The sequence below is a fragment of the Leucopleurus acutus genome (genome assembly GCF_964270905.1).
Source record: "Leucopleurus acutus genome assembly, chromosome: 10".
Lineage (NCBI taxonomy): Eukaryota > Metazoa > Chordata > Mammalia > Artiodactyla > Delphinidae > Leucopleurus > Leucopleurus acutus.
In genome coordinates this window covers 4,611,548-4,682,480 of record NC_139153.1, presented here as the reverse complement: position 1 = coordinate 4,682,480, position 70,933 = coordinate 4,611,548, and the positions used below count along the sequence as shown (strand labels likewise).

General features: G+C 45.4%; 3 protein-coding genes across 3 annotated transcripts in view; 2 read left to right on the top strand and 1 right to left on the bottom strand.

Moving 5' to 3' along the window:
* Positions 1-9,115, top strand: part of RBSN (rabenosyn, RAB effector) — a 24,111-nt gene extending 14,996 nt beyond the window's left edge. The window contains exons 8-12 of the mRNA XM_082847636.1: positions 161-231; positions 2,878-2,964; positions 4,029-4,131; positions 5,504-5,608; positions 6,301-9,115. Of these exons, the coding sequence (XP_082703762.1) occupies positions 161-231; positions 2,878-2,964; positions 4,029-4,131; positions 5,504-5,608; positions 6,301-7,449 (1,515 nt within the window). The 3' untranslated portion in view covers positions 7,450-9,115. The remainder of the gene's footprint in view (positions 1-160; positions 232-2,877; positions 2,965-4,028; positions 4,132-5,503; positions 5,609-6,300) is intronic.
* A 5,459-nt stretch (positions 9,116-14,574) lies between these two features.
* Positions 14,575-33,881, top strand: MRPS25 (mitochondrial ribosomal protein S25). The gene is made up of 5 exons (XM_082847196.1): positions 14,575-14,827; positions 19,384-19,490; positions 27,260-27,347; positions 27,984-30,327; positions 33,807-33,881. Exons 1-4 carry the CDS (start codon positions 14,694-14,696, stop codon positions 28,174-28,176), a joined length of 522 nt encoding a protein of 173 aa, XP_082703322.1. The 5' UTR covers positions 14,575-14,693; the 3' UTR covers positions 28,177-30,327; positions 33,807-33,881.
* Positions 33,882-34,210: 329 nt separating this feature from the next.
* On the bottom strand, positions 34,211-63,210 carry NR2C2 (nuclear receptor subfamily 2 group C member 2). The gene is made up of 13 exons (XM_082847195.1): positions 63,103-63,210; positions 55,137-55,337; positions 52,961-53,063; positions 50,483-50,662; positions 49,453-49,600; positions 48,605-48,698; positions 45,513-45,646; positions 44,382-44,559; positions 43,168-43,289; positions 42,345-42,484; positions 40,947-41,084; positions 39,461-39,566; positions 34,211-36,504 (listed from the first exon to the last, which is right to left on the bottom strand). The coding sequence occupies exons 1-13, from the start codon at positions 63,172-63,174 to the stop codon at positions 36,330-36,332; spliced, it is 1,791 nt and encodes a 596-aa protein (XP_082703321.1). The 5' UTR covers positions 63,175-63,210; the 3' UTR covers positions 34,211-36,329.
* Between the last annotated feature and the right edge of the window lie 7,723 nt (positions 63,211-70,933).

The following is a 70,933-nucleotide window of genomic DNA, read 5'->3' as shown; positions in this document are numbered from 1 at the left end:
GATAACAACAAACAAAACAAAACAGAGCTAAAAACCACTCTGCACTTTTTTCATTTTATAAAACTGCACATTTTAAATACATCTGTAGATTCAACATAACCTCTGGGTAGGCTTTTCTGTACCTTGAGAGCACAACTCACCTCTTCTTTTTTGTTCTTAGAAATTACGACTTTGCATGGAGAAAGTTGACCAAAAAGCTCCTGAATACATCAGGATGGCAGCATCATTAAAGTAAGCTATTCCTCTCTGTTTTACTAATTTAGTGGTGACTGTTTTCTGGCATTTTAGGTCAATTCTTTAGTAGGTGAAAATGACATTCCTAACTCTGCCCAGGCTTTTCTTCTGCCACTGACTGCAGAGAATCTTCGTCATATCTGTATTTCTTTGGGGTGCATGTTACAGTCCTGTGTAGTCATGTTCAGTCATGTGACCCCAGCTTTTCTGATTGAGCGGGTTTAAGAAGGGCCTTGGACGATAAGCACCACTGCCAAGTGCAGCATCCGGAGGTGAGCAAGGGCACTGTGCCTCATGCTTGTGCCTGGGTAGATGCCATTCAGGGTGACACTGAGGTGTCAGGGCTGAGAGCAGACATTTCCTTTAGGTCAGGGGTTGGCAGACTTTGGCCCTCGGGCCACATCTAGTGTGCCATCTCTTCTTTTAAAATTAAGATTTAATTCACACACCATAAAATTCACCCTTTTAAAGTGTACAGTTCAGTGGTTTTGGTACAACCATCACATCACATTTAGTACAACATTCACAAAATTGTACACCCATCAGCACTGTCTTAATTCTGAAACACTTTCATCATCCTAGTAAGAAACCCTATACCCGTTAGCAGTCCCTGCTCCATCTCCCTTTCTCTGGCAACCACTAGTCTGCTTTCTGTCTATGGATTTGCCTAGTTTGGATATTTCATGTAAATAGAATCATAGATATATGATCTTTTGTGTCTGGCTTTTTTCACATAATGTAAAGTTTTCAAGATTCATCCCTGTTGTAGCATGTGTCAGTGCATCATTCCTTTTGTGTGAAGCACCGTGTGGGTAGACCACATTTTGTTTATCCATTAGTCCCTTGGTGAACATTTGAGTTTTTCCACTTTTGGCTATTGGGAATAATGCTTCTATCAATATTCATGTATAGGTGTTTTGTGGACATATACTTTTATTTCTCTTGGGTATATACCTAGGAGTGGAGTTCTTGGGTCATATGGTAACTCTGTGTTTAACTTTTTGAGGAATTGCCAGACAGTTTTCCAAAATGACTGCACCATTTTACATTTCCATCAGCGGTGTATGAGACTTTGAATTTCTCCACATTCTTGCCCACACTTATTTCAACATTATAAATACAATGTTATTGGGACACAGCCATGCCTGTTTGTTTGATTACTGTAGCTGATTTTGCACTACAGCAGCAGAGTTGAATAGTTGCAACAGAGACTGTATGGGCCTCCATAGCCAGGGGGGAGCTACCGTTGCTAAGCATGTTTCCAGGTGTCTAACTCTTACGCCTCCGAAGACCAGTTCTGAAGTGCTTTAAGTAAGTGCCTTTCAGTCTGTCACTCATTCACTCAGTGGATATTTAGCAAGCACGAGTTACGTGCCAAGTGCTGTTCTGGGTGCTGGGGCTGCAGCAGTGGACAGTGGAGACAGCTTCATTATCATGGGAGTGCAGACCGTAACCAAGTGAACAAGTAACGCACATGATGATAATGCCAGGCATGATAGGTGCTCCGAGGAGATTATAGTTGGTTGATGTGACTGAGACCAGGGCAGTGATTTCGGATTTGGGCCAACCCTGTTATTTTCCACATGACTTGGCGTTATCAAGACAAAGTGCAAGTCTTTTTAGTTCTGATCTGATGTTCTTTTTGCAAACTGTGCAGTTAGAGATGATGAAACAACTTTATTGAATCTGCAGATTACAGCATACACCAAGATTTTTCCAGCTAGGCCTGCCTTATAGATGGAAAACAGGTAAACACAGCAGTTCTTTCTGTTTATTTAACTTAAATTGCTGTTGCCTCAGGAAGAGAGTTGAGTGGCCATTGCTGAGGCTGGATTAATAGCTTGGAGATCATTTGAAATGTTTCTCTTCACAGTAAACATTGTTTAAGCTTGTCCCATGTGCTAGTTACTAGGGGTATAAAAATGAAAAGCCATGATCACTGCACTTGGAGTTCAGCAGTCTGGTGGGAATGGCAGACTAGTAAAGGAACAATTCTAAGACCACATGATAACTGTTGCTGTTCCTCTGAGACTGGGGTTAAGCCACCTCTGGCCTTCCCTGATGTCCCATCCTCCACCCTGGGCAGAGTTACTCCCTCTCACCTCCTTTCTTGAGTTGGAGTCCAGGTGATTTTCTCACACAGGGAGCAATTGTTCGTGAGACCTGGGAGCATGGGGCAACTGACAGTGCCACGTGGGCCGTGGCTTGGATTCCTTGGTCAGCTTTCCTATCATTCCTCCGCTCCCTGGGTAGTCTTTGAGTGAGAAAAGAAAGTGCCTTCTCTTACGTGGTCTGACCAACTCATTTAGTAAACCACTTCAACCGTCTTACTAGATGCACTGAAATTGTTCACGGAAAGTAGGCTGAAGTAGATTCAGTCACATTTATTTTGGCAATGAGCTTAGGAGCTGGTCCTCAAAGACCTCGGCACTAGTGTGTCCCTATGGTGTCTGCAAATTAAAAGCAGTTTCTAGTTGATTAGCACTTATATTTTGAAAAGGAATGAGCACTGCAATATATGCAAGAGTCTGAAATGCCATTTGGAGAGAATTAACTGTCTACCCCTCTGTGAGTCCTTTTACACCACACTGTCCGTTCAGTGCAATGACATTTAGATCAAACATCTCTGTGATTTCTCCCTAGTGCTGGAGAGACAACCTACAGTCTGGAACATGCCAATGACCTTCGAGTGGAAGTGCAGAAAGTGTATGAGCTAATAGACGCTTTAAGGTAAGGTCTGTTAGGTGATGTCTTACGTGCTGCCTTGAGTGGAGGAGGTGCTTTGTTAATGAGTGGTGGGCGGCCAGCAGACCTGAGCTTACCCAGTCCTGGTGATAGTGGGAGTGTGTGAGGAGGAGGCTGAGGGAGTTGCCAGCTCTGGCACTCAGTGCATCTCAGTAACTTTCGGTTAAGGATTTCTATTGTTCATTATTATTAAAGGAATAGGAGTTGATTGACACCAGCTGTGTGCCAGTCACTGACTACTTCCACACAGAGTAGCTCCTTTATTATACCATGGTTACCCTGTGAGGTAGAGATTAACATCCCCATTTTATAGGTGAGAGAATGCACCACAGCTAGAAGAAGGACTGGAGCCCAGATGGAAACACAGATTCTTTTCTTCAAGTTGACTGCTGCCTTGGTTTTTTTTGGCTGCGCTGTGCAGCTTGTGGGATCTTAGTTCCCTGACCAGGGATCGAACTGAGGCCCATGGCAGTGAAAGCGCCGAGTCTTAACCACTGGACCACCAGGGGAGTCCCAGTCGCTGCTTTTTTTTTTTTTTTTTTTTTTTTAGTCGCTGCTTTTTAACTGTGGATTGGCTGTTGGGGTTACATCAGCCCTTTGCAGTGTAGGAAGTACTGTGACTCAGAACAGAGATGCGGAACTCTTGTCCATCTGTACGTGCAGGGCTAGCTACGTGGTTTAGGGTCTGCTGCAAGATGAAAATTCAGGTCCCTTGTTCAAAATTAAGGATTGTAAGACAGTGATAGCAGAATATGAAACCAAGCACAGGGCCCTTCTGCTGTGCTGGTCACTCACCCACGACGCTGGCCCTGCACCAGTGGTCAGTGCCTCGATGGCTGAGTGTTTGTCGTTCACCCTGTGCTTGTTTGGGGCCTTGGGTACAGCCAAAGGGTAAGAAATGGGCTTTGCCTGCAAGGACATTTCAGTGGAGTCTCTAACCCATTTCTCTACACATGTTGCTGGCATGCAAGCCTGGTGACTCGGGACTTTTCACCCATGTTTCTGAGGCTGGCAGTGCCTGTTACGGTGATGTATTTGTTCCAATTCAGTAAGAAGATCTTAACCTTAGACTTGAAGCAGGACCCTCCACCACATCCAAACACTTTACGGCTACAGAGGATGATCAGATACTCAGCTACGCTTTTTGTGCAGGTAAAGCCATCCTGGGGTGGCAGAAACGCCGCACTCGCCTCCCCTGCTCTTCTACCACTCTGAAGGCAGATTGGGCCAATGGCTTGTTTATTTTCTGTTTGTACATTTATTACTTTTTAAGGTTATAAATGTGTCAGTCACATCTAGAGAAAAATCTGGATGTCAAAGAAAAGTAAATATTCCTTTTAGTCCTATGTCCTTAACACCATCCTGCCTCATTCTGATATATTTTCTTTTTTATTCCATTTGCACTGGTTATATAAAGTAGTTACATATGCTACTTATAGTAACTTATATAAGTAGCATATTTGCAAGTTTAGGCCTTCTTATTGCTGAATTTTATATCATAAGCCCTTTTTTTTTTTTTGGTGGCGCCACACGGCATGCAGGATTTCTAGTTCCCCGACCAGGGATCGAACCCATGCCCTCCGCAGTGGAAACACCAAGTCTTAATGACTGTAGTGCCAGGGAAGTCCCATAAGAACTTTTTTATGTGGTCCTCAAACAGCTCTTGTTTGAATGACTACAGAATAGTGCTCTGTGTACACTATCCTTTAACTATTCCCCTTTCACTGGGCATTTGATAGATTCCCATTTTTTGCTGTTGAGGATTGCCTGATGGACATACTTGCACATAGCATTTCCTCCTTGGGATAAGCTCCTACGGGACTCTTCCTGGGCCATTGGTTTGGAGGAAACAGGTGACAAGGGCGCACTAGACGTAGGTGGTTGGATCTAAGTTGTTTCTACCTCAGAAAGCCCTTGTGAGAGTCACAGTCAATCCCCTGTGGGGCTCCTGACAGAGATCTAAGCGTCCTGTTGGGTTAGTTTCCCAACATCGTAATGCAGAGAATGAGGCCCTTCCTGCTTTTGATTAGTGGCTGTATTCCACAGTCATTTGATGAGTGCCTGCTGAGTCCCAGGCAGTGTTCTAGGTGCTGGGTATCCTGCCATGAGTAAAGACAGACATTCCTGTTCTCATAAAGCTTGTATTCTAGAGAGGGGAATAGAAAAGAAACAACTAAAAAGTATAGCTTAAGAGGGTGGAGAGTGCTGTGGAGAAACGTAAAGAGCGTGGGGTTGGGGCTTTGACGGAGGCTTACGGATGTAGACAGGGAGGGCAGGAAAAGGCCCCACTGAGAGGGCAAATAACTGGGATGTCTGGTGTTGATCATTTCATCAGGAAAAGGCTGGCCTATTTGGAAGTTGGCTCTGCTCCGATTTCAGCGTTAGGTCCTTCCCTGCTCTGCTCATTAACGTGATTGTCCGAGAGTGGGGTAGTTTAGCTTAAGTGGGCTCTCACTAGAGGGCTTCAGGTTCACTTTTTCTCCTAAAAGGGTTTAAGTGTAAAATTGCCTGTGACCCCCTACAGGAAAAGTTGCTTGGTTTGATGTCACTGCCAACCAAAGAACAGTTTGAGGAACTGAAAAAGAAAAGGAAGCAGGAAGTGGAGAGGAAGAAGATCCTGGAGAGACGGGTGAGTGAAGCTCAGGGATGCTGGCGTCCTGGCTTCTTCCCTGCGGCTCCCTTGAGCACAGAGGCTTCCTCAGGCTCCCAGGAGGTCCTGTGAGGTTGTCGTTAAGTCAGAACCTCTCACTCTCTCTAGTTTGCATTCTCCTTCTGTTCTGTTTCTGGCCTCTCTCATCTTCAGAGGTCAGGGTAATTATTTTTCTCTCCAGGTCCTATTTTTCTTTCAGAGGTTCTACTGATTTTCTCCTGTCCAGAATACCATAGAGACTGGCAATCCTCCCCCTGGTACAAGCTGCAGAGGACCCAGACACCAGGGAGTTCTTTCTAGAACACTTTGGAATATGCAGTATTAAACAGAATAATATGTGTATTTAAGATTGTGTGAGGTTCTAGTGTAGATGAATGGTAATAGACCTCAGAGATTTAAGACAAGTACGTGGCCAGTGAATCTAAGATTGAGAAAAGCTTATCCCTTAACTTACTGTTATTTGGTATTTTAATTTTGAAAATCAGGGTGTGTCCCTCCTTCCCTTCTGATAAAAAAGCCTGATTTGATTTTAGCAGTTGGATATCGTAGTCCTGAGGTGGAGAATTGGAGTCTCACTGACACAGGGATAGCGGGACCGCAGAGGGTGGCTGGCGGTGTGGCTGTTGGCCTGGTGACCGTGTTTCTTCTCTTTGGCTTTGGTGTCTCCCCAGGCTGCCCTGGAATCCCAGCGAAGGCTTGAGGAAAGGCGCAGTGACCTGGTGTCTCATGCGACCAACGGGGAGGTGGTGTCCCTTCGCGGGGGCCATGCCCCGTTGAGAAAGGCTGAGGGCTGGCTCCCGCTCTCTGGAGGTCAAGGGCAGGTCGAAGACTCGGACCCACTCCTCCAGCAGATCCACAACATCACATCCTTTATCAGGCAGGCTAAGGCCGCGGGCCGGATGGATGAAGTGCGTACGCTGCAGGAGAACCTGCGCCAACTGCAGGACGAGTATGACCAGCAGCAGACAGAGAAGGCCATTGAGTTGTCCCGGAGGCAGGCCGAGGAGGAGGACCTGCAGCGGGAACAGCTGCAGATGCTGAGGGAACGTGAGCGGGAACGAGAACGGGAGCAGTTCCAGGCGGCATCTCTGCACACGCGGACTCGGTCCCTGGACTTCCGAGAAATCAGGCCTTTTCAGTTGGAGCCAGGCAGAGAGCCTCGCAACCACCTTGCTCATGCCTTGGATCTGGGCTGTTCCCCAGCTCAGAGCAGTGCGGCACCCAAGACCCCTTCACCCAGCTCGGCTCTCGAGCCCATCAGACTGTGGTCTGGGCCCCCAGCCCTTGGCCAGGAATTCTTCCCCCAGAGCACCACGTCGCAGCACAATGAGGTGCCCTCCCTAAATCCCTTTGATGAGGAAGACCTCTCCAGCCCTGCAGCAGAGGGCACGGCCAGCCCTCCTGCTGCAGAGCCTCCTCTCGGCCCTCCAGCCTGTGTCCTCAAGGAGTACAATCCTTTTGAGGAGGAGGAGGAAGAGGAGGCAGTGGCAGGGAATCCCTTCACTAGCCCAGACAGCCCAGCCCCCAGCCCCTTTGACGAGGAAGATGGGCATCCCCCTCAGAGACCCTCAGGACCTCCTGTTCCTGGCAGCCCCTTCGAGGAGGCCCCCTGTACTAACCCGTTCGAGATGGACAGTGAGAGCGGGCAGGAGGGCGAGGAGCCCATAGAGGAGGAGCTCCTCCTCCAGCAGATCGACAACATCAAGGCGTACATCTTCGATGCCAAGCAGTGCGGCCGCCTGGACGAGGTGGAGGTGCTGACGGAGAACCTGAGGGAGCTGAAGCACACCCTGGCCAAACAGAAGAGGGGCGCCGACTGACCATGATGGGCAGGGCGCCTTTGGGGCCTGGCAGGAGCCAGGGGAGCAGGAGGGAGGGCTGCTGGAGTTGATGGACAAGGAGGAAGGGCGAGATTTAAGCTGCACGCAGGTCAGCGGGGGAGGAATCTGCTGTTTCGTGCTGTGCACTTGGAGCTTTTTCCATGATAGTTGAATAATAAAATGGGAACTAGAACAGGAAGAATCAGCATGCATTTGCTGTTTTTCCTGTTTTTTTTTTTTTTTTTTTATAATTGGGTTTTCCCTTTAGAAGGGAATTTAAAACTTCACTGCCGAGATATAACTAAGCGCAGTTCTGTTGGGCCCTGGGCAGAAATGGCTACTGTGTACCTCTTGCAGCCATTTGCTCCTGCCTGGTGTTTGGTCATTATGCAGTATTATAGGGCAGCCTTATATAGGGCCCTTCCTTTAGCCAAGACAGACAAGATAGAGTCCTGTTCCTCGGCTCTGGAGGAAGTCTGTCCCCATTAGGGTATTATGTTGCTTTTACCTGGGACTTCCACTGCTCTACTGGGCACATTCTGCCTGTACAATGGAAGGGGGAGGTCTTGCTATGAAGGCAGTATTTAAGACCCAGGAAAGCCCAGCACCTCTTCTTAAGAGTGGGTAATGGTGGTGAGGTTTCACCGGGGTCTGTTTCCCTCTTTGACTTCTTGTTTGTCTCTTTCAGGAAGTTAAACTCCCAGTGCAGGGGTATCACTGTGAGTCTGATCGTGAACTTTTTACAAAACAGGAGTGGGTAACTTTTTGGTTGATGGAGGTGGTATAATTTGGGAGAAGAGTCTCTATCCAAGTGTGGCTCTGTGGAACTGAATGACCGCTGGGACAATTGTCTGTCCCCAGAGAAAGCTTCCTCTAGAGCTTTGGCAAAATAACTCTGAGCTGGGCTTTTTCAGACTTTTTCATAGTTTAGGAATTGGTGACCAGGAAGCTCTTGTGGAACATTGTCAGAAGAGTTAAAGCTCCCCTGAGTCAGAAGGTCAATTAAAATAACTTCCAAGGCTAGTTGATGAGCCTTCTTCCCTTTTGGTTCATCTTGTGCTGACCGTGGACACTGGTGAGATATTTTTTTACCAATGTTTAGTATTAAGAAACTGAAATGGGGAATTCCCTGATGGTTCAGTGGTTAGGACTCGGCGCTTTCATTGCTGACGGCACGGGTTCAATCCCTGATCAAGGAACTAAGATCCTGCACAGTGCACCGTGTGGCTGGGGAAAAAAAAAAAAGAAACTGAAATGTTTGAAAGAGGCACAACCCAGGATCATTTTGGTAGAATCGCAGTACTTGAACTCTTCACCAATTAAGGGCAAAAAGGGAAATTGTTAATTTAGCTCTGGTGCTTAGGTTTACAGGAACATAACCCTTAACTGACATCTGCCATCTTGATACCCAAGTGTGCTCAGCTCTGGGTAGAGTTCCTGCAATTATGCTTGTTAACTACTGAACAATAACTGACCACTAGTCACTTTATACCCCTTAACTAACTCTGGGTCATACTCTCAATGGTTAATGGTGTGAGAGTTGAAATTCACTTTGTTACATTCTGGGATGACCTCTCTTGATCTTGGGAAGGTCTGAAAAACATTGTGGTGTAAAGGTAATCTGTTTTTGTATTGACACTATTCACATTTCTTTAGCACCTGCTGGATCTTTGGGCTGAATAAGGGGGTCCTGTATGGGGATGTGGGAATGGGGAGTGGGTGGGTGGAGGGTGTGTGGAGGACCCCTCGAGTCTGGGTTCTCTTCACAAAGGAATGTGAGTGGGTTTGAGGTCAGCCAGTTACCAACCTTGCTGATTGTCATGGTTTTGGGAAGTTGGCCGTCAGGCATATAAAATGTTGCCCGGTACAGGCATTTTTTCTTCCTCAGGGTCATTGCCCTTCATGCTGTTACTCTGGAGGGATTTATGGATGGCTGCATGCTCCTCCCTGCTCAGTCTGTCTTTTCTCTTTGACTGAAGAGAAGGAAGCTCTCTGTGCCGAAAAGCAGGTAGTTCCAAAAGCTAAATGCTGGTCTCCCTCATGATTACTTTTCTAATGAGAATATATCTCTTTTAGTTAGCTGGTGGTTTCAATTAAGACTAGTTTACCAAACATACCCTTTCTCTGAAATCAATTGCAGGTGGCAATGTATAAGTAACTAAGAGCATTGAGAGCCACTAATATAAGAAACATGTTTTTAAGCTAAAAAAAAGAAATTTTTTAACTGAATATACTAAATCAAACTAAAACCCTCTGATGTGATTGAATTCTTCCACGGCTGTATGTTTCCATTTAATTCTTCCATGGCTATATTCTCCTATAATCACAGACATGACCGGAGTTAGAATTCTCTATCCCTCGGAATTCACACGGGCACAAAGTTGGATTTACAGGGATGGGTTAACGTCAGGGAAGAGATGGCCTATGAATTGCAACCACAACTTCAGGTTTTTGCCTCGTGTGAATAGTTCCCCCGTCCTGCAGTCCTTCATCGCAAACAGCTCCATCTCATCGGAAAATGGGCAAGTCCTTGATACGGCGTTGGCAGATGTCCCTAGACACAGATCATGTATGCAAGAGACTTTGGGGATTCAGGCATCAAATGAAGCTGGCTTTTCCCTGTTATGCCTTGTCTGTATTTTCCCTTGTCTAATACACTAAGGACGCTTACTCGTTATGCTTGCTGCTCAATGTGTCTCTTCTGTTCAGATACTAAAATGTACCTGAATCAATCAAGAGCCACGTGGTAGGTTGGACGTTGGCATAGGTGATGGGACTCAGGGTGAGAAGCTGGTCTCTTTACCAGGTCACAGACTGTGGTAGTAGATTATGATGGTCATCTGACAGTGACAGACAGTTTGAAGGTCATTGATTTGCATGCACTACTCTGAGGCCTTGTATTGGAACCTTTTTTAAAAAAATAAAATAACATGTTAGTGGTTGGGGGTGTGTGTGAGTATGTGCACACATGTTGCGAGTAAGAATTACCAGATAACATCTCTCCCCTCCTTTCTTAATAACTTCTGAGTATCAGAAGACAGCCCAGCTCCTGTGTTACCTGTGTGGTTAAGGCCTCCGGACAAAATCAAGGTCACTGGGCTCTTAACAGGGGTTAAGTATGGGTTCAAGTTCTGTCCTTATCTTTAGTTATTCCTGCAGTGTTGATTAAATGAACTGTCTTCGGCAGGTGTCGTGCAAAACCCTTTGAGGTGGTTAATCAGGTGTTCAGCTGACAGATGAAGAAACTGGTTGAGAGAGATGAGCCTGGCTGGGGTCAAAAAGCCAGTCAGTGGTGGAAGGAGGATTTAAAGCCCAGTCTGCCTCACTCGCCCTATGTAGCAAGGAGGGTTCCACGTGGGTCAGGTACAGTGGGAGTGCTCAAGCAAGGTTTGTGGCCCAAAGGTAGCGGAAGTGGGCGACGGGGAAAGAGATTGGAAGCTGCTGAGTGGATCTCTGATATTGCCATCACTTGGACCTTTGAGACCTCCCAGGACTAAACCAGGAGGAGGTAATATTTAGCGCTCACTCTGGGTCAGACAGAATGCCAAGTATTATGTATGCGTACCTCATTTAATCCTCTTAACAGCTCCAGTTTACAGATGAAAAAATGAGTGTGGTGAGGTTAAGCCTGCTCAGGGTTACACCGCTGGGATTCCAGCCCAGGTCTGTCTGCCTCCAAAACCCAAGCTGCCCTGGCCTGCTTCATGTATGGACACTCAGGTTTCTCACATGGGGTAGGATATTTCATCCATAGGAAGCACCTCCTCTGAACTTTAAGGTCAAAAGCTCTTCTGACTAAAACTCTTCAGTAGCCTAGCATGGTTTTAAAAAATACTTCAGAAAGGACTTCTGGCTTCAGCTCAGGCATACAAAGAGTTTGGCAGTTGTCACTCCTGTCCTTACCACAAGGAAAAGCTGGGCAAACTGAAAGTCAGTGACTCTTTGGATCCATCAGAGAACTGAGTTTGCAGGGCCTACTGCCACCTAGAAATGTGGAGAGGTGAATGCAGACTCGCAGCCAAGATCTGCTTACCTGAAGCAGAAGCCACTGGAGCCAGAGCTGCTAGGAAAACTCGCTGAATTGCTGGAGGCTGAGTGTGGACTAGCATGGGAGTAAGAAACCCCTGGGGGTCAGCCTAAGGACACCCCACACTCTCGGGTTTTACATCCTGGAACCCCACCTGGTTTTCATAGCTAATTGCTTTGGCAGGGAAAGGGGGAAGAGTTACCTTTGTAAAATAAACTCAGCATTCTCCATAACAAAGGCCTGTTGGGGGGCTGGGAGGTTTACCAGAGTCTAACCCCACGTGGGGAAGGGCATTTCACACTAGTCCCCTCTAGCCTTCCTGTCTCATCCAAGTGTGGGGAGGGTAAAATTGAAAACTCATGTTTTTCTATACATTCTACTCACACACTCTTCTGACACTAAATACGGGGTTTTTGTTTTTGTTTTTTGCGGTACGCGGGCCTCACTGCTGTGGCCTCTCCCGTTGCGGAGCACAGGCTCCGGACGTGAAGGCTCAGCAGCCATGGCTCACAGGCCCAGCCGCTCTGCGGCACATGGGATCTTCCCGGACCGGGGCACGAACCCGTGTCCCCTGCATTGGCAGGCGGACTCTCAACCACTGCGCCACCAGGGAAGCCCAATACGGGACGGGTGGGGTTTCCACAACGACCAATTCTCCAACACCAGCTGGGTGTCCAACAATTCAGTTCAATTCTGACACTGTCTACCTGGAGTTACCATCAGATCCCACACGTTAAGGGCTCAGTCCACCAAGACTGCCCCTCCACTTCAGATGCCAATCACAAGTGCGGGCCTCGGGTACTTCTGACTTTCTATGAATCAGGGGTTTCTACAACTCCTCCTTGGTTTCGATAATTTGCTATAATGGCTCACAGAACTCAGGGAAACAGTTCACTTACTAGATTATTGGTTTATTGTAAAAGAAGACAACTTAGGAACAGCCAGACGGAAGAGATGCATAGGGCAAGGTATAGGAAGGGGTGTGGAGCTCCCATGCCCCCCTCTGGGCACATCACTCTCCAGCACCATGGTGTGTTCACCAACTTGGAAGCTCTCCAACTCCCTAAATTAGGGTTTTTATAATGAAGGCTTTATTACATAGGCGTGATTGATTGAATCTTTTGGCCATTAGCGATTAACTCAACCCTTAGCCCCTTACCTTCCTGGAGGTCAGTGGTTGAAAGGGGCTTGTTATGAATAACAAAAGCCACTCCTTTCACCTTCATCTTTCCAGAGCTGTTTCAGGAACAGGGACAAAAATTAGATATGACAAAAGAAGCTCCTATCACTCTTATCATTAAGGAAATTATAAGAGTTTTAGGAGCTCTGGCCAGGAGCTGGGAACAAAGACCAAACATATTTCTTATTCTTTATCACAGAGGGGGATTCAGAGACAGGAAGGTCATAGCCCAAGGACACAGACCCACTAAAATACTGAAATTTCACCATAAAATTACAGAATGCTTCCCTGCTACCACACCTTACTACCACACCAACAGAACTCCAGTATAAGGATGCATTACAGCTACAAGAGCTACAAAACACAGACTCTAGGGAAGCCCAAAGTCAAGAGAGACAAAAACAGACACTAGAGGAATTTGAAGCCTCTGGGGCCTACAGCTACAGCAAACAAACACAGCTCTACTTCTAGCCAGAATAACATAACCCCTCATAGTAGAGGCTTATTTACCTCAGTTCCTATTACCTAATACAGCCAATAATGTCTCACTTCCAACAAAAAATTTTAAGTGTGCTAAAAAAGGTAAGGGAAAACCCCACAGTCTGATAAGACAAAGCACATATCAGAACCAGATTCAGATATTACACAGATGTTGGTGTTATCAGATAGAAAACTAAATGATTAATATGTTAAAGAGTCCAGTGGTAAAAGTAAATAATATGCAAGAACAGATGGGTAATGTCAGCAGAGATAAGGAAACTCTAAGAAAGATTGAAAGGAAATGCTAGAAATAAAAAAGACTAACAAACAATGCCTCTGATGAGCTCATCAGTTGACACAGCCAAGGAAAGAATCAGTGAGTCTGGAGATAGGTCAATAGAAACTTCCCTACTGCAAAGCAGAGGGAAAAAAGAATGAAAAAAAAAACAAAAACACCGAATAGAACATCCAAGAACTATGGGACAATTTCAGAAGAGGTAAAACATGCATAATTGGAATACCAGAAGGAGAAAAAAAACGAGAGACTAAAGAAAAATATTTAAAGTAATAATGGTCAAGAACTTTCCAAAATTAATGACAGTCACTACACCACAGGTCCAGGAAGCTCAGAGAACACCAAGCAGTATAAATACCAAAAATATACACCTAGGTATATCTTATTCAAACTCTATAAACCAAAGACAAACTTGAAAGAAACCAGAAGAAAAAACCATCTTACCTATAGTGGAAAAAAGAGAGCTGACTACTCATCAGAAACCATGCAAGAGGAGAGTGGAGTGAAATAAAGTGTTGAAAGATGCCTCCCAACCCCCAACCTAGAATTCTATATCTGGCAAAATTATCCTTCAAAAGTGAAGGAGAACGTTCTCAGATCAGTAGGAAATGCATCTCATCCACCTTTTGCTTTTCAAGAAATTGAGGTCCAGAGCTCTCAAGTGGCTAAACTAGAAAGGAGTGGATCCCAAAATCTCCTTTTTTTTTTTCCTTTTTGCAAGTCAGGTTTTTAATTTTTTTTTTTTAAGTCAGTGTTAGAACTTGCTTAGTTCTAACCCTTCACTTTAAAACTGGAGAAGTTGAGAGAGCAAAACTGACATATTTGAGGTTGAACAGAAAGTTACTAGCCGACTTGGTGTTCAAACTCAGCTCTCCTGAATTATTTCCTACTGTAAGTTTGTTGTCTGAATGATTGAGTTTGAGCCTATATAAAATATTTTCCCTTGGCGGAGGGGAGAAAGACTTGATTCACAAATCGTGAAAACCTTAACGTTCCAAAAGGAGCTTTAACGCTTAGGCGTACGTGCCGGCTCCCACCGCCCCCGCCTAAGGAAAACTCTGCCAGCCAGTACTACAAGTCCCAGGCCGCTCCGCGGCGCGCGCGCTGCCCGCCGGGAAGCGTCTCCTGTGAGTCTGCGCGGGAAGTGGAAATCGGCGCTGAGGAGAAGCGGCGAGAGGGCCGCCCGGGCGGCGTCAGCTTAGCTCGTCTCTACGCGCTGCTGGGCTCGCGGCCGGCGGTCCGGCCCCTCCGCCGCAGCCGCCATGTCCATGAAGGGCCGCTTCCCGATACTCCGCACCCTGCAGTACCTGGGCCAGGGGGACATAGTGTTCAAGGAGTCGGTGAAGGTCATGACGGTGAACTACAATACGCACGGGGAGTTGGGCGAGGGCGCCAGGTCAGTCCGAGCCGCCGGGTCCCACCAATAACTTGCGAGTCATTGAGACCTGGCGCTGCGCTGGCGCCAGGGCCCCCATTGCACGGACGGGCAGCTGTCCCGGGTTCCACAGCAGAAGAGGACCTCAGGGCCTCGTCGCGCCGGGTGGGGGCGGCGCTGACGGGGAGGCCGAAGCCTCCTCAGCCACCCGTGCCCCGCGGGCGGCGCGCGGTCCGGGTGGAGCCCAGCCCGGGGCGACCGACCTGCTGGGGTCCGGGCTCTTCCACCTACTGGCTTTGGGAGAGTTGCTTTTCCTCAGTGTTGCGACCGGGGTGATACTTATGTCTCAGGGCCGATTTGGGGGTGCAGTGGCAGGGGTAACAGCTGCTGGCAGTTATTGAGTCCTCGTACGTGCAGCGCGTTTCTGAATGCTCCTCGTGCACTAGCTCGATTGATTTCTACAGAAACCTCGCTGTTCTCTTCACTCCAGGGATGAAGGAACGCAGGAGGTTAAGGAACTGGCTTGTCCAGGGTACCATAGTCAGCTGGTGAGGGGGCGGTTCTGAAAGGGGGCTTCGTTCTCGAAGGACTCGTGACCCTTAGAGTGAAGGGACTGTGAGCTGCGCAGCGGCCCCCGCCCCAACTCCTTAATGCTTTTCAGCCCGCAGCAGAGTCGGGATTCATTGAATGGATCTTGCAAGTGAAAGGTTTGAATCGAACCTCGAGGCAGCAGCAGTGCTTTGGGCTTTTCAGGTGTTAGGCATAAATTTACTGAGTGCCTCGTGCTGTTGCTGGGAATTCAAGTCCTGTCTTACAGAAACTTTGGGATTGGGTGTGTGGGATGGATCAGAGTGAGCCTGGAGAGCAACTCCCTGTGGAGGGTGGTCCCACCATGGCGCGGCCTTCAGTGCAGGGCTGTTCAGGAGAGCCAGCAGCTACCCCCTAGCCGTTTGCTTTCCACAGGTCAACGCAAGAACTTGAACCTACTTGCGTGGGGTCAGCTGGGATGAGGGCTTCCTAGAAGACTCAGTCTTAGGGCTGAATAGGCACCCAGATACTCCTGCATAACCAACTTTGCATCCATCCATCCATCCATCCGCACCAGGAGTCACAGGGCAGAGGCCAGGCAGGTACAAACAAAGGAGAGAGACAGTCTGGATGGGCCTGCAGTAAACTGAAAACGTGCCCTGCCTCACGGGGCCATTCACTGCTTGGCTACATCTTAGCTCTTTGGGCTCCATGGAGAATTTCTGACCTGTCAAGGAGCCAGAAATTCAGATTTTTATGTAAATCTTTGGTTTTTAAATGGTCAGCCAATCAAAATAGGCCTGCACATACTCGCATGCTCAAGTATTTTCATACTCTCTGGGTAAATAGGAGCCAAACAGCCATTCTGTGTTTCACTGTTCCTAGTGATAAGGGCTTGACTGTCCCACCGGTGCCCTTCGGGTTTGAGCCTGTCAGACTTGCTCTTTGTAGCCCCACCGGCCTTTCTTTGCTTGTTCATGTGCCCTCAGCACTTCATCTGGCCCTCCATTCCAAGTGCCAGTGGCCAGTACAGCACCGGGCTAGCAAGTCTTAGGGTATTTGCTGGGTGTGTGGGGAGCTGCCTTATTCAGAGTCTGAGAGCTAAGTTCCTCCTCACCTCTGCCAGGTGTTCTTGCCCTTAAGATGCAATGGGAGAAGTAACAGCTGCTGGAATTTATTGAGTTCTGTGTCCAGCCTTGTGCCTCAGGATCCAGGTGAATTTGATAGTGATGGAGCCCAATGCTCACAGCCCTGATTGTTTGACTTACTGGTCATGTGACCCAGGGCAGTTTACTTTTCTGGCCGTTTTTTAAAAATAAATAAATTAATTAATTTTTGGCTGCGTTGGGTCTTCATTGCTGCACGCGGGCTTTCTCTAGTTGTGAAGACCTGCATATGTCTTTTTGAATTATGGTTTTCTCTTGGTATATGCCCAGTAGTGGGATTGCTGGGTCATATGGTAATTATTTTTAGTTTTTTAAGGAACCTCCATACTGTTCTCCATATTGGCTGTATCAATTTACATTCTCACCAACAGTGCAAGAGGGTTCCCTTTTCTCCACACCAGCATTTATTGTTTGTAGATTTTCTGATGATGCCCTTTCTAACCCGTGTGAGGTGATACTCATTGTAGGTGATACCTCGTTGTTTTTTTAAAATTTATTTATTTATTTATTTTTGGCTACGTTGGGTCTTTGTTGCTGTGCGTGGGCTTTCTCTAGTTCTGGGGAGTGGGGGCTACTCTTCGTTGCGGTGTGTGTGCTTCTCACTGCAGTGGCTTCTCGTTGTGGAGCACGGGCTCTAGGCGCACAGGCTTAGTAGTTGTGGTGCACGGGCTTAGTTGCTCTGCGGCATGTGGGATCTTCCCAGGCTCAAATCTGTGTCCCCTGCTTTGGCAGGCAGATTCTTAACCACTGTGCCGCCAGGGAAGCCCCCTCATTGTAGTTTTGATTTGCATTTCTTTAATAATTAGTGATGTTGAGTATCTTTTCATATGCTTCTTGACCATCTGTAGTCCATTGATTCGTTTGCAAATATTTTCTCCCATTCTGAGGGTTGTCTTTTCGTCTTGTTTATGGTTTCCGTTGCTGTGCCAAAGCTTTTAAGTTTCATTAGGTCCCATTTGTTTATTTTTGTTTTTATTTCCATTACTCTAGGAGGTGGGTCAAAAAAGATCTTGCTGTGTTTTATGTCCAAGAGTGTTCTTCCTATGTTTTCCTCTAAGAGTTTTATAGTGCCTAGTCTTACATTTAGGTCTTTAATCCATTTGGAGTTTATTTTTGTGTATGGTGTTAGGGAGTGTTCTAATTTCATTCTTCTTTTTATATATAAATTTATTTTTTTTTAATTTTTTAATTTTTGGCTGTGTTGGGTCTTCGTTGCCACATGTGGGCTTTCTCTGGTTGTGGTGAGCGGGGGCTACTCTCGGTTGCGGTGCACAGGCTTCTTGTTGCAGTGGCTTCTCTTGTTGTGGAGCACGGGCTCTAGGCACAGGGCTTCAGTAGTTGTGGCACGCGGGCTCAGTAGTTGTGGTACGTGAGCTCTAGAGCGCAGGCTCAGTAGTTGTGGTGCACGGGCTTAGTTGCTCCGTGGCATGCGGGAACCTTCCCGGGTCAGGGCTCTAACCCGTGTCCCCTGCATTGGCAGACAGATTCTTAACCACTGCACCACCTGGCAAGCCCTAATTTCATTCTTTTACATGAAGCTGTCCAGTTTTCCCAGCACCACTTATTGAAGAGGCTGTCTTTTCTCCATTGTATATCCTCCAGAGGCAACAACTTTCAACTCTAACCATTTGATTAGAGTTTTACTCCCATATAGTTAAATACCATACTTAGAGAGCTCCTTACTTTCTTAGCTTTAGGCTTTATCTGTTGACTTGTCACTGTGGAAGGCAAGGATTTAGCTCTTCAAGAAGCATTGCTGTTCCCTACCGCAGCACATGCATACTACTCGACGCCCCCCCCCATCCTCCCAATATAGTCATTTAAGAATTTTGGATAAATCAGTATTCACTGTTAAATTATTATGACTTTGTAAACACTGTACACAGTTGAGTCAAATACTTTGATTATTTTTCCTTTTTGTTTTTGCAGTTTTTTGTTTTCCCTGGAGTTATTGTCATTGCTTTTGTTTTAACTGCAGATTCTGCCCCAATTATGGACATCTCCCCAAGCAAATGTCACACAGTCAGACCTTCTGTTGATCCTATCTTTTTCTTCTTGAGACTAAACTACAAGCTGCTATCTGGACTGGTTGTCCTGCGTTGCCATCATGTTGGCATAAACACTGAGGCACACAGCAGTAACTTGCTCTGGGTTATATACAGCTGGGAAGTGGTGAAGCCAGGCAACCACGCTTCTACCCGTGTACCACTCGCACCTTTCCATCGTCTGGTATGGGGAGCAGGGTGGCAGCAGGAAGCAGAGAATGCATTTAAATTCGGGTCATTGGGGAGGCTTTAATCAAGAGACTAATTGGAAAGGTGCAGGCAGAATCTTAACCACTGTGCCACCAGGGAAATCCCTTGCAAAGGTTTTAATGTAATCAAATTTATCTGTGTTTTAAACCTTCTGAGTTTAGAGGTTTCTCCACTCCTTGATTGTAAAAGTATTCCCCATGTTTGTTTTCATGGTTTCATTTATTTTTAAATTGTGGTATACTTTACATAAAGTGCTCACCTGTAGATACACAGCTTCTCATATGAGTACACTGTGCAGCTGTCACACCAATCAAGACCGAGGACATTTCATGGTTTCATTTTTATATTTATACTTCTGTTTTGGTGAGTTTTAGGCTAATATGCAACATGAGGTAGGAATATAGATTTCTTTTCCCTAAAATGACAAACCAAGAGTCCCAACACCCACATTCAGACAACACGTTAGTGGATTCCTGAGACCTGCTTTTCCTACCTCCACCTTTTCGTGGGGGGGCAGGGTCCTCTTAGAATCTGATGAGAGTTCTGGACTTTCTCTTTAGAAGAACATACAGGTGCATACAATTTTAGGTTAAAAACTCTCATGGGTTTAATTTCTTCTGTTTTGCAGGAAATTCGTGTTTTTCAACATACCTCAGATCCAGTATAAGAACCCCTGGGTACAGATCATGATGTTTAAGAACATGACGCCAACACCCTTCCTGCGGTTCTATTTAGGTGAGCGCAGGGCCCTCTGCCATGGCCCAGGCCTGACTTGCCTCCCATGTTCCTCCTGTGTGGCAGTCAGCGGGGGCTGAGATGGGAGCACTTGTAAACCTACGTTGGTCCTGTCACCTTGGCTGTTATACCTGGCACACAGTGACTGCACAGATCTGGTCTGTCCCTCTCCAGCCGCATCTCCTGTTGCTGCCACATCTCCTACATATGCCTCATGTCATATGGGCTAGTCTTTCCAAATTCCCTTGCTGCACTGTGCTTTGTTGCCTTTGCTCATGTCGGTTCCTTTGCTGGAAATCCCCTTTCTACTTTTCTTTGCTTAATTAAAAAATAAATCCTTGGGGACTCAGCTTGGGCACCATTTCACTCAGGAAACCTTACCTACACCTTAGATTGGACTCTCCCTTCTCTCAGGGCACGTCTCTCAGTGCTGGCCACATTCTCTTGAACAGTGTATGTGTCTGCGTGTGTCCTCTATGGACCATATGCATTTACATGATGCTCTCCTGTCCCTGTGAGGAGCAAACATGAAGATGTATTCAGTTAAATTGGGCTCAGTGCCTGGAAGTCAGAAGACCATATATTCTAGCCCAACTCTCTTCTCAGTCATTCTGATCCTGAGCGAGTAATGTTCCCACTTACATATTTCTAGGGGAAGGCAAAACATCTTCCTTACACGGTTACGAGAATCAAATGAAGTATAGACTGGGAAATTCGTCAGGAAAGAAAATGATGATGTTCTTTCATTCGTTCAGCAAATATGTATCAAGTTCCTGTTAGGACCCAGGCACTGTTCTAGGTGCTTGGGGTGTCAGGGGGCCATACAAACAAAGATCTCTAGCCTTGTAGAGATGATATTCCAGCAGGAGGAGACAGAATGAACAAGAAACTCAATAACATGGTTTGTTAGAAGATGAGTGCTATGGAGAAAAGAAAAATAGAGCAAGGTGGAGGCGAGGAGAATGGTGGTCATTGGCAATTTCGTGTATATATTTCGTGTTGGCGTTTTAAAAAATTAACTTTATTGAGGTATAATTTACCCATAATAAAATGGACAGGTCTCACGTGCATGGAGTGATGAGTTCTGATAGATGTGACGGGCCTGTGTCACTGTTTCCCAGTGAAGACCCAAAAAGTCTCCCAGTACTGCTTTCCAGTTCCCAGTCCCAAGAGGGGCAACCACTGTTAGCAGTTCTTTTTTTTTTTTTTGGCCGCACTGTACAGCTTGTGGAATCTTAGTTCCCCGACCAGGGATTGAACCCAGGCCCTCAGCAGTGAGCACAGTCCTAACCACTGGGGCCGCCAGGGAATTCCCTCTGTTAGCAGTTCTTTCACCATAGACTAGTTAGTTTTGTTTCAGAACCTAATATAGAATCTCACAGTATACGTTCTTTTGTGTCTGGTTTTCACTTGTCTTTTTGAGATTCATCCACGTTATGTGTATCAGTAGCTTACTCATTTTTATTGCTGCATAGTGCTCCATTATCAGACCATACCACAGTTTATCCATTTATTTGTTGATGAACACTTGGGTTTTCTATAGATGCCAAGACAGAGCTACAATATGAGGTTTATTGGAGATGGGGGGCAGGCAGGGAGTCTTCAGATGGCAAAGCACGTCTGACATCTCTGGAAGGAGGTCTGGCCAGGAGACGCCTCAGATGAGAAAGTCGGGGCTGGTCGGTAGGAAGCTCTGGCTGCGTGTTGGGCAGAAGCGGCAGGTCCTGGACGTGGACCTGGGAGAGCCGGGTGGGCTTGGCTCTGCTGCTGCTGCAGCGGGTCTCAGAGACTCCTGCAAGGAGGGTCTTGCTCGAGGTGGGTGTTAGCGGCTGCCTGCCGAGGGTGGTTTTGGGAAGGTGCATGTCGCTGTGGACCTAGGTGTTCAGTTCTCCTGGGCACAGGCTCAGGATGGGCTTGCTGGGCCACAGAATAGGCACGTGACCTTAGAAACCACCCAGACAGGCCTCCAAAATGGTTATGCCATTTGTCTCTGCAGTCCACAGGGTGAGGGGTCCTGCTGGCCCCCCATCCTCACCCAAACTGGTCCTATTGCTCATCTGCATTTCCTGTGGCTGCTGTAAGATCACCACGAGGTTGGTGGCTTAAAGCAATACAGATTTCTCATCTTAGTTTTGTAGGTTTGAAGTCCAACATGGGCTAAAATCAAGGTGTTCGCAGAGCCTTCCTTCCTGGAGGCGCTAGGGATGAATCCATTTCCATGCCTTTTCCAGCTTCTAGAGGCCCCCACATTCTTAATTTATTTATTTTTAAATTCTTTCTTTCTGTCTTATTTTTGGCTGTGTTGGGTCTAAGTTGCTGCACGTGGGCTTTCTCTAGTTTCGGCGAGTGGGGGCTGCTTTTCTTTGTGGTGCGTGGGCCTCTCACTGCGGTGGCTTTTCTTGTTACGGAGCATGGGCTCTAGGCATGCGGGCTTCAGTAGTTGTGGCTCGTGGGCTGTAGAGCACAGGCTCAGTAGTTGTGGTGCATGGGCTTAGTTGCTCTGCGGCATGTGGGATCTTCCCAGACCAGGGCTTGAACTCGTGTCCCCTGCACGGGCAGGCGGATCCTTAACCACTGCGCCACGAGGGAAGCCCGAGACCCCTACATGCTTTGGCTCGTGGTCCCTTCCTCCATCCTCGAAGCCAGCTGTGTTCGTGTCTGGCCCTCTCCAACAGTCACACGTCCCTCTGACCACAGCCCAGGAGGGTCTCCAACTTTAAGGACCTTGTGATTAATGGGACTGTAAGATTATCCGGGAGAATCTCCCCATTTCTGGGTCCTTAGGTTTAATTTCTTCTGCAGAGGCCCCTTGGCCACGTCAGGTGTCATATTCACAAGTTCTGGGGGACTAGGTGGGGGTATCTTTGGGGGCCATTCTTGTCATCACATAAGTCTTTTCAGCCATTCCAGTGCCTGTATATCTCCTTGACATTTTAATTTGCATTTCCCTGTATCTTTCCATGTGCTTATTGGCCATTCATTTATTTCTTTTGTAAAGAGTCTGTTTGGATCTTTCGTCCATTAAAAAAAAAAAGTGGGGGGCTTCCCTGGTGGCGCAGTGGTTGAGAGTTCACCTGCCAATGCAGGGGACATGGGTTCGTGCCCCGGTCTGGGAAGATCCCACATGCCGCGGAGCGGCTGGGCCCGTGAGCCATGGCCACTGAGCCTACGCGTCCGGAGCCTGTGCTCCGCAACGGGAGAGGCCACAACAGTGAGAGGCCTGCGTACCGCAAAAAAAAAAAAAAAAAAAAAGTGGGGGCTCTTTTCTTGTTGAGTTGTTCATATATTCTGTATTCGGTTCCTTTGTGAGATGTATTGTGAATATTTTCTGTCTGTGGCTGCCTTTTCATTTTCTTAATGGTGTCTTTTGAAGAGCAGAAATTTTAATTTTGATGAATTCCATCTTATCAGTTGTTTTCTTTTATGTTTAGTACTTTTTATGTCCTGTCCAAGAAATCTCTGCCTACCCCAAAGTCACAAAGATTTTTCTCCTGTGTTTCAAAACTGGGAGAGTCCTAGATTTACATTTAGGTCTATGATCTCGTTATTTGTCTATTAAGTGAGATAAGGATTGAGGTTCATTTTAGGTGTTTTAGATTTGGGATATTCAGCTGTTATAGCACCATTTGTTGAAAAACAGTGCTTCCCCTTATTTAATTTCCTTGGCACCTTTGTCAGAAAAATTGACCATGAATGGATAAACAAAATCCGTATATTCACTCAGTGGAATATTATTCAGCCATGAAAAGAAATGAAGTACTGGCACATGCTACAACACGAATGAACCTTGAAAACATGCCAACGGAAAGAAGGCAGATGCAAAAGGCCATATAGTGTATGATTCCATTTGTGTGAGGTGTCCAGAACAGACAAAGCCATAGGGATAGGAAGTGGTTGTCAGGGGCTGGGGCTGGGATGGTGTGGGGAATAGGAAGTGACTGCTTAATGGGTACAGGGTTTCTGTTTGGAGTCATGAGAAAGTGCTGGAACCTAGATAGTGGTGATGGATGCACAACATTGTGAAGGCATTAAAAACCACCAAATTTTACACTTTAAGCTGGTTAAAATGGGAGAATTCCCTAGAGGTCCAGTGGTTAGGACTCCGTGCTTTCACTGCCAAGGGAGCGGGTTTAATCACTGGTCAGGGAACTGAGATCCTGCAAGCTGCATGGCACAGCAAAAAAAAAAGAAGTATAATTGATGTACAGTAATATTATGTAAGTTACAGGTGTACAATATAGTGATTCACAATTTTTAAAGGTTATACTCCATTTATAGTTGTTATAAAATATTGGCTATATTCCCCATATTGTACAGTATATCTTTGTAGCTTATTTTATATATAATAAATATATATATAATAGTTTGTACCTCTTAACTCCCCTACCCCTATGTTTCCCCTCCCTCCTTCCCTCTCCCCACTGGTAACCACTAGTTTGTTCTATCTGTGAGTCTGCTTCTTTTTTGTTATATTCACAAGTCTGTTGTATTTTTTAGATTCCAAAAATAAGTGCTATCATACAGTATTTGTCTTTCTCTGTCTGACTTAATTTCACTTAGCATAATGCCCTCCAAGTCCATCTATGTTGCTGCAGATGGAAAATTTCATTCTTTTTTATCGCTAAGTAATATCCCATTGTGTGTGTGTGTATAGTACATCTTTATGCATTCATCTGTTGATGGGCATTTAGGATGCTTCCATAGCTTGGCAGTTATAAATAATGCTGCTTTAAATATTGGGGTGCATGTATCTTTTTGAATTAGTGTGGTTTTTTTCGGGTATATACTCAGGAGTGGAATTGCTGGGTCATGTGGTGGTTCTATTTTTAGTTTTTTGAGAAACCTCCATACTGCACCGGTATACATTCCCACCAACTGTGTACAAGGGTCCCCTTTTCTCCACATCCTCACCAACCTTTGTTATTTGTGGTCTTTTTGATGAATGCCATTCTGACAGGTGTGAGGTGATATATGTCATTGTGGTTTTTTGAGTTGCATTTCCCTGATGATTAGGTATCTTGAGCATCTTTTAATGTGCTTGTTGGCCATCTGCATTTCCTTTTGGAAAAATGTCTATGCAGTTCTCCTGCCCATCTTTTAATCAGGTGAAGTATTTATTTATTTACTTGGCTGTGCCAGGTGTTTGTTGCCACAAACTTTTAGTTGCAGCATGCGAACTCTTAGTTGCAGCATGTGGGCTCTAGTTCCCTGACTAGGGATCGAACCTGGGCCCCTTGCATTGGGAGCACAGAGTCTTAATCACTGGACCACCAGGGAAGTCCCTCATTTTGTTTTATGTTTTCCTTTGCTGTACAGAAGCTTTTTTTTTTTTTTTTTTGGCGGTACGCAGGCCTCTCACTGTTGTGGCCTCTCCCATTGCGGAGCACAGGCTCCAGACGCGTAGGCCCAGCGGCCATGGCTCACGGGCCCAGCTGCTCCGTGGCATGTGGGATCTTCCCGGACCGGGGCATGAACCTATGTCCCCTGCATCGGCAGGCGGACTCGCAACCACTGCGCCACCAGGGAAGCCCCTGTACAGAAGCTTTTAAATTTAATTAGGTCCCATTTGTTTATTTTTGCTTTTATTTCCTTTGTTTTCGGAGACAGGTCCCCCCAAAATATTGCTGCGATTTATTTCAAAGAGTGTTCTATGTTTTTTCTAGGAATTTTATGGTAGCTAGTGTTTATATTTAGGTCTTTAATCCATATTATTTTTGTAGATGGTGTTAGAAAATGTTTTAATTTCATTCTTTTACATGTAGGTGTCCAGTTTTCTCAGCACCACTTATTGAAGAGAGTGTCTTTTCTCTATTGTATGTTCTTGCCTTCTTTCTGGTAGATTAATTGACCATAAATGCGTGGGTTTATTTCTAGGCTCCCTGTTCTGTTCCACTGGTCTATGTGTCTGGTTTTTTTTGTGCCAGTACCTTGCAGTTTTGAATACTGTAGCTTTCTGGTGTAGTCTGAAGTCAGAGAGCATGATTCCTCCAGCTCTGTTCTTTCTTAAGATTGTTTTGGCTATTCGAGTTTATTTCTGAACTCTTCATCCTCTTTAACTGAGCTGTATGTCTGTCCTTATGCTAATAGCACACTGTCTTGGTTTTTGTATTTCATAATATGTCTTAAGATCAGGAAGTGTAAATCCAACTTTGTTCACCACCCCCCCTTTTTTTTCCAAGATTAATTTGGCCCTTGTAGGTTCTTTGCATTTCCATTCTGACTTTAAATCTGCTTGCCAGTTTCTAGAAAAAAAGCTTGCTGGGATTTTGTTCGGAATTATAGATCACTGAGGATAATGGACATTTAAAAAAAATAAATTTATTTTTGGCTGCACTGGGTCTTCGTTGCTATGCACTGGCTTTCTCTAGTTGCGGCGAGCGGGGGCTACTCTTTGTTGTGGTGCGTGGGCTTCTCATTGCAGTGGCTTCTCTTGTTGCGGAGCATGGGATCTAGGCACACGGGCTCAGTAGTTGTGGTGCACAGGCTTAGTTGCTCCGTGGCATTTGGCATCTTCCTGGACCAGGGCTCGAACCCTTGTCCCCTGCATTGGCAGGTGGATTCTTAATCACTGCGCTGCCAGGGAAGTCCCTGGACATTTTAATAATATTGAGTATGTTTTGTGACTACTGTAAATGGTATTTTTAAAATTTTCATTTTTCAGTTCTTTGGTTAGCACCAAACAACTTTGTAGAAGTAACGCTGATTTTGTACATGGGCCTTGTGTCTTGCAATCTTGGTAATTCATATTTCTAGAAGTTTTTATTTTCTAAATTCCTTAGGATTTTCTACATACACAGTCATTACATCTGCAAATAAAATTCTTCCTTTCCAATCATTTATTTTTGTGTGTGTCTTAATTCACTAGCTGATGTGGCTGTAAAATTTTGCATTTTTACTAGTAATTTAGGAAAGTTCCAGCTACTCTGAATCCTCACTAGCACTTGGTATTGTGTTTAAAAAAATTTTAGCCACCTTAATATCTCACTGTAGTTTTATTTTGTATTTTCCTAATGACTGATGATATTGAGTATCTTTTCATGTGCTTATTATTATCCATTTTTGTTGTTGTTAAATGTTTATTCAGATATTTTGCCCATTTTTTCTTTGGATTGTCTTTTTGACATTGAATTGTGAGAGTTCTTTAGTCAGGCTACAGGTCCTTTATCAGATATATGCTCTTCTTCCTCACTGAGTTGTCTTGTCATCTTTGCTGAAAATAAGTTGACCATAAATTTAGTAAGAGTTTATTTCTAGACTCAGTTCAGTTCCATTGCTCTAGGCTGTTCTTTTGCTCAGTACCACACAGACTTGATTACTGTAGCCTGTGGTAAAATTGAAATTGGGAAGTGAATGTTCGCCCATTTTCTTGTTTGTCAAGGTTGTTTTGGCTGTTTTGGGTCCTCTGCATTAATTTTAGGCTCAATTTTTCAGTTTTCTACAAAAACACCTGCTAGGATTTTTGATAGGGATTGACTGAATCCATAGACTGATTTGGGGAGGATTGCCATCTTAACAATATTAAATCTTTCTATCCATGAACATGGAGTTTCTATTTAAAATAGTATGCATGCTTTTGTACATACCTAAAGTTTATGTGTGCTCACATCTAAAGAAATACGGAAAAAGGGCAGCATAATTGGTTACATAAACACTTGTTTGACCATTAAAATGTTTCTCCTCTAAAAGCAAATCCCAAATCACCACCATTTGAGGCCAGGGAGTGCCTTGCTGTGTTCTCAGCTTTCTTTCCCTCTTCCTCCTGTTTCCAGATTCCGGGGAGCAAGTCCTTGTGGACGTGGAGACCAAGAGCAATAAGGAGATCATGGAGCACATCAAAAAGATTCTGGGGAAGAATGAGTGAGTTGTTGGGCTTGACCTGGAGAGGTGCAAACGTCTTGGCCCAGAGATTTGAGAGGGAGGAGATGGGCGTGCTGGGAGGGGTGTTGAGAGGGCGGACTCTGGCAGGAGCCTCGGATGCTGACCAGAGAGTGGGCCGGAGTCTGTGCGCCTGAACCTCTGAGCTGCAGCTCCCTGCACCGTGAAGACAAAGATGGTCCTTTCCTCCTGGGTCCGCGGGAAGCTGAGAGGCATCTGAAATGTGCGCCCTTGTGGCTGTGACCATGTCCCTCTTGGGGAATCTCAGCTTGGAGCTAGTGGGTGACCAACCCCAGGGCCTGCTGTGACACATTCCTTTTCTTCCCATGAATGGAGGGAGGGAAGATGGGAAAGTCTGTCTTGAGAAAGCGCACGAAGGCACTTCAGGCCCCTTGGTCCTGATTGCCTGTCCTCAGAGCTGGGGTCACCCCTTGCTACCCTTCACCAGGGTGCAGGCCTTCCTGCGCACTCCCAAGCCCCGGAGGCCCGGGGGGAGTAGGGAGCAGCGTAGGAGGTCTCCCTGGCAGATGCTGGGGCTCACGGCTGAGAAGTCCCCCACTTCCCAGCAGCTTGGAGCTGTGTCACCCACGCCTTGTTGCTGTCTGTGTTCTTTGGCAGGGAAACCCTCGAGAGAGAGGAGCAGGAGAAAAAACAGCTTTCTCACCCAGCCCACTTTGGCCCCCGAAAGTATTGCCTGCGGGAGTGCATCTGTGAGGTGGAAGGGCAGGTGGCCTGCCCGGGCCTGGTGCCATTGCCCAGGGAAATGACAGGGAAGTACAAAGCAGCTCTGAAAGCCAGTGCCCAAGACTGAGGCCCCAGAAAAGCCCCTGGTCCTATTCCCCGAAAGACTGAAAATCTCTTTGCAATAAAAGGGTCTCCTTTACACACTTGTGTAAAAGTGTATGGCGGGGAGGGGAGGAGTTGGGCTGTAGCCAAGCTGCCCAGTGAACACCCTGCGCCATCAGGGCAATAAATGCTTCAGGATCACTGAGCAGTGTGGCATGAATCCGGTCTGATAGGCCTTTGTAGGGAGGGAAGGTGTAAGGCCGCAGCCTGGTGACATCTCGTCTCAGTCCTGCAGCCCTTTCCTGGTCTCTACTGGCTTCGACTCTTCTTCCAGGCCTTGCTCTGGAGAATAATGAAGAACTGCCGCGTCGCGGTCTGGCCGGAGCTGTCTGGCTGGTGGTATAGACGTCCTCTCCAGTCAGGCTCTTTGGGATTTTTCAGAAATCCCAGGGCAAGCCTGTGTGCAGCGCTCGCTTTTTAAACTAAAGCCAACTGACCACTGGGGCGAGGCTGTGCCAGAGGCCAAGAGGTCCCAGTGGAGGCTCAGACCTGCCTCCCTGGCAAGGAGAGGGCGCCCCCTGGTGGAGGGCGCTACCCTCTGGCTTGGTCAGCCTTCATTTACTGAGGTTTGGAAGAGGGTGTGAGGTGTCACTGGGGGTCTGCCTGGGAGTTCTTTCCTCACAGGACACTGATGTTGCTGTCACTTCAGTTGTATTGGTTTCATTCCTCAGGAGACACCAGGGCCCTCTAGGGTCACCTTAAGATTAGGTTTACTTGGTCAGGAGTGAAGGACTTGGGCTGAAGCCAAAAGCTCCCTGTGAGATGGGAAGAAAGGTAGTCCTTGTCCCAGTGTGCGACTGGGATGTTTTATATAAGTGTTGCAGACTACCTCATTAAATTGGGGGAAGTTTGGCTCCTTTCACATATGGTGCTCAGGTTATGTGATTTTGTACCAGACCTGTGTTCGGGGTGATGGTGTAAACGTCGGGGTTGGGGGGAGGTGGGCATGTGGGTCTGATGTATAATGGGTAGCTGTCCTGAATGACCACAGGCTTATGAGGGTTGTTTAACTGAAATTCAACACTTTGGTGCTCTCTCCCCCGTCACCATTTCCGAGGGCGGCTAGAAAAACCTGTCCCCCATCCTAATCCCTCCCTGGGTGCTGGTCTCAGTTCCTGCCATGTTTCTGATACTGCTCCCAGCTGGTGGCAGCCATGGCCTTCACAGTGGCTGACTGGGCTTTTCAGAAAGAGTTGGTTCCTCTTGGCCTTGTCTCCAGAGCTAGTGAGACAGAAGGACTTACAGAAATGGCCCTTCCCTCCATGGTCCACAGGGTGCCCCCAGGGTTGCTAAATAGGAGGATCGCCCTGAACTAAGCTAGTTTTTGACCCCTCTTTAGAGAGAGAATAAATGTCCAGTGCCTGACACGATGGTGCTGCTGTTACTGTTTGCGTGGACTATTTTATAGGTAGCAGGTAACATGCATGGAGATAAACACCGCTGGGGGGCATTATTCCTTTGTCATCTATTTCCTACTTTATTAGTGGTAAAAAGATGGGTTTAAATTTACAAAAATGGGAAGAAATTAGTAGAGAAGATTGCTATGAGGATCTTTTTTTAATTTTATTTTTTTATACAGCAGGTTCTTATTAGTTACCATTTTATATAAGTGTATATGTCAATCCCAGTCCTCTCATATGCGGATCTTGTAATTGACACATTTTCTTAATTCTGTCTGCATAAGCAGTGTTCACCAGATGGTTTTTGGCCTTGTTCTACTGAAGTGACCAGTTTTCTTCTCATCTTGAGTTCTGCCTGGCAAAGCCACTTAAAGCTATTTGGCTGCCTGTGGGTTCTGCCATGAATCTGACTTTGGACCTTAGAATCCTCATCTGTAAAATGAGAGGTCAGATGACATAATGAGCAAGTTCTAAACTTCTGAAACTTTAAGAAGACGTTTTTACCCTGGATAGCAAATATCCTTACAGGAAGCGTCTGCCGGTTTGAGGCCTGGCTCTGTGCACATTTGTCTGTGCCAGCGATCTGTGCGTCCGGAGGCCCAAGCTGTGCTCTGCTCTGCTCCAGGAAAGTCTGCGTGGCTTCTGGACACCATACCAAGGAGTGGCTCCACTGGGAGGACGCAGAGGGGATGGTCCCGCCAGCATTTTCGTTAAAGGTATTTACAATCCAGTGGACCAATCAAATGGACCATCAAGGGCTAAGTCACTTTTGGGCAAGGCTAAGGTGGGGTGCAAGCTGTAGGGGTCTGACGACCAGGGTGCCTCCTTGCCACCTACGTGGGGTTCAGGCAGAGCATTCTGGGTGCCTCTGGGGGTCAGGCGTTACCGATGTTACTATTACGAGGAGAAATGAGAAGCAGGGTGCACATTAGTTTTTAATTCACTTTAATAGTATAAACCTCTTTTAGGTAGTAGTATTAAGCCACAACAATAATGCCACATTGAAACAGCATTTAATAAAATGCATAAAGCTAACTCATGCACTGCAATACTCTATATACAAACACAACAATGCAAATTCTTCGAGACTGAAGACATTGATTAGATATAAAATTCAGTTTAAAAAGAACATGCTGTTTTTTAAATGCCATCGCATAAACAAAGCTGATTTCAAGCTATACAGCTTTCGACAGATTTTAAACCTGGAATTAAAATGTGATGGCATAAACAATATTTTCTATATTGTGAAGGGCAGAGGTTACAGAAACGGTCCCAAAAATCTAACACCCAAATTTTCCTTTAACACACTTCTTTTGAAAGGGCTGGTAGTGCAGCTACATTTTAACAGACAGCTCCAAACTACAGGTAAAAACTATGGTTTGTACTATGAAAATGTGCAGTTTTCAGTTATAAAACTAGTTGAACACTGGTTTACAAGATAATTGGGAGAACGGAGAGAGTGTAGAAAAATACTCCAGCACTTGAGTTGTGTGTGGCAGCAGCATTTAGAATCCATGAGTGCTCTGGTTGTTAAAATAATTGACTACACTTTCCTAAAGAAAAGCCATTTTTAATGTAAAGACTACCATTTCTAATTGTTATCCAAGTGTTAAGCTTTATCACAGTCTGTCAATCGATAAATATTGCTGAGCCTTTTTTCCCAGCATTTCAGAATTATTATTGGCTTCTTAACTGAAAGTATAGCTGGGCATTAAAAATATCTCAGACATTCCTCACCCCCAAGATACTTTTTTTAAACTCACAGTTTAATTATTCTTAGATTAAAGTTAAGGTAAATAGCCCCAAAGGAACACTTTTAAAGATTCATTTAGAGACTGTCAGGCTTCCACTTGTTTTAACTGGAAAGCCACGTTCAAATAGTGCGATTGTCACGACAGGCAAGGACACGGGAAAGGTCGAACAATCACTGTGGGATGAGGCCAGTGAAGTAGCAGGAGCTTTTGTCACATCAAAGCTATGGGAAGCTGAAGGCTAAACGACCCACCATCTCACAAAAGGCACCGAGTACTGTGGTCTCAATGAAGTATTTTCAAACATTTCAGTAAGCTTATTTTTTTTAAAAAGTAACCTGTGGATTACGTGAGTTTTTGCAGTTATCCAGTGATTTCTTTCAGCAGGCCAGCTTTCAACCTTCCCACCATTCAGGTCTCTGCTTACCAGGTGCATGAGCAACTATTGCTGGGCTGGGCCCTGGCTCCTGAGTGCTGTATCTCAGTTAAAGCCCGATTAATGGGAAAATTCCTCAGAATAGACCTGGACAAGGAAAATTTGGCATTTGTAGCTTTAAGGGTATACATCTGTATAAAAATGCAATTTTTATCTGAAATTTAAAAATTTTAGAATCATAATTCATAGAAAGGAATAAGGTCAGTGGATTTCGTTCACATGCTATATATACAGTTAGATAATTTAAGATTTGTAATTTGTATACCATAGAAATCAGCCATCAACATTCATGCTTCCTAGAGAATAGAAAGCAATGTTATCCTGCCAGGGCCTTTCTGTCTGGAACTTGCCCTGGTGCAGCGTGGACACTGACCTCAGGGCCTTTCCCAGCCAGGCTCACCCAAAGGAAAATGGAGTTAAAGTCTCAGCAAATCCATCCTGCTGAGGGGACCATGGAACACCCACATCAATTTACTGTAGAAACTCTATCATAGATTCTCTGTAAAACAAAAGGAAAGTCTGGATACGTGGCTACATGTCTGTATACATAATATATACATCTATGTACACATACGCTATATACACTGTACATATAGAGAAGGTATAAACACATGTACATTCAGTCAGTCACACAAGCCTATAAATCTGTACACACACAATGCCGCCGAAGGGACCCCAGGGCTGAACACACAGAAGTGCCTGCTGGTGGGAGGCACAGGTGAGGAGGCCCAGGACTCTGTGTACAAAAGACTCATCCCACTCGGTCATGATGCGGAGCTAGCTTTGCAAATTTACATCAAAGTTAAGACATTTTCCAAGAGCCGCACAACCTATGGAGAATGGAAGTGGGACAGTGAAGGATGTGTGTGTGTGCCCTGCTTTCTCCGGCCTTTCCAGGCTTTGAAGGGCACCATCCTCCAAAATAAAGGTGAGCATCAGAAGATGCCGCCTTTCATGACCTGGACTTGGAAGAGTTGTAATGTCACCTTCAGCCCCATTGCACATAAGGCCACTTCCACTGGAAAGTGGGCAATGCGTTTCCAGGCTCTAATCTGATCAGGCCCTGGAACTTGGATCCCCATCCAAAGGCTGCTTGTCAGGCAGAGGGCAGGGCTGGGAGCAAGACTGCTCTGCTTGGTGTTCCCTCAAAGGATCAGGATAAAGAGCACTAGGTACAACGAGAGCCCTTCTAGTTCTTGGCTCCCTGCCGTGGCTACCCCCAAACAAGCTAGAAAGCCAGTATGCAGTGTGGCTACAGCCCTGTGCCCCAGCGAGGGTGCTGCCGCCACATCGATCAGGGAGCCATTGGTAGCCGTGTCCATTGCCACCACCTTGGGAGAGAGTCTGCATTTAATACTGACGCTGACAGGCTAGAAAACGATCCCTCTTGAGGGCGATTACATAACATCTTACAAGTGACTACACCTGAAATTAAATATAAAAACTCAAACAACAAAAGAACCCTGACCACAGCCTCAAGGCAGAGGTTAGACAATAAATAAGGTAGCCTCCCCGCCCCACCCCAAACACACACACACACACACACAAATCAGAAGGGTGGTAACATACTTCCTTAAAAATACTTTCAAGGAATAACATGGAAAATATTTGCTTGAGTAATTTGGTCTTTTTCTACATCTCTTCCGGTCCTGTTTTATGATTATATGTAATGAACTCCACAAATTTCAATAGATAACTGTCCAACATTATCTGAAATACCGATGGAAAAGAGCCCACTTCGTCAAGAAGCAGTGGTGTACGTCTGTCCCCACCTTCCTTAGGTACTTTCCTCATGGAGGGAGGGGTGGCTGGGCCAGGATTTTCGTGGCAAAGAATCCTGATCCTGGCTTATTTCACTCAGATGCAGACTACTCAGGGCTGGTCTCACTGTACTAAATCAGAGTTTCAAAAACTACTAACAAGGGTTAAAAGCCTGGTCAAAGTTGAGCCCAAATATTTACTTGCAATCTCTTTAAATAATTCTTGACTCTGGGTTTCTTTTAACCAGTTTGACAAGAGAGAATGGACCTGCTGTCAAAGGCTTGAGATGATCTGGAGTGGCGAGAATTCAGGTAGTGTGGAGCTGATTTTTACGGAAAAGTCCACTTCAAAGTAAGGCCAAGGGGATCTAGGAAACTAATGAGGAGTGTTCAAAGCCCAAAATGGTCCACTAGAATCAGCCATCAGCAGTGAAGGGACTCAGGGAGCAGGACCAGCTTAGAATCAGCTTTTCTCCCGAGCTGTCCTGCTGGAGTGGGGCATATGCTTATCCAGGTGTTCACTGGCTCCCTGCTGGTACCACCTTCTGTTCCCAGCAGAGACTTCAGTCTAGGTCTTGGCTAAGCTGCCCTCATACCTTAGCAACCTGAGTGTAAAAGCCTCACAGACACAGGACGCCCAGGGCAGCCGGCCAGTGTGGACCTTTTCACCATCACCGAGAGCTCAGACCTGAAAGATGTGTGACACAATACGTGTTCCCAGGGAGCTGCTACAGGATCAACAGACATGCTTACATCCAAAGTCAAAAGAACAGAAAAACAGGCAACTCGCTATGTAAGATGCACACAAGTGCTACAAAATACCCTCTGCGAAAATCCTTAGCCACTTTTTGCCTTAATTTTGAAACTTAAATCACTTCAAAGTTAGAAAACCAAAAATTTAAGCTGTCAAAATTAAATCCTTCCCATTATTTTATAACAGGTACCCCCACTATTCTCCAAAATTTGCTCCCAAGGCATGAACGATAAATGACATAATCAGATCCAAACAGGAATTTCCAAGTTGGAGACACTGTTCCCACTGATTCCCACTAATGACTTCCATAAGTGCCGCCGCCAACTGCGGAATAGAGTCCCGTCTTGCCATAAGCCCGTGGCGGCAGCCCGGCACCCACCTTGCTCTCCTCAGCTTTACACGGCCGTGGATGCCTGGAGGCGGGGGAGTGAGTGCACTGGGGTCTTTTGGGGTATCATCTGATCAAAAGGTTCCAGAAATACAAGTTTAGCCTCACACTGTATTTTCTTAATCTGGGCTACACAGAAAGAAAGTACAGGTACCTGAGGCAGCCTTGCTACTTTTCCCAAATGGAAATGTGAGCTGCTGCTTCACAACCAGGGGAACTATGGGCGCTTTTCTCCGACTAAACTTCCCAATAACCGCATTCTGTTCTTGTAAACAATGGTCACTATCACTTACAAGGAGAAAGAAGATGATAACTTTGGGGATTAAAGGTTGTTTTTAAGGAGCATGCAGCCTGCTTCTACATCCATCATGTAAAACGCTCCAGAGTTCGTCTGCTGGCACAACCGGGGGAACCCAAGTGCGTGGTACGCCAGGATCATTGAGAGACCTGCTGACAGAGGTGCTGAGCCTGGAGACACTGAGAAACATGCCACTCAGCTCCACCACACCTGCTGCCTGGGCAGGCAGCAAGACCCGCACCACAGTCCACCTCCCAGTTTGGACCGAAGTGCAGGAACACAGGCCCTTCCCAAGGGTTATTTGGGATGGAAACTGCTGAGAAGGGAGCCCTCGCACTCCTCCACCTGAAAAACATGCAACCCCCCGCCACACTGTAGTCGGGAGGTCCCGGCAAGGGTTCAGAATGCTCACCTTGCACTTTTTGGTCAGAACGCTCCAACTGCTGTAAGTGATGGAGGTGATTCGTCGATGTTTTCAGTTGCTGCAGGAATTGGCAGTTAACATCTTACTGGTTTAATCCAATTCTGAGAACCAGTCACCAGAAGAGGCCCGAGTTCAGAGGAGCCTGCAGATGCCCGTCACAGACCAGGACCAGAGGTCAGGGAACCTGACAAGCATCAGCTCTGGCTGAGGAAGCTTCGAATTCAGGTCACCACGATTGTGCCACCACACTCCCCCTGACTGCACGTACAATAAGCTGCACCTTCATTCATTCCCGGGAATTTAGCTCTACACCAGCAACATGTGCGTACAGTTAGGAATGACGCCTTCCTTCCTTAAGCATAAATGATTGTCTCCTGTAACCCTATTGCATTTTCACAGAAATCATTAGTATTTCGGCAAAAGACATACACAGTTTTCCATTTGCCCTGCACACAGGCAAGATGTTACACATTGATAAGAAGTGCTTAGAAAGTGCTAATATCATTACCCTGGTAATTAGTAGCTATTATTTCCAAGGACGTTTTTAATATATACACACATACTGTTGTTCTCTTAGGTTCTTTTAGTTTTCTTTAACTAGTCTCTGACATTATAAAACTTTGCTTTTTTTTTGCCCTTTGAGAATTTCTAAATAAAAACTGAGTTAAAAGATTGTTCCAAAATCTGCTGCTTCATCAAAAGGCATTAAAACATTTCTTATGGCAGGAAAGGATCCTACTAGTCTTTTAGTTGCTACTGTCTGGGATTAACAGATAAGAAGAAACCAGGTAGGAAATAGCTAAGATACTGGAAATATTTGCACATACCAAAATACCACTACTTATTTTCTTTGTATTTGAGCGGTCCTGGGCGGATCCTGTGCTCCTCGGCAGGTGTGAGGTGTGCGCTATAGGCTGGCTCCGGTGATCTGGCCGTTATACTCTGCTGTCTCCATCTTGAGGATGTAGGGGATTATGCTGTCTATTGAAACATTGCCGATGAGACCAGTAAAAAAAAGTTCTTCTGTTATGTTGGAGCTCATCAGCCTGAGTGCTGGCAGGCGGACGAGAATCCGGGCCAACCTGTAAGAGGAAGGGTCATTAGAGAAAGGGGGGTTCGCTGCACTTCAGACTTCACCCTGGATAGGCTCCCAGGGGCCCTGTCTGCACTGCTCGGAACTGAACCAAACAAACACATTCACTGTCCCACCCTTGCTTTTCTGATTTCAACAGTTCCTCTTGTAGGAGTTTATCATGAGTGCAAAGATTATGTACAGATATGTTCCCTTCATTGTTTATAACGACTCTCCTCAGCCCCACCAAAATGAAAAATCTGAAAACCTGTCAGTGGAGGGTAGGTTAAAATAAAGTATGGTGCCTCCATATAATGAATCACTACATATTCATTAAAGAGGATAATAAAGGTCTATATCCACTGATAAGAATTCCATGACATACAGCTGAATAAAAACTTAAAAGAAGGATGTGAGGGCTTCCCTGGTGGCTCAGCGGTTAAGAATTCGCCTGCCAATGCAGGGGACATGGGTTCAAGCCCTGGTCCAGGAAGATCCCACATGCTGCAGAGCAACTAAGCCCGTGTGCCACAACTTCTGAGCCTACGTGCCACAACTACTGAAGCCTGTGCGCTTAGAGTCTGTGCTCCGCGACAAGAGAAGTCACCACAACGAGAAGCCTGCGCACCGCCACGAAGGGTAGCCTCCGCTCACCGCAACTAGAGAAAGCCGGCGCGCAGCAACGAAGACCGAAGGCAGCCAAAAATAAAAAAAAAAAAAAGAGGATGTGAAACAGCAAGTACAGCGTGACCTCACTTGCGTATATTCCTTTGTACGTATGTGTGTAAATAAAGTACTTGGAAGGATGGTCACCAGAATGCTAATGGTTGACCTCTGGGTACTGGGATTTGAAGTGATTATATCAATTAAAACTTTTTCTATATTGCTCTAATTTCCAGTGTTCTTTTAGCATTGTAATTAAAAATAAAGCAATAAGATTTTTATTTGGAAGGAACCCCGGGAGGGCACACCATGACCCTGTCCTGGCAGGTCACTGAACACTATCTGAAGCATCTCGTGGATGGGCCATAGCCAGCACCCAGAGCGGTGGGCACCAGGACACAAACTGCAGGCCAGCCCAGTCTTGAAACGACTGATATTTTCATAAGTAGGGAAATGATGAAATTATGGCATCTCCTTAGCCATGGAAAATGATTTAGAAGAATGTATACATGCCCACTGAATATTAAGTGAAAAAAAGGTCATGAAACCTTATTTTCTATTTTCTGATTCCAGTTGCACATACTAAGAAATTACTGGAAGTAAATACATAAAACGTTAACAGGGAAGTGGTATTTACAAAGAGCTAAAAGTTTTCTTTTTGCTTTCCAGAATGTTCTAATTTTTTCTACACTGACGTTATTTTTGAAAGGGGAAAATATATTTGTATTATGAAAGCAGTATTCCAGCACCATCATCCATTTGCCCAGCCATGGTGTCTGGCAGGGCACCCAAAGGTGCCAAGGGGCCGACAGGCTGAAGGGTCTCGGGAAGTCAGCAAAGGCCAGTCAGGGAGGATATCTAGCTGGGCCTTAGACGCTGGCTAAGGTTCCTATCAGCAGAGATGCAAAGGATGGGAGAGGATTTCAGGAGGAACAAACAGCATGAGAAAAGGCCTAAGGATGGGACAGAGTAAAGCAATGACTGTACAAACAGGACGCAACCATTCTAGGGCCTTTTCTTTGGGAACTGAGTGTTCCCGAGTGCTATGAGAGAGCGCCCCTGCTCTCATTTCTGGCCCCAAATCACCTACCTGGCTTGCCCTCTTCTCCCCCAGGGTCCCTGACTGGACCAGGAGTAGTGATTCAGGAATTTTTCAGAAACATGTACTTTCAAAGGCCAGAGAGCTGCCATCGTCAAGGCAATTCTTGTGTGCTGGTGCTCTGCCAGCAGCCCCAGAGGAGCCTTTTCAGCCTCTTCTGGCCACAGGCTCTGTGTGGATTGGGCCCAGAGCCTCCTCAGGGGACAGCACGCCCACACGCCTGGCTGTATGAGCTCTGGTGTGGGTGTGTTACCACTTTGTATGCAATGAGACTGAAACCATTCTAGATTCATTGTGAGGTCTTCAGTGACTCCAGTAGAAAATGGATCCTGCTTTGGCAAAAGCTGTGTCTGGCCATGGCGGCGTGCCTAAAGCAGAGGCAGGCTCTCTGCCAGCCAGGCCCGCCACAGGCCCCCAGTCACACCAGAGAAACTGTCCCCCTGGGGCTGGGGCACTCAGGCCCACAGGGCACCTATTGACTGAGGTCTGTCTGCAGAGGACATGATGGGGGAAGGTGGGGAGGGAAACACTATGCTTGACAGGCCCCAGAAGTTCACATAGCCTCCAGTGGGTTAGAAGAGGTCACGAGGAAAGAGCTCTTCCACTCCTCAGCTGGAGGGAAAGCCTGCCAGCACATTCTGCCCTATTTCAGAACAACTTTCCTGGTCAAAGCTGCATGAGAAAGGCATACAGATAACATTGTTTTCCTGCTGCCCAAACATCATAAATTTTCACCCAAATAAAGGAACTTGAAAAAATCAGTTTATGTGAGGATTAAATTACTACTTTGTCCAACCCAGTCACTCTTTCTAGGGGTCAGATTTGGCTTCTGTCAAGGAAACCCTTTTGTCTAGCACCGTCTCCTCAGTGAATGCGGGGCAGGCGGGCAGAGCTGCCGACTGTTCTGGACAAGCGGAGTCTCCGTAAGAACTCATCTCACACACAACATCAGCCCCAAAGGAGATCACGGCTCCCAACCCCTCAAATTAAAGAGCAATAACCCAAGGTCTCACCCAGTCACCCAGCAACACTGGGATGGCCTAGGACTCCTGACCCTCCCCACTCCATTTTCAGCTGTAAAATGCAAGAATTAAAGTGTGATCAAATGGAGGCTCTACCAGGCTGCCAGCAATGGGAAGGCCAATGTAACTGATATCTGCAGCTACAGATCCAGCCTCGCCCCCATCGTGCCCGTGTGCCTCACCGGTAGGTGTCTTCCGAGTAGGTTTTCTGAACATAGTCCTGCAACTCCATCTGTGCCTTTTCTTGGAATTTTTCAATCTGGCTTGTGCTGGTCAAACCTGGATGATCTGAAAAAATAAAAGTACCCCAAATTGTCTTCTGTATTTGGAAAGCCTCATTTGCAGACGTCTCAGTACTTATTTTTAGTAAAACTTCTGACAAATTTCTCAAGTGCAATAGATTGAGCTCTGAAGGCTGGTCTAGTTTGGATACTCTTGCTAGAACACTGGCTCTTCCTCTGTGCTCTGCCACACCTGAAGGTTCCCAGGAGAGGTGTGGCCCCTGGGTGCTCACACCAGCCTCAGCAGCCCCACTGGGGCTGGTTCTAGACCTGTGGCTTCCTTCCTTACTCCAGACAACATATACCACATGAAATTAGAAATTATCATCTGCTCTCTAGATATTTAATCACATAGTGTCTCCCACTTTTATTAGCTATTTTGTTATTCATGAGTAGGGGACCAGGGCAGTGGGACAGAGAGGTTAAGCTGGGTCCACCCCTGCTGTCAAGGACAACAGTCACCAAGTGGCCTCTCAGGTGGCTCAGAGAGAAGAGCTGATGGGGAGTGAGTGAGGCCAGCCCGGTCGACTCTTACTTTCCACCAACAGTCCCGCTGCCTCTTCTTCATCTGCTGTGACCACACCTTTTGGCATGCCCTGCAGCTGCTGCTGCTACTGCCCTACAGAGACTGTGGGTAAACTTGTGCAGTTTCAATCTGTACTGGATTATAAGTGCTAACATACCTAAAAATTAGCAAAGAGCAAAACAGAACAAATCAAAACAAAAAAAGGACACTGGGTGGTAGTATAGTCATCCCTCGGTATCTACAGGGGATTGGTTCCAGGAACCCCCCATGGATACCACATCCACTGATGCTCATGTCCTTTACGTTAAATGGTATAGTATTTGCATATAACCTACACGTATCTTTCCATATACTTTTAAATCACCTCTAGATTACTTCTAATACCTAATACATTATAAATGCTATGTAAATAGTTGTACCTAGTTGCTGGTGCGTGGCAAAATAAATTTTGCTTTTTGGAACTCCTGGAATATATTTTTCCTTGAATATTTTTGATTCATGGTTGTGAATCCACTGATACGGAACCCGTGGATACAGAGGGCCAAATGTGTACTCAATTTTGTTTGCTGTAGTCTTATTTAGCCAATGGCTTAGTTAGGATACAGATGATATCTATTTAGCATATGAAGTTACCCGGCACTACAGCATATTTCTTTGGGAATATAAAGACAGGACTTTAAAAGAACGTATGTATTTATGTTAGCTAGCAAAGCACACATTACGGGAACATTCAGTCACACACAGTGTGGCAGGGCTCTCTCTACACTGCTGATAACCTGACAAACATGCTCATGTTCAGAAATATCAGTAGACACAGGTGGAAAACCGTCGTTGAGTGACCGTGACCACTGCATATCTTACCGGGGCTAAAGAGAACTATAGCTTTAAGGTATGCATACTCATAGCCGTCTATATCCAGCTTCGCCATACTGTTACAGAACTCCTGAAGCTTCCAGATGTGCTCCATGACTTGCTTTATCCGGTCGCCAGAAAGTTTATCTAGAAATCAACATCACAGATCCTCTGAGAAAGGCTAATGAGAGCAATAACATGAGCTTCTTTGAGGGGCCACATATTGAAAAAAATGAGAGAATAATTTCACTTTTAAATGAAAAACCAGTTATCTCAAGAGCCTCATTTTCCAGTTATAGGTGAAGTGACAACAGGCACTCAGATTCCACTCTGTTAATATTCTGCCTCAGTAACGACCTCCAAGACCAGTGATTCTCCCCGGCCCCACCCTGGGCAGCACCTTTGGCCTGCAGGTGCTGAAGGCCCACATGCCAGTTCTTATCAAGGTCAATTCTTTCCAAGTCTCTGCAGGCACTGAATAAATATTTGCCAACCTGAACACGTTGGCATTTTTTAGTTGTCAAAATAATTTTATCCGTTGTCTGATTTAGTCTTCATGACAGTATCTTGCTGAAGGCAGTATTATTATATTCAGTTAAAAATAAAACTAAAGCTCGTTTGCGAACAAACCTAAAATTCAATAAAACGTTACAGGGTTTTAAAAATCACCATTATATAACTATTCCAAAGGAATAACTAGAAAAATGAAGGTGTGACTAGGTGACTCACACTCCTAGGTCTCAAACACTGGGATGACTGATTGAAAAAGCAATTCAACTCCACCTCAGATGCAAGTGTGATCTGCAGGGATAGTCTAGACACTGGGCAGCGTGGGCTCCCTTGACAGTGTCTTCAGTGTGCTGCGGATGTGCAGCTTGTGGAGACCACCCCGGCTACTCCCCAGCCCTGATACGGCTGGGACCTGACCACCCGATGTCAGGTGGTTGCACAGATCTCATAATAAGAGACTCACTTGTTCATTCATGCTCTGGACTAGGGGGTCACATGACCCAGGTCTGTGCCCCAGTCCCCAGCTCTTCCACTTGCTGCTTTATCCCGGGCAAGCCAGGGACCTTACTGGGACCTGGTCTTCCCATATGTAACCCTGACATAACAGTTTCTACTGTACAGGGTTGTGAGGATTTGTGAGATACATGAAAGGGCAACCTGTCAATGAAGCTGAAAACAGAAGCTGTGACTGTTCTGCAAACATCACTCAATGTCTGTATGTCGGAAATCAGCACCTTTTCCCAATTATTTTTTTCCTTTCCTCTTCATTATATGAAAAGAAGGCAGTTGGGTAGAAATTTAAACATTCTGACGGGTAAGGGACGCTGTGGGACACAGGCTGGCTATGCGGAGGGCCAGCTGAGACGGAGCCGTCCTCACCCGCAGCCCCTGCCCTACCTTCCTGGATGCTGTTCTGCAGGTGGTTGACAATGGCGGCCAGGATGGTGGAGAGGCTCATGACCTGGGCGCACTGGGCCAGGCCGAGGGTGAAGAGCTCGTTCCAGCAGGCCCGCACCAGGCTGGTGTTGCAGTCCTGCCTGGGGACACAGAGGCGTGGTGGGTGCGGGGGCCGGTGGCACTCCTCCAAGCCCCCGCGTGTCCCAAACAAGTTGTGTCACCATGTATTTGCTGAAGGCCTATGGAATGCCCAGGATTGTTCTTCACAAACACCACTGTCTGTGACTGCCTTAACTGAAGTCCCTCTGAGGAGAAACTATTCCCTTAACAGCCCTGGTATGGTTCTGTCACAAGAGGCTGCAGCGATCAAAGGACTGAGAGCCCGAGGGTGGGCTCCAAAAGGTAGAGACACACCCAGCCTGCCAGGGAGGAGCTGGGGCTGCAGCAGGGAGGAGGGGGGAATCTACGCTCAGGACAGCACGGCTGATGCACCTCGAGACAATCTGTCTTCATCTCAGAAGCCCCCAGACGCAGTACCCTGTATTTGTCTCAAGATCACAGGACGACTCCTGCCTTCCATTCCAGTCCATCCCCTGCTCCTAGCACCAAGTCCAAGGCACATGGAGAAGGCACAATAAAGGTCTGAGGAACACTGCAGCCTTGGCCACCAAGGTTGTCCCCTTGCTACCAGTCCACCAACTGTATTTAACAAGCAAATCGGGCCAAAGGAACAAACTGGAAGGGCCCTCAGAGATCTTCCAGGCCATTCCTAGAGCAGGAAAGGCCCTGCCCAAGGATACACACAGAGAAAAAAGCCACTTACCCAAGTGCCTGAAAGGCCGGGATGGACCTGGCCCAGTGCATGGAGAGGAAGAGCAGGCGGGACGCGGACTCGCAGATGTAGTGCACATTGAGGTACTCGGGCATCGGGCTGGGCATCGTGAGCTGCGAGAGAGAGCACACAGCACGGGGGTGACCAAGTGACAGGGGCAGCTCGTCAACACCAGTCTCTGACACTGAAGCCCCCGTGCAGAGCATCCTTGTGAAACATATGTCCTCTGCAGGGGGGCCGGCACTGACTCCCTGTGGGGTCCTGCCCAGTAAACTAGGGTCTGATGGCCCCTAGAATGTGGGAGGACGGGGACCTCCCAGCTTATCCTCACAAAGACATACATCTCAACTCTGCTTCAACTACACTGGTACTTGTTCTAAGGCAATTCCATTTTGAGCCATAGGTTCAAGTCTAACTCAAAGTCGGGGACGGGTCGGCTCCACAGGCTAGCAGGGATTTGGCAGGTGGCCTCAGGGAACAGTGAATGAGAGCTGAGCAGGAGCCCAGATGGCAGGAGGAGGACACACCACCACCAGGATGTCGGGCTGGGTTCCGGGAGCCCCACTGTCTAGAAGAGGCTTGAATGCCTCTGAAGCTGGAATCCCACTGGTGACCTGTGTTCTTGGCACCCTTGGACAACTATGGCAGGGACTCAGTCTTCCTAAGTGATTGGCCAGATCTCTCTAGTGGAGAATACGAGGGGAACTGAAGACTCAATCTGCAGACCTAGAGACCAGGGGCTCAGGGAGGCTGGCAGTGTCCTGGAGAAGTGAGGCCGGGGAGGTGAGTGCAGGGAAGACTGTGGGGACCTGACCCAGTCTTCAAGTATATCTGAGATCTACTTTCTGTGGCTCTAGAGGGCAAGAGGTCAGGCCCAATGGCTGGGAACGCCTGCTGGAACAGACAAAGGGCCTGCCTGAGCCTATGCTGAAGGCAGGTCATCATGGGAAGGCGGACGGCAGAGCAGCCCGCATCAGCCTGTCTTGGCCGTGACAGGTGGCCACGCCTGCTTCAGGGTTACCGGCAGAGCCAAACAGCCAAGTGAGCAAAAGACAGTGAAAATGCTTCATAATGGGAACATTGTTCTGGAACACAAGATCCTGATCAAACACAACCGTATGAAAAATGAGCTCACTTCAAGGTTTCATTTTTTTAACTGAGACCAGCCTGGGCACAGAGCTCCTCTCCCAGCTACACACACTCACCTTAAATGTGACGTGAGTGTCTGAAAGGAGGGGGCCTTCGACCTCAATGATGGGTGTGGACTGGTCTCTGCTGATGACGTGGATGCTCCCTCCTCCACTGCCGTCTATCCCATCCGCCAGGCTTGGAGGTGAGGAGCTGTCTGTGGTGTTAAGTGCTTTAGCTAAGGTGTCGAATGCCCTGCGAGCAAAAACATAGCAAGCAAGTGTTGTGAGTCCACAGCTTCTATGAGGAGAAGAGCTCTAGCTGAGACGTAATTTAAGGAACAACACACTGGGGAAAAGATAATTAACTCTGACATGCTGAGAGGAGGGGCGGCGGCTTCCACATGCTGTCTCCATGGTGCCTTGGGTGCTAAGCTAGATATTTATTTTCACATGTAATTTGTTTTTCACAACTACTCTCCAAGGTAGAATTCTCTCCATCTTACAGATGTGAAAGCTAACTTTTCCAAGAACACCCAACTAGTAAGTGGTAGAACCAGAATTCGACCTAACTCAAATCCCATCCTCTTTCCACTGGATCCAGATTTTAATTTTCTACCAGACCACAAGTGAACATGAGGACTGGTGCACCTGAGTGGCCCTGGCCATGCACCTGCCTGGCCTGGCAAGAGGGGCAGGAGTGGCCGGCCCAATAGGAAAGGAGCAAACCTAGCGGCCCAGCTGCAAAGAGAACACACCCTTGGCAGCGGGAACAGGTGTCTGGACCAGCTGGTGCCATCTAACAGCTCATCTCTGTCTACCCTGATGAATCGATTTAAGCTCTAAACTCAATACTTGGAAAAAAGATACATAAGATAAACAGAAGTGGGAAAGGGGATGCACTACTGATGTTTAGGCACCATAAGCAGTGACCAATACAAGTAACATCTCTCCCCCTGCTTCCACTGAGTTACTCAATTTAGTTTATTATCTGGAATGAAGAGTTTTTAGACTGTTTTATGTCATGTAATAAAATGCATCCACATTCCCATAGTTAAAATTTGAAAGAAGACAGACATGCAGGGGCACTGGGACAATTTTGCAATCCTTGATTAAATACAGGGTGGGTGTCAAAATGCTGCCACCCACCCTCACAACGCCATGCCTGTGTGTATGTCAGGAGGGGCCTCCACCCTCATGGGTTCGTACCGAGTAATCTCACTTGCAGACTGGTCCTCTGGCTGCATTTCTGAAGTGTCACCATTGTTAAGGGATTCACTTAGGTTGGCAAGGGAAGTTACTACATTTGCCAGTGTGCCCAGGGCTCCCTGGCTTGTTTCAGCCTGTTAATCAGAAAATAATAATATTAAAGATGAACACATATACCAGACTCTCAGGGCAATGAAGGTTTAATGTTGCTTTAAAAACAGCTTCTATGGGGGTACGGCTATGATGGGGCAGTGAGAGGAAGAGCTTTTTGGTGATGAAACAGTTCTGTATCTTGATTGTGATGGTAGTTACACAAACCTACGCATGCGATAAAATGACAGAACAAAAACAGATAAGCTGGATGTCACCAAAATTTAAACTTTTGTGCTTCAAAAGACATTATCAAGAAAGTAAAAAGACAATCTCTCTCTCCCCACACACAAAACACAACCCAGAGAATGGGAGGAAATTTTTGTAAATTATACATCTGATAATGGTTTAGTAGCCAGAATATCTAAAGAGCTCTTACAGCTTAATAAGAAAAAGACAAATAAGCTAGTTAAAAATGCAAATAAAAACCACAATGAGATATCACTTTATACCCACTAGGATGGTCACAGTCAAGACAGATAACTACAAGTGTTGACGAGGATGTGGAAAAATTGGAACTCTCATACACTGCTGGAAGGAAAGTAAAATGGTGCAGGTGCTATGGAAAACATTCTTCAAAAGTTTAAACGTAGAGCTGTTATATGACAACAGCAATTCCATTCCTAGGTACATATGTAAGAGAAATTAAAACATATGTGCACAGAAAACCTTGTACACAATGTTCACAGCAGCATTATTCCTAATAGGGAAAAAGTAGAAACAACTCAAATGCTCATCAGCTGACAAATGGATAAATAACACATGATATAGCTATTCAATGGCATATTATTTGGCAACAAAAATGAATAAAGTACTGATACAGGACACAACATGGATGAACCTTGAAAACATTATGATAAGAGAAAGAAGCCAGTCACAAAAGGCTACATATTGTATGATTTCCCCTTATATGAAATGTCCAAAATTGACAAAACCATAGTCAGAAAGTGAGTGGCTGGCAGGGGTCAGGAGTGGGAAGAAGGGGCAGTGACTGCTTAATGGATTCAGGGTTTCTTTTTGGGGTGATGAAAATGCTCTGGAATTAGATAGTGGAATTAGATAGAGGGGATGGTTGTAACAATCTTGTGAATATACTGAAAACCACTGAATTGTACACTAAAAGGGTAAATTTTTTGGTATGGGAATTACATCTCAACTAAAAAAAAAGAAAGCCAAAGATATACTCAAACAAATAAACCAAGATACGTATACAAACATGTCTGCTGTATCTTGATTATAAAAATGAAAAACTAGAATCAGTAGAAAAGATCATAAACAGAGATGTGGTTAATAAATCACAGAACCACCACAGCAGAATATCATGCAGCTGGTGAAAGATGTAGGTCGTCATGATAGATATGTTGAAGGGAAAAAGTTGAAGGGCGAAAAAAAGAAAAAGAACGATACCCACCCCTGTCCCCATATCCTGCCCTGGTCCTGATCCTGTGCTATGGCTCTGCAAGACACGGCCTCCGGGAGAGACTGGGTGAAGGGAGCATGCAGCACTGTGGTATCTTTGTATTTATTCAAAGTAAATGATTTTGAATGTATAATTGTTTCGTAGTAAAAGTTTAAAAATCAGCTTCTGAAAATAGCTACCTTTAAGGGGCTCTGCATATGTTCTATTATTCATGACAAGCTTCTGGGGTGGGTCCTGTCACTTCCACGTCCTGGAGGAGCGGCGGGCAGGGCCTGGCTATGACCTGCAGCTGCTGCCTTCACTACAGCTCACTCACCACCACACAGCTTGGTGCTCCTTCTCCTCGGTGCAGCGACCACAACAACTCCTAGCAGCCAGCGTTTACGCAGTGGGCACTGCATGCTTTACCAAATTAACTTACTCAGGTTTCCCAACACCCCTGCCTGGTGGGCGCTGGGGTGGGGACGGGAAGGCATGGGGTGGCCGGCTCAGTACCAGCCTCTGTGCGGGTGGCACACGGGACAGGGGCTGCGCAACCCCCTGCCATCAGGAGTTCAGGGTGCTCAGGCCTTACTTCCGGGCTTACGGTGTGTCCACCCCACCAGGTGGTCAGTCACTGTCCTGCACGTCTGCCGGGTTAAGGCAATGAGCCAGGCATGATTCATCACCACCGCCCGAGGACAACAGGCTCAAAGCCCAGCCAGGGACCAATGGGTGGAGGGCAGCTGTCCATCGGCTCTCATTTTTGCCTTTCCTTTCCCAGAAGAGGACGTTCCTTAACGTGCCACATGTGCATGACAGCAGATGAGAGGGGAGCCTGCAGGCCCAGATCTGGCTCTGAGGGCAGCAGCAACGCCAGCGCTGTTCTAAGTCGCTCCTTCCAGAGCAGAGACTTTGGGGCTCAGTGGGGCTGCCGCCGCTTCGTCGTTGCTCGAGTTATATCAGGGACAATAAGGTGAGAGAAGCAATGGGCTCCCTTGCCTGGATAAAACCCCCTCTCCTCACGTATCTCCACGGGAGGCAGCCAGCTGTCTCTTTCTTGGGATGACAAACATCTCTGTCCGCAAGTTGGATTCCCTGTAGCTGACCTGCTCTGTCCGGGTTGGAGCTGCCAGAATCCTGGCTGGACTTCTTCCTGCAGGTCATCTAATAAAAAGGAACCAGGGACTCCTGCAAAAGGCCATCTTAGGATAAGGAGCTCTTCCTCAGCCTGCCCGTAGTTTGCCAATGTGCGTCACTAGGGGGGAAAATCTTAGAAGTAAACCACAGAATTTTCACCAAATTGAACTCTAGACCCTGACATGTTAAGTGACCATGACCAGCCAGCTCTGACTGAGTTGCCAAAAAGCCATTGGCATCCCTGAAACGAATCACAGCACGGCTGTATCAGAAGTAAATGGAGATGCAGAAGGCCACGGCCTCAACTTAGTCTGAAGGCCAAGAAGAAGGTGGGTGCACACATTCAGAGAAGCAGCCTGCACTGAGACATAAAAGTGGAGAAGGCATGAGGAGAGAACATCACCTTGGAATCTGTGGCCAGGAGAACCGTACCATCCTCACGTATCAAAGGCTGCTGGATGTTCACAAGCATCCCTGGATCAAGAAGACCTGTTTGTCTATTTAAGACATAAAGAAACCCAGAGTAGCTTCCAACATTTAATGCACAGTGTGATCAGGCTGCGTTTACCTGTCTCGTCTACATCTGCAAGGCTGAGCAATAGAAAAGCTCACTAGACTCAGCCACCGAGTGACTCACCAACCCCCTTCTCTCTACAATGAGATGTGCAGAGCCGAGTCTGCAGCCTGAGACAGGATGACACAGACCGCACATCCCCCCAGGCTTCCACGTCCACTGCTGTGCCAGGAATGCTAACCTGATCTCAGAGTATCACCAGGGCATTCCCAACTCTAGCGCTTGCCATGATACATTTTGGATTTCTTGTTTCCCTCTTTCTGTTCCTTTAAGTTTGATAGATTACATTAAAAAAAAAAACACATATAAATTGACTTGTGGCACCATCTAGACCACACCTGGGTCTTAGGCCTTTTATCTCTACTGCAAAAAAGCCCCATTCCTGAGTGATGGAACAACTGTTTTCCTGCAAGAATGATGCCTGAACTACAGCACATAATCCCAGCACCTGGGAGAGGAGACATTCTGACCCCATCCTAAATCAACCATCCTCAGGCCTGGACAGAGGTGTGACTAGAGTGGCTCCAAAAAGGGTGGGATAAGGCAAGACAAGACTCAAGGCTGTGGCCCTCAGGTGGGGAGCCACATAAGCCCCCTTTCCAAGGAATATCTGTGCTTCCCCTAATCAGCTCCAAAGGCTGATTACAGTGTCGCCCTTTGTCAACACAGGGACTGACCTTGCTCCATCTTTATCTGCCACAAATGTTGGTGTGGCTATCAGAGGACTTCTCAGGTCCTTCCGGATATAGATTTTCTCCGTTGAAGCAGCACAATTGCTTGGTTTCTCCCGCTGCACATCAAAGGGCTTCCGTTCACTCTGCACAGCTTAAATCACAACAGAAATACCCATGTTTAAAAACCACATCCTTCACGGGAGAGGTAGGAGTCCTCTTGACTAAGCCCACTGCTGTCGGGATAAGCTCGGTGCTAGACACACCTGGCTCAACTTCCACAGTGGATTTCGCAGCCAAAGGAGAGAAAGGCTCAAAGCCAAAGTGTTGTCAAATCTAAAGGAGCTCAAGATGGCGGGTGCCATGGCCAAGAAAGGACCGAGTGGCGTTTGTGTGGGTATCATTCTGTCACTTCCTGCTGCTCACAGGACTCTCTCCAGGAGGAGAAACACCCCCTCAGGTGGGCCCTTAACAGAGAGCTGCCCATGCCCCACGTGGAAAAGGAAGCATCCTAATGCCCAACTCGAGCTGGACAGCTTCTGCTAACTGTCAGTGGGGCTCCATTTTACGTGACACCAGTGACCTCTTCCTTCAGCATCTGGTACAAGAGCAAGAACACATGCCAGAAACAAATGAAGAAAACAGACCTTTGCAGAAGAAAAGAGGACCCCAGACACATCATGTAAGGAAGGCAAGGGTGCTATTTCATGGATGGGGACCTGTGGCTCAGAGGCCACATGACTTCCCAAGGCCTCCCGGCTCCTGGGGGCAGGGCTGGAGCTGACGTGGTATCAGCTTTACCCCAAAGCCTGTGTTCATCCCACTCCACATGCTGCCTCCCAAATTATCTGGACTAGGTTCCCACTGTGGAAACCAACCAATCCTAGTGGTATCAGCGCCGCATCACTGAGCTGACCCTGAAGGTGAACCAAAATGAAGCCTCAGCAGATACTGTTAAGAGTATTTTAAGGCCAGGCATGGAAACCTCACTTTTGCCCTCCTTATTAACTCACGTGGTTTTTTAATAGTTACTCACATTCCATCTTCATGCCCATCTCTAAGCATTTTTTCAGCCGGCAAAACTGACAGCGGTTCCGGTGGTGTTTATTGATGATGCAGTCTTGATTGCTCCGGCAGCTGTAGGTCAAATTTTTCCTTACGCTCCTTTTGAAGAAACCTTTGCAGCCTTCACAACTGACAGCCCCATAGTGACGGCCTGAAAGAGAAAGGTAAGTCTATCGGGGACTGGTGTGCAGGGTCAGATGCCAGCAGCCATGGGCCAACCACAGGCCTGAGTGCTAAGCATGGCACCCAGGGCCTTCACATTTTTCTACCATCTTTAAAGTAGCCCTGTGAGGTCATGATGGACAAATGGAAGCTCAGACAGGTTATGTGGCCGCTGGTAAATGGCATGACCTCGGTGCTCCGAGTGCACAGCAGGAGCTCGCGGATGATGGCTGGGCTGCATCATCCGTTGTACTCACCGGGCCCGGCTCTGCAGACCTGCCTGGTGAAGGCCCTCAGCTCCCCTGTCCCGTCAAGAGTGTCAAAGAGCAAACACAAGCTTGTGTTTTGTTAGCCCAAAGAGTCTCATCCTGCATTTACTCCCTCTGTGTGCGTCACGTCCTGGGCCCCAGACTGACCCGGGGTGGGGGGCGTGACTGTGTGAGCCCAGGCCAAAGGAAGGCCGCCAGTTCTTTTTTCTAAGCTTGTTTACTTTGGGGGTCTCTAAGTTCTAATTCCCTCCCACATTAAAAAGAGCTGTACGTGAGTTTACTCTTCCTCACGTTCCCAGCTGGGACTGTCCTCGCGTATGCTCTCCTGGTTTGGTCTCATGTAACCCAGGGTCACAACTACACTGCAGGGTCAGGGTTCACAGGGTCACTGTGGACGGCGGCTGCAGAGCAACCCATGGCCCTAAGCCCTAAGCTTTGGCACGTGGAGCCGTTCTCCAACTCTGCACTTAGAGGGTCTCAATTGTGTGCCTTTAAGAAGAGTCATGCTGAAATGACTCTATGGACATCATTCTTCCTTGCTTGCAGTGGATTTCCTTGGGCTCTCTAGGCCTTAGAGTGATCTCTAATATCTGGAGGCAATGGCACTGCAAGCCTGTCATGAGCTTTACGCGCAGAAGGGTAAGCCAAGCAGATTCTGTGGCCTCTGCTATGCACATGCTTCATTCACTTGTTCGAAAGTCTGCAGAATGTCTCTCCTTGCTGAGCAACAAGATGCGGATATAGAGATGAAGGGGTCAGACACGGTTCCTGCTCTAAAAAAAAGAGCACATTCTGGAGGGGAAGACAGGCCTGTAAGGAAGCAACTAGAAAAGAACACATCCAGTGCCCAGAGATCTGAACAAAAGGGTGATGAGGACAGAGGCAGCGCTGGCCCCTGCCTGCTGGGGCAGATGAGGGCTTCAGAGAAGGGGCGAGAGCACAGCACCTGAGGCATCAGCGGGCGGGGCTGGAGCTTCTGGCCTTCAGCTGGTGCTTGCCTGGGGTTGTCTTCCTCTTAAGAGGCTTGGCTCAGCACTTTTTTCTTTTTTTTAAAACCAGGACCACAAAGTATCCAAAGTTCCTACGAATGTAGTGACCACAGAATAAAGCAGAACCAAGTGGTCATCTCAGAACTCAGGTCAGTGTCCCTAGCATCACTTACCCTCTGTGGCTCCCACTGTTAGCAGGCTGAAGTCTGAGCTTTGGGGCCAGACATCTTCTTTAGTCTCCTTGTACCCACCTCCTAACCATGGAAGCCCAGGAGTGCTTCCCCAGAGACATGGTGGGTATGGATGTTAAACTCTCCAGGCCCTGGTCCCGCCAGCTGGAACACTAAACTCTCCAGGCCCTGGTCCCGCCAGCTGGAACACTAAACTCTCCAGGCCCTGGTCCCGCCAGCTGGAACACCCTTCTGCTTTACCTGACAGCACACACTCAACCATCAAGGTCACCAATGTGACTTCAGGCCTTTCCTGACCCTGGGACTCCAGCCAGAATCGCATGCCCCCTCCTATTTATCACACTGGGTTACAGTGGGGGCATGACAGAGGCAGCTACAGTTAGGACAAGGGAGGGAGAGACAACAAACACATCTTGTGAAACAGCAAAGAACTGAGCCGATATTAACCAGACTAATGAAATGATTGCTCTTTTTTTTTGGGGGGGGGGCAGGTGCGTGGCATGTGGGATCTTGGCTCCCCGACCAGGGATTAAACCCTCACCCCCTGCAGTGGAAGTGCGGAGTCTTAACTACTGGACCACCAGGGAAGTCCCAATTTCTTTCTTACTAGTACAAAAATAATTGACACCCAACCAAGATTTACAAATCACAGAAATAATTTCTTGATTTTTCCTTTTGATGCTTATAATCTGACAAACTGATTTGCTTATTTACATCACCACCCCAATAAGAAGAGTGGAGTTCATGTTTTGAAACCTACACCCCCCCCCCCCCGCCCCAGATTTGGTGCATGATGTTGGCCCCTGATGTGCACCCAGCATGGCCTTCGGTTACTCACCTGAGGCTTTGTCGCCACACACCACACAGTACTCTACCACCTGGGGCCGCTGGACGTCGGCCTTCCCCAGAAGACGCTCCACAGAAGCAGAGTCCGTGACGATCTAAGAAGAATCAGGAAATAAGCAGAGTGCTGATGAAAAACCAGAGCACTAAGCAAAGTCATGTTGAACTGTGAATTCCTAATCTCAGGTTTCTAAGAACTCTGGGCAGAACTGGGAAAATGCCATGTGACAACTGAATATGCCACCAGGAATGGCGTGGCCGCTCATCTGGACCAAGCCCCTTGAGCGGTGGTGGGTGGCGGTGGGCTTGTCCAGAGTCGGACACTGGTTTTCAGGGACCTACCCTCCTATCTGGCCACCCCAACCACCTAGGAGTAGGGGCCGTGTGGGGACTCACAGGCGGATGCTCCAACATGAAGATACTCGAGGTCTTTTTGGTTGCTTCTCTATTCTCATGAAACAGCTTGAAAGTACACAGAGAGGCTTACTTGGCAGAGAAGTAATTAAGCTTTACTGACTAAATAACTAGCTCTCTCGTGAGGCAGCTGGCAGTGGAGGGACTAGGATAGGTGGCCTCTGAAACCTGCTATTTCTCCTTCATTTGTAGGTGACTTTCTAGGTGACCCACAGTGCTGCTCATCTGAAGAGTAATGTAACTGGTTTCAACATGAAAAAGTGAAAAATAGCTGTTATTAAATCATGTACTAACAATAAGCCTTAAAATGATTTATGTACAGTGAGAATATATACAGACATCATTATGTGCAATGACCTCTTATAAGACATGCAAGAGAATCACCAGCCATCCTTTCAAAAACAAGGAGTCGAAGCAAGCAGGGAGGAACTCTGATTCCAGATGATCAGAATGTACACTAGGAAGTATTTACTAATGGCATTATGAGGTGTCTCAAAAGTACAGCTCTGGAAGCTGAACATATTGGTGTTCTGAACCCAGCTGCAGCGGAAGGAAAAAAACCCTTTCCTTCCTGAATTTTCTCCATAGTAGAAATCTCCCTGCAAAACACATGGATTCTTAGCAGCATTATTCACAGTAAAGGTCGAAGCAACCCAAGTGTCCACTGACAGATGAATGGAAAAACCAAGCGTGGTCTATACATACACTGGAATATTATTCAGCCTTTAAAATGAAGGAAATTCTGACACATAAGACAAAACACAGATGAACCTTGAGGACATTGTGCTCAGTGAAATTAGCCAGTCACAAAAGGACAGATATTACAGGATTTGACTTATGTGAGGTCCCTAGAGTAGTCAGACCCATAGGAAGTGGAATAGTGGTAGCCAGGGGCTGAGGGGTGGGGAACGGGAGTTGTTCAGTGGGGACAGAGTTTCAATTTGGGAAGATGAAGAGTTCTGGGGATGGGTGGTGGTGATGGCTACACAACAGTGTGCATGTCCTTAATGCCCCTCAACTGGACACCTAAAAACTATTAAGATAGTAAATTTTACATGTTACCACAAATTTTTAAAAAACTTAAAAACCAGAACCAAACAAGACCATGGATTGCACCCTGACCTGGACTAAACATGCTCCATGCTTGGCCACCATGGGACATTGGCCTTGAGTCCCTGCTTCTCTGAGTGTTGGACTTGGAAGTTCAATGCTTCCCAATAACCCTGCTCTTCTTCCAGCCCTTGCTCTCCTCCTTCCCGTACCTGCCCCAACCCCATCCCGCCTGCCAGAGCGGGGAGAACCAGGGCAGAACGGAGGGGCCCACAGGCAGCAGTTCACAGGAACAAGATCAGAATAAAGAGCCGGGCTAGTCCGAGGTAAGAGAACAAGTCGGTCCTCATCTGACTGTGGTCAGCCCTTGGTGGTGCCCCTAAAGCATCACAGGCCAAGGGCTGGCACCACGTGGCCTTGGTTGAGAACCATTCTCCAGTGGCTCATGCCAACTGCTCAGGTGAGTCTCCTGTGGGACCGCTGATTTGCCGGCTCAAATTCCATCCATCTGAGCACTGCAGTGGCTGCCTTCTGGGCCTCGCCACTCATTTGCTGGTTTTTTACTTTAGCCGAGGCAGCAACCCACCATGTTTGCAGGTCCCCAAAGGACCCACTAGAGATGGATTTGGCCTCCACAGTGGAGGTAAGAGTCAAGAACAAGTGCAGTAGCAGAAGTGCTGAAACAAACACCTGTCAACAGGTCTTACTTGGATCCTGCCAGGGACGAGGTTGTCCGAGGTGGTGAATATGAGCTGCTTGGCACTGGAGGTCTCCGGGGAAGCCAGGATCACCTTCCCAGTTCCAGCTCCATCTGGGCTGGTCAGGATGAACTGCTGCTTGGGGGATCCGGAGGCGTCCACTGCGGTGACTATCTGGATCTTCTGTCCTGTCTGCTGGTCTGTCACGATCTACAAGACACAACACGGAGGCTGCTCTCACGGAGCATGTGCAGTGGCTGCCAACGCCGGCCCGGAGTCAGTGCTGGTCCAGGACAGTTTCACCAGTGCCGGTGAAATGGGAAAGAGAAAACAACAGGGAGCTTTTCAGAAACTGGTTTTCATACAGCTAATTTTATTCGAGGATGATATCATCCCTCCTACTTTTAGAATTAAAATGCCCTTTGGAAGTGGAGGGAAGGGAAACTGTATGAAGGTGGTCAGCTTGAAGGTGTCCGGAGAGTAAATCCTTAGAGTTCTCATCACAAGGAAAAAAACACTTTTTTCCTTTTTCTTTTTTCTACATGTATATGAGATGGTGAATGTTAACTAAACTTGTGGCAATCACTTTACCATATATGTAAATCAAGTTATTATGTTCTATACATGAAACTTAGGTGCTGCATATCAATTACAGTTCAATAAACCTGGACAAAGAAAGGCCCTTTCTGTTATGAAATGAAGACAGTAATAAATAGTAGATGATAGGTTTAACTAAAAAAACAAGAAAAAAAATTCTTGTCCTAGGCATAATAAGAAATGTGGGCAACCCTAACTTTGTTTTTTTTTGGGCCATGCTGCACAGCATGCGGGATCTTAGTACCCCGACCAGGGACCGAATCCAGGCCCGCTGCAGTGGAAGCGTGGAGCCCTAACCACTGAACCGCCAGGGAATTCCCTACCCTAACTTTTTGAAACCCCAAAACCTGAGAATGGCTGCTTTAAAGGGCTATTTCTGAAGGGAAGGTCCTATAAATAATTCTGCCTTGCAGTGACAGAATGCAGGGAGTCCGTTGCTGACACACATCCAACTTCTCCCACCTCTTGACTCTGAGGTCTCTAAGCATAGAGATAACACCTGTTTCAGGGCTGCATCCCCAGGGCCAGCACAGGGCCTGGCACATGGAGAGAAGATGTGAATAAAAGACTGTGGAAGCCCTGGAGGCAGTGGGCGCTGACTCCGGAGAAGCCCTGAGCCTCATTTCTCCAGGGACGGCCACCAGTCATGAGCCCCACTGCCATAGCTCACCTCTTCCCTGCATCCCTGCCTAAGTGCATCAGTCACAATTAAGATAGCTGCTACGTTAGAGCAACTTCTCTTATTCCTGCTCGTGAAGTTCTTTGAAGCTGTTCTAGCCCGTTCCTGTCTCTCTTCCAGGCCAAGTGCCCAACTTGGAGCATGGGGCCACCTTTTCCCTGAGGACCCCCAGCAGGCCCTCACTGCAGACAGGACTCTTGCGGTGCGTGCGCTGGGCCTTGGGAAGGGGAGACATACTGTGTCTCTGGTTGTACCCCAGCTCCCTACAGCACATTTATGGACAACATATCTGGAATCTGCGCCACCTCTTGATAGAACTGCTTTGGGTCATGGCATCCCAAGGTTCAGACAGCAAACTCACACAGAGTCCTACAGCTTTGCCAACAGTCCAATACGGAAAATCCAACAATGCTGGTAGGTTCAAAAGAAAATGACACAAGCAAGGAAAGAGTCAATTACTTAACACGTGTTTACTGGGCACCCACTAGGTGACCAGCACTATTCTCGGTACTAGAGATGGAAGTGTGAACACGGCGGGGAGCTCGCCTGCTAGAGGAAAGACGGACTGTGCACCCTGACATGAAGAGGCAGGAAGGAAACACAGAGGAAACAAAAAAGCAGGATAATGGACAGAACAAAATATGGGGAAGGAGGCAGGGGGGCAGCTTCAAGAGCAAAGACCTCTCTGAGGGAGTGACGGTGGACAAAGACCCAAATGAGGCAAGAGAGGAAGCCGTGCAGAGCTGTGACAGAGTGGGTTGCAGGCTGAGGGCCCAGTGAATGCAAGACCAGAGAGCCACAGGCTGGACACGAGTCCCAGCACATCATCGCTTCCAAGTGAATGGCCAAAAGACCTTTAAGGGGATTCCCTGGTGGCGCAGTGGTTAAGAACCTGCCTGCCAATGCAGGGGACACAGGTTCAAGCCCTGGTTCAGGAAGATCCCACATGCCACAGAGCAACTAAGCCCGTGCGCCACAACTACTGAGCCTGCGCACCACAACTACTGAAGCCTGTGTGCCTAGAGCCTGTGCTCCGCAACAGGAGAAGCCACCACAATGAGAAGCCTGCACACCGCAACGAAGAGTAGCCCCCGCTCACCGCAACAAGAGAAAGCCTGTGCGCAGCAAAGAAGACCCAGCCATAAATAAATAAATTAAATTAAAAAAAAAAAGATAGGACTGCCGAAAAGAAATAGAGTAATCAACCATTATAGTTGGAGTTATCATCACTCTTCTGTAAGCAACTGACAGATCAAGCAGGCAGAAAATCAATAAGGATATAGTTGACCTGAGGAGCACTAGCAACCCCCTTGATATAACTGACATGTGTAAACTCATCCATCTAGCAACAGCAGAATATACATTCTTCTCAAGCCTGCATGGAACATTCACTAAGACAGACCACATTCTGGGCCACAAATATATGTATCAAACACACATATATATATCAAAATATATAGCTGAGTGTGTAAGGAAATGGGCATTCTCATACCAGGCTGGTGGGAGTATAAGTTGGTGGAACCTCTTTGTAAGGCAGTCTGGCAACTACTGTCAAAACTACACATAAGGGACTTCCCTGGTGGCGCAGTGGTTCTGAGTCCACATGCCAATGCAGGGGACACGGGTTTGACCCTCTTCTGGGAAGATCCCACATGCCGTGGAGCAGCTGAGCCCGTGCGTCACAACTACTGAGCCTGCGCTCTAGAGCCCGTGAGCCACAACTACTGAGCTGGCGCGCCTAGAGCCCGTGCTCCACAACAACAGGCCACCGCGATGAGAGGCCCGCACACCGCGGTGAGGAGTGGCCCCTGCTCGCTGAGGCTAGAGGGGAGCCCGTGCAGCAACGAGAAGACCCAATGCAGCCAAATCTAACTAAATAAATAAAAGATAACATTCCTTCTTAAAAAAAAAACCAAACAAAACAAACAAACTACACATGACACACCCTTCCAGCAATCCTACTTTGAGGAACGGATCCTACAGAAATACTCTCACATGTCTTAAATTAAGCAGGTAAAATGTTATTTATTGCAGCATCCAAAAAATGGGATATCAAACTGCCACTCAAGAGAAAGAGGCAGCTTATTTGTACCACAGGGAAATACCTCCAAAAGAGAGTGAAGTCCAGAGCAGTGTGGGCAGAATGTCGACAGGAGTGTAAAAATATGCTGTATTGTTTACATGTATGCTTGCAGGTGTAGATGCACAGCCCATCTCTGAAAGAATGAATATGCAATATGGTAACAGTGGCTTTTCTTGGGAGAGACGTGAGTGACTCCATGAAGAGGGAGGGAGGGAGACTCGTCTTTTACTCTGTATGGTGTGACTTTGTTACAGTGTGCAACTACTACCCAGTCAGCACGTACAAACAGACAACTCCTACGAGTACCTGAGAGGGGCCACTAGAATATCAGAGCAAGAAAGGAAATATCAGATGGTTGCGGATGGAGAAAGGACAGAGAACAGGTACTGGCTGCTCAAGAAGGGTGTGCAGAAATAAAGAGCTGGTGGAAGAGAGACCTAGGGAAGGAGGATGCTACAAGAGCCCAAGATGCAGTCCCCTGGGGAATGTAGTAAGGATTTCAAACTTTTAAAAAACATATAAACAGCAGAAGTCTTTTCTAGTAACATGTGAAACCTCAAAAAATAAAGTAGATAAAAAAGCACTGTATTATATAAATGTATTTTATAAGCTCAAATTTAAACATTTCCTTCAAACAATAAGTATAATTATGCTCTCCTGAAAACATAAATGTGAAATGGGGAGTGTGGAGGAATAGCTCTGGAAAACCTTAAAATCCACGGAGATGGCAAAAGAAGGTTTAAGCCAAGATCTGCCCCAAAGGGAATGAACACAGATTACAAGTGAGTGCACCAGTGACCTCCAGCATGTCAAATTTGGTATGTGACATGTTCAAGTGTATTTTTCTTTTAATCTACTTTAATTGCTTTGAAAGCTGGACTAAAAAATGAAATTTGAACATAATGTTTGTGTAATCTGGGAAACAGTAAAGAACACAGTTTGAAAACCACTGGCCTAAAAAGACTACATATGATGAAAACCCATGAAATTTACTGAGAAGCTAGATTTTGTGATGGCATGGCTCCGACTAAGCTTCATTTTCAGACAAGCAGGTGTTCTCCTACAGCTTTTCTTATCTCCATCTCCTTCCTCCCATAGTTTCTGCCCTAGACCTCTGTACCCCAAAAAACAACAGCTCTCAACCCCAGTCACAAGGCTACCTCTCCTGCTCTGAGGACCACCACCCTTCGCACTTGGCCCCAAAGCCCTTTTGCAGCCATTAGGATGACATTATACTGATGAACACAAGTCCATCATCAGATCAGCCCTCTGCTGGTCTGCACAACTAGATATGTTGGGCTTGTGTTGACTGACACCTTAATTTTTGCTTTCATTATTTATTTATTTATTTATTTAATTTTATTTTAAGAGACGGGGTCTCGCTATGTTGCCCAGGCTGGAGTGCAGTGGCTATTCACAGGCGCGATCCCACTACTGATCAGCACGGGAGTTTTGACCTGCTCCGTTTCCGACCTGGGCCGGTTCACTCCTCCTTACGCAACCTGGTGGTCCCCCGCTCCCAGGAGGTCACCATATTGATGCCGAACTTAGTGCGGACACCCGATCGGCATAGCGCACTACAGCCCAGAACTCCTAGGCTCAAGCGATCCTCCTGCCTCAGCCTCCCGAGTAGCTGGGACTACAGGCGCGAGCCACCACGCCCGGCTTTGCTATCATTATTAAAAACAAAAATAAATCCTGGAATGGGAAAAATAGTTATAAAGGATTTAACTGGGAAAACTGATGAAATTTTAGAATATGGACTATGGACTAGATAATGGCATGTTTCAATATTAAATTTACTGATTTTGATAACTGTATTGTAATTATGTAAGAGAAAATACATGCTGAAGTATCCAGGGCAAAGAGGCATGATGTCTCCACTTTATTCTCAAATGATTCAGAAAAAACACATTATACATACATCCAGAATGTTACAGCAAACAACTGGTGAATCTGTGTAAAGGGGACACAGGATTTATGTGTATTATTTTCCTTAAGTTTGAACTTATATGAAAATAAAACATTAAAAAATTATATAACACAGATGCTAACATTTATTGACATCTACTTCCTACAGCTTTATAGGCAGTATCTCTTAATCCTTTTACAATCCTATAAAACAGGTACTATTACTGCTGTCACTTTACAATTATAGATGTTACAGAAACGTTTCCCAGGGTCACAGTGCTGAGTGGAAGCAAGATTTGACCCTAAAATCTGTTCCATTCAGAGCCAAAGCTCCTAAATATTGCATAGCTTGCCATCCTTACTGAATAATCTTTCCCTCCCAACCTTATCACACAAGCCACTATTTGAGTTCAGAGCACTGTTATTCATTAAAATATCAGAAAATGTATTCTTTCCCCACACCTCAGGGGATCAGAGATCCATTACTGAAGTCAGGACTAGAAATGAAAACTTCATCAAAGCCACAGCACCAACATCAAGAACCCAGAAACCAACCTATGACCTATAACTTTCCTTCAAAAAAACCAAACCTTGAAAAACAGTCAGTTCTGTTGCACCGAGGTAGGTCTCTTTTTTTTTATTTTTTATTTTTGCCCCACAGCACAGCATGCGGGATCTTAGTTCCCCAACCAAGGATCAAACTCGTGTCCCCTGCAGTGGAAGCATGGAGTCTTAACCACTGGACCGCCAGGGGAGTCCCAAGGTATGTCTAATTTTATTGACAGTACACAATGAAAAGATTTTCAACTATACTTACTTTACATAAAACTCCTGCTAATGGGTTATCTTCCCTAAAGAAACTGAAAGCTCAACGCCAAAGATCTATTCTACAAGACTGCTGCTCAAGAATCTTACTGCATTCTAGCCAGGACAGTGGTGGAACCATGGGCCAAGCACCAGGACATGGGAACAGCCCCACTGTACGGAACGGGATGCCTGAATACCCCTCGGGAAAACAGAAAGATCCTTCTTATACCAATACAGAGGGCTGTATACCCTCTCTTGAAACACAAACTAGCTACCGATGGAGTTTTCTGGAAGAACTTTCTATGTTCTCATCTGCCCTCAGATGGTTGTGAAACCATAATATAACATCCATGGTTAAACGTACAAAGTTAGTTCCTAGTTAGTTAGAGTTGGGAGAGTTATGTAGGCAGGATCCTAACACCTGCTACATAAAACTATAAAGGACTCATTTTCAAGTCACAATCAGCAAATAAGAACAAAGCAAAAGAGAAAAAAATAACTTAGTTATATAAAGTTTCTAATTCTGAGGAATAGTAAAATCTCATTAACGTTGGACCAATTACTTCTGAATTTCTAGACACTCAGATATGTGTTTCCTACTTGGTGTGAAGAAAAGAAGTGTATGAACTTCGTTATTTATGATAAAATATTATGTAATACGGACATGATGGAAATATAATTTTTATCAACTCATTTCACTTTACTTATTAGAACTCTTCTATGCTTAGTTTATAATAATCCATAAAATCACTTTTAAGAATGGGTGAACACTATGGAAGTCATCTACTTATTACAGCATACTACTCACTTAATACTGAGTTTTAAAATAAAGAAACTGTAAATGAAAGCAATCCTTTACTTATTCACTCAAATACCTGTCCACCTGCTATTCTCTCAAACTTACGTTACATAACTAGAGTTTTCTCTGCCGTTCATTTCCGTGCATGTGTTTTGGTTTGGCCTTTTGAGATAACTATGAATCTCTTCTTTTTTTTTTACATCTTTATTGGAGTATAATGGTGTGTTAGTTTCTGCTTTATAACAAAGTGAATCAGTTATACATATACATATGTTCCCAAATCTCTTCCCTCTTGCGTCTCCCTCCCTCCTACCCTCCCTATCCCACCCCTCTAGGTGGTCACAAAGCACCGAGCTGATCTCCCTGTGCTAGGCGGCTGCTTCCCACTAGCTATCTATTTTACATTTGGTAGTGTATATGAATCTTTAATGTATGTGTTTCATCAATAATTTTCCCTTCTTCTTGCTTGTTGATCATGATACATGTACCTTCTTTTTGTTCAGTGGGAAAGAGGCAGGTTCAGAGCCCTGGGAAGACTAAACCTCCCATAAGTGAATATCATCAATTAGTTAACAACAATACTAGCAATAATAGTTATTATAGATAATTACTACATACCGAATGTTATTATGTGCCAAGCACCGTTTCAAGCATTTTACAAGCAATAGTCACTGATTCTTCCTAATAACCTTATGAGATAAGTACTACTATTATGTACATTTTCTAAATGGAAACAGTGAGACATTAGAAAAGCTATAAAATGGGGCACTGGATTTGACTTCAAGTGGAGGTCCACACTCTTAACGACTAAGACATACTACCTCTCAATTTTGAAGCACATAAGTAATAAATGGTACTTCATTCCAATAGTTTGAAGTGACAGTTCAGACTTTTAGATTGAAAGTAAGTCAGCTTAGTAAATGTAAAATCTTTCTTCTTTTATCTTTTAAAAAATAAGTGAGATTGTACTATACTTGATGCCTAAGAAGCACGGCTCCTTAGTGAAACCCTTAGGCAGGTTTGTTTTCAGAAACGATTCAGGGAAGGCAGGTCTGCCCTCAGGCAGGTGGCTGGAACCAAGTGGGACTGGTGCAGGTACCTGAATGCGCTGAGGTGAGGCTACCGCAGAATCAGTGGAGATTATCTGGATGCGCGGGGAGGGGCTGGTCATCCCTGGAGATTCCGGCCGAGAAGTCTGTGTACGTGGTACCTGTGGGTGAGAAGAGGGCTGCATCACAAGGGGGCTTAGAAAGATGCCCAGTGGTGGTTTGAGGACCATGCCTCTTGCTTTCACTGTAGCTTTTTGAGTGATAAAATTGTATAGTTTTCGATGACAAAGGAATCAATGAGATATTTCCACAGAATGATCCTAAGAAACAGCTACAATAGCTGTTTCTAATGTTGAAAATGCAAGAAAAAAATGAAAGGTATTTTCAGGTCTGCTCTGCACAGCATCAATAAAATAAAAAGCTACCAAAATAACTTCTTAGAGATCATCTTTGAATTTTTTTCACTGTCTCTTAAGGCCAGCTATAAAGCACTCCTTTAAGATGACAGGTTCCAGAAGACAGGCTCTCACAATGCTGTTGAGGATGGCAAACAACCAGAATTACACTGGAAACTACTGGGATTAATACTTGTGAAAGAGTCTGGCAACCTCCCATCCTCACTGGGATGAAATCGGAAAAAGCTCATCAATAACACAAGGTCAATACCCACTAAAGTCAAGGTTCAAGGTTCTGAATGGTCACTTGGGCACCTGAAGTGAGCAGATATTATTTTTCCTTGAATAAAAGTATATCATGAACCAATGCTTTTCAAACTTCAAAAAAACAAAAAACAAAAAAAGGAAAAAGAAGAAGAGGAGGAGGAGGAGGAAGCAACACTTCCCAATTCATTCTATGAGGCCAGGATTACCTGATACCAAAACCAGACAGACATCACAAGAAAACTACAGATCAATATTCCTTATGAATATAGATGCAACAATCTGTAACAAAACCCTAGCAAAATGAATCCAGAAGCATATAAAGAATCATACACTATGACTAAGTGGGATTTATCCCAGGAATGCAAGGTTGGTTCAGCATATGAATCAAACAATATAACACACCCAAGAACAGAGGACAAAAGCCAAATGATCATCTCAACGTACAGAGGAAGCATTTGACAAAATTCAACACTCTTTCATGATAAAAACACTCACGAAAATAAGAACAGAAGTACTAGGCTTCCCCGGTGGCGCAGTGGTTAAGAATCCGCCTGCCAATGCAGGGGACAGGGGTTCGAGCCCTGGTCTGGGAAGATCCCACATGCTGAGGAGCAACTAAGCCTGTGCACCACAACTACTGAGCCTGCACACCACAACTACTGAAGCCCGCGTGCCTAGAGCCTGTGCTCTGCAACAAGAGGAGCCACTGAAATGAGAAGCCTGTGCACTGCAACGAAGAGTAGCCCCTGCTCACTGCAACTAGAGAAAGCCTGCTTGCAGCAGCAAAGACCCAATGCAACCAAAAATAAAATAAAGTACATATTTAAAAAAAGAATAGAAGTACTGATATTCCATCAATCTGATAACGAGTATCTATAAAATACAGCTAACATAATACTTAGTGATGGAAGACTGAAAGCTTTCTCCTAAGATCAGCAACAAGACAAAGATGTCTGCTTTCACCATGTCTACTTGACACTGTACTGGAAGTTCTAGACAGGGCAATTAGGAAAGAAAAAGAAACAAAAGCAGCCAGATTTGGAAAGAAGAAAAACTATCTTTTTTTGCAGATGATACGATCTTGCACACAGAAAATCTGAAAGAATCCACAGAAAAACTATTAGCGCTAGTAAATGAGTTTCAAGGTTGCAGAATACAAGATCAACATATAAAAATAAGTTATCTTTCTATAAGTTAGCAAAGAGCAATCAGAAAATAAAATTAAAGGAACAATCCCACTGACCATAGCATCAAACACAAGAAAATAGTTAGGAATAAATTTAACAAAAGTGTAGTATTTGTATACTGAAAACTACAAAACACTGTTGAAAGAAATTAAAGAAGACCTAGATGACATCTGTGTTCATTCATCAGAAGATTTAATATTGTTAAGATGACAATATTACACAAATTGATCAACAGATTTAATATAGTTGCTATCAAAATTCTAGCTGTCTACATTGCATAAATTGACAAGCTCATCCTAAAACTCATGGAAATGCAAGGGACCCAGAATAGCCAAACAATCTTGAAAAAGAACAAAGTTGGAGGACTCACACTTCTTGGCTTCAAAACTTATTATAAAGCTACAGTAATCAAAACTGTTGGCAATGGCATAAAAACAGACACAATGACCAACAAAAAAGAACAAAGAGCCCAGAAATAAACCCTCCCATATGTGGTCAGATGATTTTTGACAAAAGTGGCGTGCCAATTCAATGGGGAAAGAACAGTATTTTCAACAAATGGTAATGGAACAACTGGACACAACATAGAAGAATGAAACTGGACCCCTCCCTCCTACTATATGGAAAACAATTAACTCAAGAGAGAGAATTCCGGGAAGATGGTGGAGTAGGAAGCACCAGGAATCTCTTTCCCTACCTAGACCACAATTGCACTAGTGGAATCTGTCTGATGTAACTATTTTGGAACTCAGGAGTCTACTGGAGGCTTGCAATTTCCAGGGGAAGCCTTGGACCATAAATTGCAGTTAATTTTGGTCAACTCCAGCTCCTAGCACAGTAGCAGCAGCTACCCATTCCCCACATCTACCCTATAATAGGCACGGGTGCACATGTTCCAGAAGCAGCTTGCACACAGCTTGTGGGAGCCAGGGTGGGCAAAAAGGGCCCTTGTCCTCCAAATACTGGGGATCTGTGCTCCAATCAATGATTGCTTCCTCTGATCCCACAGGTGCAGACAAAGAAGGGGTATCCATTGTCTTTGTACTTCTTCCTACTGTTGCAAGCCCCTCCATTTCTGCTGAAGTGATTTCCAGGGGACTTAAAAGACTGGATTGCTTCCCCCACCTCCCCATTTTTCTCTTTATCCTCTATTGGGAACCAGACATTAAAGACAAGGACATTCAAAACTAACTGCATATACAGGGACAATTAGAAAGTAAATACACATGCTCAGAGAAAGGCACAGGTTCAGAAAAGACCCTAGAAAAGACGTTAAGTTTACATGTCAGGATGCTCCTTGGAAAACAGCTTACAACAAAAACAATAAAGTAACAAAAAACAGTAAATATTTGGAAAGGGAGAGAATCTGATTTCCACAGTTACCACATTATTAGATTTAAATGTCCAGATTCAAATGTTGTTTCAACAACAACAACAAAACCACATGGCATACAAAGAAACAAGAAATTATGATCCATTCAAAGGAAAAAAAAATCAATGTAAGTTATCCCTGAAAAAGATCTCATGTCAAATGTATTAGACAAAGACTGAACTAAAGGAAGACGTGGAAAACTCAACAAACGATGTAAGAACAAAATGGAAATACCAATAAACAGATATAAAACCTAGAAAGAAACCAAAAAAAATTTTTTGGAGCTGAAAACTACAATAACTGAAATGAAAAATTCACTAAAAGGATTCAAAGGAAGATTTGAACAAGCAGAAGAATCAGTTACCTTGATAGAAAGTAGTGAGTCTGAGGAACAGAAAGAAAAAAGATTGAAGAAAACTGACCAGTGCCTATGAGGCCTACAGGATACCAAAAAGTAGACCAACATAGCATTGTGGGAGTCTGGAGGACAAAAAGGGGGTGAGCAAAGAATATATGAAGAAATAATGTCTGAAAACTTCCCAAATTTGATCAAAGACATGAACATAAACATCCAAGCCCACCAAACTCCAAGTAATAGGAACTCAAAGAGACCGAAATCAAGACATTATAATCAAACTTTCAAAAGACAAGAAGAGAACATCTTGAAAACAGTAAGAGAGAAGCAAACTATCACATACAAAGGACCTGCAATTAGACTATTTGCAGATTTCTCAGGAGAAACTTTGGAGGCCAGAAGGCAGTTGGCCAATACAGTCAAAGTGCTCAAAGAAAAGAAACCTGTCAACCCAAAATACCATACCCGGCAAAACTATCCTTCAAAAGTGAGGGAGATTATAATTAAAACGGCAAAAGTTAAAGATAAAGAGAGGACTCTAAACGCAGCAAGAGAAAAACAAAGAGTTAATTTTATAAGGGAACCCCCATAAGGCTATCTGGTGATTTCTCTACAGAAATGCTGCGGGTCAGAAGGGAGTGGCAAGATAAATTCAAAGTCCTAAAAGGGAAAAACCTGCATCGTAGGATACTCTACACAACAAGATTATCATTAGAATAGAAGGAGAGTCAAAGAATTTCTCAGACAAGTAAAAACTAAAAGAATACAGCAATACTAAACTTTTAACCTGAAAGAAATATAAAAAAGTCTTCTCTAAATAAGATAGAAGCAAAAAAAAAAAAAAAAAAAAAAAAAAAAAAAAAAGCAGCAGCAGCAGCAAGAATCTATAGGAAAGAAAAAAAAAAAAACCCCACAATTGGGGCCTTCCCTGGTGGCGCAGTGGTTAAGAATCCGCTTGCCAATGCAGGGAACAGGGGTTCGAGCCTGGTCTGGGAAGATACCATACGTCGCAGAGCAACTAAGCCCGTGTGCCACAACTACTGAGCCTGTGCTCTAGAGTCTGCATGCCACAACTACCAAAGCCCACGTGCCTAGAGACCATGCTCCTTAACAAGAGAAGCCACCGCAATAAGCCCACACACCGCAACAAAGAGTACTCCCCACTTGCTGCAACTAGAGAAAGCCCATCTACAGCAATGAAGACCCAACACCGTCAAAAATAAATAGACAGATAGATAAATAAATTACTTTAAAAAAACATAATTGAAAAGTATATCACTTAAATAAGCCAGTATGCAGATTAAAAAATTTAAAAAAAATTTGGGGGGTGAAAGTGATAACTACAATGAACAGCAAAAGCATAAACATGAAGATATAAAAGAGGACATAGGGGCTTCCCTGGCGGCGCAGTGGTTGAGAGTCTGCCTGCCGATGCAGGGGACACGGGTTCGTGCCCTGGTCCGGGAAGATCCCACATGCCGTGGAGCGGCTGGGCCCATGAGCCATGGCCGCTGAGCCTGTGCGTCCAGAGACTATGCTCCGCAACGGGAGAGGCCACAACAGTGAGAGCTCCGCGTACCGCAAAAAAAAAAAAAAAAAAAGAGGACATAAAAATCATAAAATGTGGGGAAGGGAGTAAGAAATTGTAGATTTTTTTTTTTAGAATGTATTTGGAGCCTATATGACAACCAGTCTAAAGCAAGTAGGTAACAGTAATAGGTTAGCATACCTGAAAAACAGGGTAACCACAAATCAAAAACATTATTCACAAAAACTAAAAATAAGAAAACACAAGCATAATATAAAAGAAAACCATCAAACCACAAAAGGAAAAACAAAAAAAAGGAACGAAGAAGAAATATAAAATCAACTGGAAAACATTTACAATCGCAATAAATATATATCTATTAATATTTACCTTAAATTATATGCCCCCATCAAATGACACAGAGTGGTAGACTGGATAATAAAATAAGAGCCTACAATATGCTTCCTACAAGGAACCCTTTAGAGTGAAGAACACACATAGATTGAAAGTGAAGGGATGGAAAAAGATAATTCATGCAAACGGAAATCAGAAGAAAGCAGGGGCAGCAATACTCATATGAGACAAAACAGACTTTAAAACAAAATCCATAAAGAAAGACAAAGAAGGACACTATATAATGATAAAAGGATCAATACAAGAAGAGGCTATTATGCTCATTAACATATGCACCCAATATAGGAGCACCTATATAGATAAAACAAATACTAACAGATATAAATGGAGAAACTGATGAGAACACAGTAATAGTAGGAAATTTTAACACCTCACTGACATCAGTGGACAGATCGTCCAGACAGAAAAATCAATAAAGCAACAGAGATCCTAAATGACACAATAGAACAGTTAGACTTAATTGATATTTTCAGGACACTACATCAAAAAAACCCAGAATACATATTCTTTTCAAGTGCACATGGAACTTTCTCTAGGATAGACCATACACTAGGACACGTAACAAGTCTCAACAAATTTAAGAGGATAGAAATCATTTCAAGCATCTTTTCTGACCACAATGGCAGCACGAAACTAGAAATCAACCACAGAAAGAGAAATGAGAAAAAAAAAAAAAACGATTACATGGAGACTAAACAACATGGTGCTAAAAAATCAATAGGTCAACGATGAAATCAGAACATATGTTGAAATAAATGACAATGATAACACAACCATACAAAATCTATGGGAGGGAGCAAAAACTGTCCTTAGAAGAAAGTTCATAGCAATACAGGCTTTCCTCAAAATACAAGAAAAATCTCAAAATAAGCATCCTAACCTGCCATCTAAAAGAATTAGAAAAAGGAGAACAAACAAAACCTTAAGTCAGCAGAAGGAAGAAAATAATAAAGACCAGAGAGGAAATAAACAGAGATTAAAAAAACAACAGAAAAAGAACAATCAAACCAAGAGCTGGGTTTTTGAAAGGGTAAACAAAATCTACAAACCTCTAGCCAGGCTCACCATAAAGAAAAGAGAGAGGACCCAATAAACAAAATAAACGAAAGAGGACAAGTAAAAACTGATACCACAGAAATACAAAAAAAACATAAAAGAATACAACTATATGCCAACAAATTGGACAACCTAGAAGAAATGGACAGGTTTCTAGAAACATACAGCCCACCAAAACTGAATCGAGAAGAAATAATTTGAACAGACTGATTACTAGACGTGAAATAGAATCCGTAATTTAAAAAACTCCCTGCAAACAAAAGTCGAAGACCAGATGGCTTCACTGGGGAATTCTACAAAACATTAAAAGAACTTACACCAATCATTCTCAAACTCTTCCAAAAGAGTGAAGAGGAGGGTACACTCCCAAAGTCGTTCTAGAAAGCCACCTCACCCTGATGCCAAAACCAGACAAAGACACCACCAAAAAAGAAAATTACAGGCCAATATCTTTGATGAGTACAGATGCAAAAATTCTCAACAAAATATTAGCAAACTGAACCCAACAATACATAAAAAAGATCATACACCACAACCAACTTGGATTCATCCCAGGGTCACAAGAATGGTTCAACATACATAAATGAATCAGTGTGATACAACACATCAACAAAAGAAAAGACAAAACCACATGATCATCTCAATATACGCAGAAAAGGCATTTGATAAAATTCAACATCCATTCATAATAAAAACTCTTGCCAAGTAATAGAGGGAACATATCTCAACATAATAAAAGCTATTTATGACAAACCCACAGCCTACATAATACTCAATGGTGAAAAGGTGAAAGCCTTCCTGCTAAAATCTGGAATAAAGCAAGGATGCCCACTCTTACCACTTCTATTCAACAAGTTTTGGAAGTCCTAGCCACAACAATCAGACAAGAAAAAGAAATAAAAGGTATCCAAACGGGAAGGAAGAGGTAAAATTGTCATTATACGCAGATGACATGGTACTAAGATACAGAAGACCCTCAAGACTCCACATAAAAACTACTAGAAGTGATAAGTGAATTCAGCAAGGTAGCAGGGATACAAGGTTAACATACATAAATCAGTTGTATTTCTTTACACTAGCAATGAAATATTAGAACGTAAAAAAAAAAACCCTTTAAAAATCGCATTAAAAAGTAAAATATTTAGGAATAAACCTGACCAAGGAGGTGAAAGACTTACATGGTGAGAACTATAAAACACTGATAAAGGAATTTGAAGATAATGCAAAGAAATGGAAAGATATCCCATGTTCTTGGATTGGAAGAATTAATATTGTTCAAGTGGCCACACTACCCAAAGCAATCTACA

What these genes read in the sequence shown, in the direction of transcription:
- MRPS25 (XM_082847196.1), top strand. Translation starts at nt 14,694, where the DNA reads ATGTCCATGAAGGGCCGCTTCCCGATACTCCGCACCCTGCAGTACCTG. An exon ending in CTTCCTGCGGTTCTATTTAG is followed by an intron (nt 19,491 to 27,259) that starts GTGAGCGCAGGG and finishes TCCTGTTTCCAG; the next exon opens with ATTCCGGGGAGCAAGTCCTT. An exon ending in AAGATTCTGGGGAAGAATGA is followed by an intron (nt 27,348 to 27,983) that starts GTGAGTTGTTGG and finishes GTTCTTTGGCAG; the next exon opens with GGAAACCCTCGAGAGAGAGG.
- NR2C2 (XM_082847195.1), bottom strand. Translation starts at nt 63,174, where the DNA reads ATGACCAGCCCCTCCCCGCGCATCCAGATAATCTCCACTGATTCTGCG. An exon ending in GTGTGGCGACAAAGCCTCAG is followed by an intron (nt 50,663 to 52,960) that starts GTGAGTAACCGA and finishes TTTCTCTTTCAG; the next exon opens with GCCGTCACTATGGGGCTGTC. An exon ending in TATAGTTCTCTTTAGCCCCG is followed by an intron (nt 39,567 to 40,946) that starts GTAAGATATGCA and finishes TTATTTTTTCAG; the next exon opens with ATCATCCAGGTTTGACCAGC.